At 43.2% G+C, this 72,089-nt stretch overlaps 1 protein-coding gene across 1 annotated transcript; it reads left to right on the top strand.

Annotated features, from left to right (window-relative positions):
* Positions 1 to 39,892: 39,892 nt before the first annotated feature.
* Positions 39,893 to 49,592, top strand: LOC127298783 (receptor-like protein 7). The gene is made up of 2 exons (XM_051328635.2): positions 39,893 to 41,230; positions 47,523 to 49,592. The coding sequence occupies exons 1-2, from the start codon at positions 40,046 to 40,048 to the stop codon at positions 49,398 to 49,400; spliced, it is 3,063 nt and encodes a 1,020-aa protein (XP_051184595.1). The 5' UTR covers positions 39,893 to 40,045; the 3' UTR covers positions 49,401 to 49,592.
* Positions 49,593 to 72,089: the final 22,497 nt, after the last annotated feature.

The following is a 72,089-nucleotide window of genomic DNA, read 5'->3' as shown; positions in this document are numbered from 1 at the left end:
CCATTTGTTGGAATCTGGGCTCATCATCGCTTCTTCATACGTCGCAGGGTCCTCATCATTGTTATCCACAATCATGACATTTAGACAAGGATCATACCAATCAGGAGTGGCACGTTCCCTTGTCGATCTGCGAGGTTCAGTAGTTTCCTCGTTCGAAGTTTCATGATCATTATCATTAGCTTCCTCTGTTGCCGGTGTAGGCGGTACAGGTACAACTTCCGGTACTGCGCTACTCTGATCAACGAGTATAGATTCATCAATCTCATCGAGTTCTACTTTTCTTCCAGTCACTTCTTTAGTGAGAAATTCTTTCTCAAGAAAGGTTCCGTTCTTAGCAACAAAGATTTTGCCTTCAGATCTGTGATAGAAAGTGTACCCTATAGTTTCCTTAGGGTATCCTATGAAGACGCATTTCTCCGCTTTGGGTTCTAGCTTGTCCGGTTGTAACTTCTTTACATAGGCTTCGCAACCCCAAACTTTCAGGAACGACAGCTTAGGTTTCTTATTAAACCATAATTCATACGGTGTCGTTTCTACGGATTTTGATGGTGCTCTATTTAAAGTGAATGCGGCTGTCTCTAATGCATAACTCCAAAATGATAACGGCAAATCAGTAAGAGACATCATACTACGAACCATATCTAAGAGAGTTCGATTACGACGTTCGGACACACCGTTTCGTTGAGGTGTTCCCGGCGGTGTCAATTGTGAAAGTATTCCGCATTTCTTTAAATGCATGGCAAACTCATAACTCAGATATTCACCTCCACGATCAGATCGTAGAAATTTGATCTTCTTGTTACGTTGATTTTCTACTTCACTTTGAAATTCCTTAAACTTCTCGAAAGTTTCGGATTTATGTTTCATGAAATAGATATACCCATATCTACTCAGATCATCTGTGAAGGTTAGAACATAACGATAACCACCGCGCGATGCTACGCTCATTGGTCCACATACATCGGTATGTATGATTTCCAATAAGTCAGTAGCTCGCTCCATCATACCAGAAAATGGAGTCTTTGTCATTTTTCCCATTAGACATGCTTCGCATCTATCAAGTGACTCAAAGTCAAGTGATTCAAGTAATCCATCAGTATGGAGTTTCTTCATGCGTTTCACTCCAATATGACCAAGACGACAGTGCCACATATAAGTAGAATTATCATTAAGTTTAATTCGCGTAGCATCAATGTTATGTATATGCGTATCACTACTATCGAGATCTAACAGAAATAAGCCATTCTTTTGTGGTGCTCGACCATAAAAGATATTATTCATAAAAATAGAACAACCATTATTCTCAGACTTGAATGAATAACCGTCTTGCATTAAACAAGATCCAGATATAATGTTCATGCTCAACGCAGGTACATAATAGCAATTATTTAGGCTTAAAACTAATCCCGAAGGTAGATGTAGAGGAAGTGTGCCATTGCGATCACATTGACCTTGGATCCGTTTCCAACGCGCATCGTCACTTCATCTTTCAGCAGTTGTCGTTTATTCTTTAGTTCCTGTTTCGAGTTACAAATATGAGCAACCGAACCAGTATCAAATACCCAGGTACTAGAACGAGAACCAGTGAAATGAACATCTATAACATGTATATCAAATATACCTTCTTTCTTCTTCTTGACAAGGCCGCTCTTCAGATCAGCCAGATACTTGGAGCAATTACGCTTCCAGTGTCCCTTCTCCTTGCAGTAATAGCACTCAGCATCAGGCTTAGGGCCGTTCTTAGGTTTCATAGGAGGCGTGGCAGCTTTCTTGCCACCCTTCTTGAATTTTCCTTTAGACTTGCCCTGTTTCTTGAAACTGGTGGTCTTGTTGACCATCAACACTTGGTGCTCTTTCTTGATCTCAATCTCAGCAGCTTTTAGCATGCCAAAGAGTTCAGGTAACTCCTTGTTCATGTTCTGCATATTGTAGTTCATCACAAAGTTCTTGTAACTTGGTGGCAGTGATTGAAGGACACGATTAATCCCCAGTCTGTTAGGAATCACTATTCCCAAGTCACTGCGTTTCTTCGCATGCCCGGTCATGGCGAGCATGTGCTCACTAACGGAGCTGCCTTCTTCCATCATACAGCTGAAGAAATGTTTCGATGCTTCATAGCATTCCACAGCCGCATGAGTCTCGAATATAGCTTTCAGCTCATTCATCAACTCATGAGGATCATGGTGCTCAAAACGTTTTTGAAGATCGGATTCAGCACTGCACAGGATGGCACACTGAACTTGAGAGTACCGAGTTTTCCGAGTCGCGTAAACAGCTTTTACTTCATCGGATTCATCTTCTGCAGGAGGGTCACCTAGCGGTGCATCAAGCACAAATTGCAGATTTCCGCCAGAGAGGAAGATCCTCACATGACGGAACCAGTCGGTGAAGTTGCTACCGTTGCTCTTAAGTTTCTCTTTCTCTAGGAACTGATTAAAATTGATTGGGGACGCCATCTCTACAACATATATTTGCAATAGTTTAGACTAAGTTTATGACAAATTGAGTTCAAATTTTAATTCAACATAATTAAAACCCTAGGTGAACTCCCACTCAAAACAATATCCCTCGCATTGTCTTAGTGATCACACGAACCAAATCCACCGCACCTAAACCCGATCATCACGAGAAAAGGTGTGATTTCAATGGCGAACACTCATAGTGTTCATCATATCAACCATATGATTCATGCTCTACCTTTCGGTATCACGTGTTCCGAGACCATGTCTGTACATGCTAGTCTCGTCAAGGCCACCTAAGTATCCGCATGTGCAAAACTGTCTTGCACCCGTCATATGTACTTATTGAATCTATCACACCCGATCATCACGAGGTGCTTCGAAACGACAAGACTTGGTAACGGTGCTACTAAGGTTGAACACTTTATTATCTTGAGATTTTAGTGAGGGATCATCTTATAATGCTACCGTCACGATCTAAGCAAAATAAGATGCATAAAAAGGATTAACATCACATGCAGTTCATATGTGATATGATATGGCCCTTTTGTTCTTGCGCCTTTGATCTTCATCTCCAAAGCACGGACATGATCTCCATCATCTTCGGGCATGATCTCCATCATCGTCGGCGTAGCGTCAAGGTCAATGGCGCCGTCTTCATGATTGTCCTCCATGTAGCAACTATTACAACTACTTTGAAATACTACTCAACATGAAATTTAAAGACAACCATAAGGCTTCGCCGGTTGCCACAATACAATAATGATCATCTCATACATATTCATCATCACATTATGGCCATATCACATCACCAAACCCTGCAAAAACAAGTTAGACGTCTCTAATTTGGTTTGCATATTTTACGTGGTTTAGGGTTTTCGAGAGAGATCTAATCTACCTACGAACATGAACCACAACGTTGATACTAATGTTTTCAATAGAAGAGTAAATTGAATCTTCACTATAGTAGGAGAGACAGACACCCGCAAAGCCTCTTATGCAATACATGTTGCATGTCGAACGAGGAACAAGTCTCATGAACGCGGTCATGTAAAGTTAGTCCGAGCCGCTTCATCCCACTATGCCATAAAGATGCAAAGTACTCAAACTAAAGATAACAAGAGCATCAACGCCCACAAACCATTGTGTTCTACTCGTGCAACCATCTATGCATAGACACGGCTCTGATACCACTGTAGGATAACGTTGCATAGAAAACAAAAATTTTCCTACCGCGAACACGCAATCCAAGCCAAGATGCAATCTAGAAGATGGTAGCAACGAGAGGGTATCGAGTCTCACCCTTGAAGAGATTCCAAAGCCTACAAGAGGAGGCTCTTGTTGCTGCGGTAGATGATCACTTGCCGCTTGCAAAAGCGCGTAGAAGATCTTGATCACGATCGGTTCCGGCGCCACGAACGGGCAGCACCTCCGTACTCGGTCACACGTTCGGTTGTTGATGAAGACGACGTCCACCTCCCCGTTCCAGCGGGCAGCGGAAGTAGTAGCTCCTCTTGAATCCGACAGCACGACGGCGTGGTGTCGGTGGCGGTGTATGATGGCGTGTATTTCACACGTTCGTTGGGCAACCCCAAGAGGAAGGTATGATGCGCACAGCAGCAAGTTTTCCCTCAGAAAGAAACCAAGGTTTATCGAACCAGGAGGAGCCAAGAAGCACGTTGAAGGTTGATGGCGGCGGGATGTAGTGCGGCGCAACACCAGAGATTCCGGCGCCAACGTGGAACCTGCACAACACAACCAAAGTACTTTGCCCCAACGAAACAGTGAGGTTGTCAATCTCACCGGCTTGCTGTAACAAAGGATTAACCGTATTGTGTGGAAGATGATTGTTTGCAGAAAATAGTAGAACAGTATTGCAGTAGATTGTATTTCAGTAAAGAGAATTGGACCGGGGTCCACAGTTCACTAGAGGTGTCTCTCCCATAAGACGAACAGCATGTTGGGTGAACAAATTACAGTTGGGCAATTGACAAATAAAGAGAGCATGACCATGCACATACATATCATGATGAGTATAGTGAGATTTAATTGGGCATTACGACAAAGTACATAGACCGCCATCCAACTGCATCTATGCCTAAAAAGTCCACCTTCAGGTTATCATCCGAACCCCCTCCAGTATTAAGTTGCAAAGCAACAGACAATTGCATTAAGTATGGTGCGTAAGGTAACTAGTGAATGCATCCGTGAACATAGCACGAATGTTTTATCCCTAGTGGCAACCGCACAACACATCCTTCGAACTTTCGGTCACGTGACCTGGTGTCAATGCAGGCATGAACCCACTATCGAGCATAAATACTCCCTCTTGGAGTTACAAGCATCTACTTGGCCAGAGCATCTACTAGTAACGGAGAGCATGCAAGATCATAAACAACACATAGCATAACTTTGATAATCAACATAACAAGTATTCTCTATTCATCGGATCCCAACAAACGCAACATATAGAATTACAGATAGATGATCTTGATCATGTTAGGCAGCTCACAAGATCCGACAATGATAGCACAATGGGGAGAAGACAACCATCTAGCTACTGCTATGGACCCATAGTCCAGGGGTAGACTACTCACACATCACACCGGAGGCGACCATGGCGGCGTAGAGTCCTCCGGGAGATGATTCCCCTCTCCGGCAGGGTGCCGGAGGCGATCTCTCGGATCCCCGAGATGGGATCGGCGGCGGCGTCTCTGGAAGGTTTTCCGTATCGTGGTTCTCGGTACTGGGGTTTTCGTCACGGAGACTTTTTATAGGCGAAAGGGCAGGTCAAGAGGAGGCACGGGGGCCCCACACCACAGGGCCGCGCGGCCAAGGGGGGGCCGCGCCGCCCTATAGTGTGGCCCCTCCGTGGCCCCTCTTCGTCTCTCCTTCGGACTTCTGGAAGCTTCGTGAGAAAATAGGCCCCTGGGGCTTTGATTTCGTCCAATTCCGAGAATATTTCCTTACTAGGATTTCTGAAACCAAAAACAGCAGAAAACAAAGAATCGGCACTTCGGCATCTTGTTAATAGGTTAGTTCGAGAAAATGCACGAATATGACATAAAGTGTGCATAAAACATGTAGATAACATCAATAATGTGGCATGGAACATAAGAAATTATCGATACGTCGGAGACGTATCAGCATCCCCAAGCTTAGTTCTGCTCGTCCCGAGCAGGTAAAATGATAACACAGATAATTTCTGGAGTGACATGCCATCATAATCTTGATCATACTATTTGTAAAGCATATGTAGTGAATGCAGCGATCAAAACAATGTATATGACATGAGTAAACAAGTGAATCATATAGCAAAGACTTTTCATGAATAGCACTTCAAGACAAGCATCAATAAGTCTTGCATAAGAGTTAACTCATAAAGCAATAATTCAAAGTAAAGGTATTGAAGCAACACAAAAGAAGATTAAGTTTCAGCGGTTGCTTTCAACTTGTAACATGTATATCTCATGGATATTGTCAACATAGAGTAATATAATAAGTGCAATAAGCAAGTATGTAGGAATCAATGCATAGTTCACACAAGTGTTTGCTTCTTGAGGTGGAGAGAAATAGGTGAACTGACTCAACATTGAAAGTAAAAGAATGGTCCTCCATAGAGGAAAAGCATCGATTGCTATATTTGTGCTAGAGCTTTGATTTTGAAAACATAAAGAGAGCATAAAAATAAAGTTTTGAGAGGTGTATGTTGTTGTCAACGAATGGTAGCGGGTACTCTAACCCCCTTGCCAGACAAACCTTCAAAGAGCGGCTCCCATTTTATTTTATTTTGGGTGGCACTCCTTCCAACCTTTCTTTCACAAACCATGGCTAACCGAATCCTCGGGTGCCTGCCAACAATCTCATACCATGAAGGAGTGCCTTTTATTTTAGTTTTATTATGATGACACTCCTCCCAACCTTTGCTTACACAAGCCATGGCTAACCGAATCCTTCGGGTGCCGTCCAACAATCACATACCATGGAGGAGTGTCTATTTTTGTTAATTAATTTGGGACTGGGAATCCCATTGCCAGCTCTTTTTGCAAAATTATTGGATAAGCGGATGAAGCCACTAGTCCATTGGTGAAAGTTGCCCAACAAGATTGAAAGATAAACACCACATACTTCCTCATGAGCTATAAAACATTGACACAAATCAGAGGTGATAAATTTTGAATTGTTTAAAGGTAGCACTCAAGCAATTTACTTTGGAATGGCGGAAAATACCATGTAGTATAGGTAGGTATGGTGGACACAAATGGCATAGTGGTTGTCTCAAGTATTTTGGATGCATGAGAAGTATTCCCTCTCGATACAAGGTTTAGGCTAGCAAGGCTTATTTGAAACAAACACAAGGATGAACCGGTGCAGCAAAACTCACATAAAAGACATATTGAAAACATTATAAGACTCTACACCGTCTTCCTTGTTGTTCAAACTCAATACTAGAAATTATCTAGACCTTAGAGAAACCAAATATGCAAACCAAATTTTAGCATGCTCTATGTATTTCTTCATTAATGGGTGCAAAGCATATGATGCAAGAGCTTAATCATGAGCACAACAATTGCCAAGTATCACATTACCCAAGACATTTATAGCAATTACTACATGTATCATTTTCCAATTCCAACCATATAACAATTTAACGAAGAAGAAACTTTGCCATGAATATTATGAGTAGAAACCAAGGACATATTTGTCCATATGCTACAGCGGAGCGTGTCTCTCTCCCATAAAGTGAATGCTAGGATCCATTTTATTCAAACAAAACAAAAAACAAAAACAAACCGACGCTCCAAGAAAAAGCACATAAGATGTGATGGAATAAAAATATAGTTTCAGGGGAGGAACCTGATAATGTTGTCGATGAAGAAGGGGATGCCTTGGGCATCCCCAAGCTTAGACGCTTGAGTCTTCTTGATATATGCAGGGGTGAACCACCGGGTGCATCCCCAAGCTTAGAGCTTTCACTCTCCTTGATCATGTTGCATCATACTCCTCTCTTGATCCTTGAAAACTTCCTCCACACCAAACTCGAAAACAACTCATTAGAGGGTTAGTGCACATTATAAATTGACATATTCAGAGGTGACACAATCATTCTTAACACTTCTGGACATTGCATAATGCTACTGGACATTAGTGGATCAAAGAAATTCATCCAACTTAGCGAAAGAGGCAATGCGAAATAAAAGGCAGAATCTGTCAAAACAGAACAGTTCGTATTGACGAATTTTAAAATGGCACCAGACTTGCTCAAATGAAAATGCTCAAATTGAATGAAAGTTGCGTACATATCTGAGGATCATGCACGTAAATTGGCTTAATTTTCTGAGTTACCTACAGGGAGGTGGACCCAGATTCGTGACAGCAAAGAAATCTGGAACTGTGCAGTAATCCAAATCTAGTACTTACTTTTCTATCAACGGCTTAACTTGGCACAACAAAACACAAAACTAAGATAAGGAGAGGTTGCTACAGTAGTAAACAACTTCCAAGACACAAAATAAAAACAAAGTACTGTAGGTAAAAACATATGGGTTGTCTCCCATAAGCGCTTTTCTTTAACGCCTTTCAGCTAGGCGCAGAAAGTGTGTATCAAGTATTATCGAGAGATGAAGTGTCAACATCATAATTTGTTCTCATAATAGAATCAAAAGGTACCTTCATTCTCTTTCTAGGGAAGTGTTCCATACCTTTCTTGAGAGAAAATTGATATTTTATATTACCTTCCTTCATATCAATGATAGCACCAACAGTTCGAAGAAAAGGTCTTCCCAATATAATGGGGCAAGATGCATTGTATTCAATATCCAAGACAACAAAATCAACGGGAACCAGGTTATTGTTAATGGTAATGCGAACATTATCAACTTTACCCAAAGGTTTCTTTGTAGAATGATCAGCAAGATTAACATCCAAATAATAATTTTTCAGCGGTGGCAAGTCAAGCATATTATAAATTTTCTTAGGCATAACAGAGATACTTGCACCAAGATCACATAAAGCATTACAATCAAAATCTTTAATCTTCATCTTAATAATGGGCTCCCAACCATCCTCTAACTTTTTAGGAATAGAGGCTTCACGCTCTAGTTTCTCTTCTCTAGCTTTTATGAGAGCATTTGTAATATGATGCGTGAAAGCCAAATTTATAGCACTAGCATTAGGACTTTTAGCAAGTTTTTGCAAGAACTTTATAACTTCAGAGATGTGGCAATCATCAAAATTCAAACCATTATAATCTAAAGCAATGGGATCATCATCCCCAATGTTGGAAAAAATTTCAGCAGCTTTATCACAGGCAGTTTCAGCAGTTTTAGCAGTTTCAGGCAGTTTTTCGCGCTTTACATTCGAGGTGGAAACATTGCTAACACCAATTCTTTTATTAGTATGAGTAGGAGGTGCAGCAACATGTGTAGCATTAGCATTACTAGTGGTGGTAATAGTCCAAACTTTAGCTATATTCTTCTCTTTAGCTAGTTTTTCATTTTCTTCTCTATCCCACCTAGCACGCAGTTCAGCCATTAATCTTATATTCTCATTAATTCTAACTTGAATGGCATTTGCTGTAGTAGTAATTTTATTATGATGATTCTCATTAGGCAAAACTTTTGATTTCAAAAGATCAACATCAGCAGCAAGACTATCGACTTTAGAAGCAAGTATATAAATTTTCCCAAGCTTTTCTTCAACAGATTTGTTAAAAGCAGTTTGTGTACTAATAAATTCTTTAAGCATGGCTTCAAGTCCAGGGGGTGAACTCCTACTATTGTTGTAACAATTCCCATAAAAATTACCATAGCCGTTGCCATTATTATAAGGATATGGCCTATAGTTGTTACTAGAATTGTTCCGGTAAGCATTGTTGTTGAAATTATTATTTTTAATGAAGTTTACATCAACATGTTCTTCTTGTGCAACCAATGAAGCTAATGGAACATTATTAGGATCAATATTAGTCCTATCATTCACAAGCATAGACATAATAGCATCAATCTTATCACTCAAGGAAGAGGTTTCTTCGACAGAATTTACCTTCTTACCTTGTGGAGCTCTTTCCGTGTGCCATTCAGAGTAGTTGATCATCATATTATCAAGAAGCTTTGTTGCTTCACCAAGAGTGATGGACATAAAGGTACCTCCAGCAGCTGAATCCAATAAATTCCGTGAAGAAAAATTTAGTCCTGCATAGAAGGTTTGGATGATCATCCAAGTAGTCAGTCCATGGGTTGGGCAATTTTTAACCAGAGATTTCATTCTTTCCCAAGCTTGAGCAACATGTTCAGTATCTAATTGTTTAAAATTCATTATGCTACTCCTCAAAGATATAATTTTAGCAGGGGGATAATATCTACCAATAAAAGCATCCTTGCATTTAGTCCATGAATCAATACTATTCTTAGGCAGAGATAGCAACCAATCTTTAGCTCTTCCTCTTAATGAGAAAGGGAACAATTTTAGTTTAATAATATCACCATCTACATCTTTATATTTTTTCATTTCACATAGTTCAACAAAATTATTAAGATGGGCAGCAGCATCATCAGAACTAACACCAGAAAATTGCTCTCGCATAACAAGATTCAGTAAAGCAGGTTTAATTTCAAAGAATTCTGCTGTAGTAGCAGGTGGAGCAATAGGTGTGCATAAGAAATCATTATTATTTGTGGTTGTGAAGTCACACAACTTAGTGTTTTCAGCGTTGGCCATTTTAGCAACAGTAAATAAAGCAAACTAGATAAAGTAAATGCAAGTAAACTAATTTTTTTTGTGTTTTTGATATAGCAAACAAGATAGCAAGTAAAGTAAAACTAGCAACTAATTTTTTTGTATTTTGATTTAGTGCAGCAAACAAAGTAGTAAATAAAACTAAGCAAGACAAAAACAAAGTAAAGAGATTGAGAAGTGGAGACTCCCCTTGCAGCGTGTCTTGATCTCCCTGGCAACGGCGCTTAAAAATATGCTTGATGGCGTGTATTTCACACGTTCGTTGGGCAACCCCAAGAGGAAGGTATGATGCGCACAGCAGCAAGTTTTTCCTCAGAAAGAAACCAAGGTTTATCGAACCAGGAGGAGCCAAGAAGCACGTTGAAGGTTGATGGCGGCGGGATGTAGTGCGGCGCAACACCAGAGATTCTGGCGCCAACGTGGAACCTGCACAACACAACCAAAGTACTTTGCCCCAACGAAACAGTGAGGTTGTCAATCTCACCGGCTTGCTGTAACAAAGGATTAACCATATTGTGTGGAAGATGATTGTTTGCAGAAAATAGTAGAACAGTATTGCAGTAGATTGTATTTCAGTAAAGAGAATTGGACCGGGGTCCACAGTTCACTAGAGGTGTCTCTCCCATAAGACGAACAGCATGTTGGGTGAACAAATTACAGTTGGGCAATTGACAAATAAAGAGAGCATGACCATGCACATACATATCATGATGAGTATAGTGAGATTTAATTGGGCATTACGACAAAGTACATAGACCGCCATCCAACTGCATCTATGCCTAAAAAGTCCACCTTCAGGTTATCATCCGAACCCCCTCCAGTATTAAGTTGCAAAGCAACAGACAATTGCATTAAGTATGGTGCGTAATGTAACTAGTGACTACATCCTTGAACATAGCACTAATGTTTTATCCCTAGTGGCAACAGCACAACACAACCTTAGAACTTTCTGTCACTGTCCCAGGTGTCAATGCAGGCATGAACCCACTATCGAGCATAAATACTCCCTCTTGGAGTTACAAGCATCTACTTGGCCAGAGCATCTACTAGTAACGGAGAGCATGCAAGATCATAAACAACACATAGCATAACTTTGATAATCAACATAACAAGTATTCTCTATTCATCGGATCCCAACAAACGCAACATATAGAATTACAGATAGATGATCTTGATCATGTTAGGCAGCTCACAAGATCCGACAATGATAGCACAATGGGAGAAGACAACCATCTAGCTACTGCTATGGACCCATAGTCCAGGGGTAGACTACTCACACATCACACCGGAGGCGACCATGGCGGCGTAGAGTCCTCCGGGAGATGATTCCCCTCTCCGGCAGGGTGCCGGAGGCGATCTCCTGGATCCCCCGAGATGGGATCGGCGGCGGCGGCGTCTCTGGAAGGTTTTCCGTATCGTGGTTCTCGGTACTGGGGTTTTCGTCACGGAGACTTTTTATAGGCGAAAGGGCAGGTCAAGAGGCGGCACGGGGGCCCCACACCACAGGGCCGCGCGGCCAAGGGGGGGCCGCGCCGCCCTATAGTGTGGCCCCTCCGTGGCCCCTCTTCGTCTCTCCTTCGGACTGCTGGAAGCTTCGTGAGACGAGAGGCCCCTGGGCTTTGATTTCGTCCAATTCCGAGAATATTTCCTTACTAGGATTTCTGAAACCAAAACAGCAGAAAACAAAGAATCGGCACTTCGGCATCTTGTTAATAGGTTAGTTCCAGAAAATGCACGAATATGACATAAAGTGTGCATAAAACATGTAGATAACATCAATAATGTGGCATGGAACATAAGAAATTATCGATACGTCGGAGACGTATCAGTGTAGAAGTCCGGCGGAGCTTCGCTAAGCTACGCGGGCAATATGGAGTGGAGGAGCAAAGCTAGGGTTTGGGAGGGGGTGGCCGGCCACTCAAGGGGGGCGGCCAGCTTCTGGTCTTGGGGTGGCCGGCCCCCTCCCTTGGCCCCTCATTATATAGGTGGATCCCAAGTGTTGGTGTCCAAGTCTTCGAATAAGACCCGAAACCAAAACCTTCCATAGGAGGGGGGAAACCTAGCCCAACTAGGACTCCCACCCAAAGGTGGGATTCCCACCTCCCATGTGGGGGGTGGCCGGCCCCCTATGGTGGAGTCCACTTGGGACTCCACCCCATCTAGGGCTGGCCGGCCATGGTGGTGGAGTCCCATGTGGACTCCACCTTCCTTGGTGGTTTCTTCCGGACTTTTCTAGAACCTTCTAGAACCTTCCATAGAACCTTCCGCGACATTTTATTTCACATAAAATGACATCCTATATATGAATCTTATTCTCCGGACCATTCCGGAACTCCTCGTGATGTCCGGGATCTCATCCGGGACTCCGAACAAATATTCGAACTCCATTCCATAATTCAAGTGCTACCATTTCAACATCCAACTTTAAGTGTGTCACCCTACGGTTCGAGAACTATGCGGACATGGTTGAGTACTCACTCCGACCAATAACCAATAGCGGGATCTGGAAATCCATAATGGCTCCCACATATTCAACGATGACTTTAGTGATCGAATGAACCATTCACATACATTACCAATTCCCTTTGTCTCGCGATATTTTACTTGTCCGAGGTTTGATCTTCGGTATCACTCTATACCTTGTTCAACCTCGTCTCCTGACAAGTACTCTTTACTCGTACCGTGGTATGTGGTCTCTTATGAACTCTTTCATATGCTTGCAAGACATTAGACGACATTCCACCGAGAGGGCCCAGAGTATATCTATCCGTCATCGGGATGGACAAATCCCACTGTTGATCCATATGCCTCAACTCATACTTTCCGGATACTTAATCCCACCTTTATAGCCACCCATTTACGCAGTGGTGTTTGGTGTAATCAAAGTACCTTTCCGGTATAAGTGATTTACATGATCTCATGGTCATAAGGACTAGGTAACTATGTATCAAAAGCTTATAGCAAATAACTTAATGACGAGATCTTATGCTACGCTTAATTGGGTGTGTCCATTATATCATTCACACAATGACATAACCTTGTTATTAATAACATCCAATGTTCATGATTATGAAACTAATCATCCATTAATCAACAAGCTAGTTTAAGAGGCATACTAGGGATTTCTTGTTTGTCTACATATCACACATGTACTAATGTTTCGGTTAATACAATTCTAGCATGATATATAAACATTTATCATAAACATAAAGATATAAATAATAACCACTTTATTATTGCCTCTAGGGCATATCTCCTTCATGGTGTTCACTTTGAAGGGCGGAATTTCACCAAACATATTATAATCTTCTGACATGTCTGTCTTGCCCTCCACTCCCACGATGTTTCTTTTCCCTGAAAGAACAATGTGGCGCTTTGGATCATCGCATGATGTACTGATCGTTTTCTTATCTTTCCGTTTCCTCGATTTGCTACTCATGTCCTTCACATAGAAAACCTGAGCGACATCTTTCGCTAGGACGAATGGTTCGTCAAGGTAACCAAGATTGTTGAAATCCACCATTGTCATTCCGTATTGCTGGTCCACCTTTACCCCACCTCCTGTTAGCTTGAACCATTTGCACCGGAACAAAGGGACCTTAAAGGAGGGTCCATAGTCAAGTTCCCATATCTCCTCTATGTAACCATAATATGTGACCTTTTGCCCATTCTCGGTTGCTGCATCAAAGCGGACACCACTGTTTTGGTTGGTGCTCTTTTTATCTTGGGCGATCGTGTAAAATGTATTCCCATTTATCTCGTACCCTTGGAAAGTCGTTATAATCGAAGATGGTGTCTTGGCCAACATGTATAGCTGATCTACAACATCATTGCCAGTCATTAAATGTTTTCTCAACCAACTGCCGAAAGTCTCCATGTGGGTCTTCCTAATCCAGGATTCAGGCTTCCCCGGGTTGTCCGAGCGTAAAATATTCTTGTGTTTCTCAAAGTACGGAGCCACCAAGCTGGAATTGGTCAGAACTATGTGGTGTGCTTCAGTCATAGAATGGCCGTCCATACATATCATTGATTTCCTTCCGATCGTGCCTTTTCCACTTAGTCTCCCCTCGTGCCGCGATCGAGGAAGACCAATTGGCTTAAGGTCAGGAACAAAGTCAACACAAAACTCAATTACCTCCTCATTTCTATAGCCCTTGGCGATGCTTCCTTCTGGCCTAGCACGGTTACGAACATATTTCTTTAATACTCCCATGAACCTCTCGAAGGGGAACATATTGTGTAGAAATACAGGACCGAGAATGGAAATCTCTTCGACTAGGTGAACCAGGAGGTGCGTCATAATATTGAAGAAGGATGGCGGGAACACCAACTCGAAACTGACAAGACATTGGACCACATCATTCTGTAACCGTGGTAGAACTTCTGGATTGATTACCTTCTGAGAGATTGCATTGAGGAATGCACATAGCTTCACAATGGCTACTCGAACATTTTCCGGCAGGTGATACGTCCAGTTTGCATCACTATTTTATATCATAATTTGCTGTTATTCATTGATATATTTCATATTTGGAGATGATACTTATGGTATTTCATCTATTTTGCTTGTTTCATGATTATTGGAGGATCGCGCACCGGAGTCAGGATTCTGCTGGAAAAAGCGCCGTCAGAATGCAATATTTCGGAAGATCAACAATTGATGGAATTTATATGAAAAATCCTATTTTTCCAGAAGACGAAGGGAGCCAGAAGGGGGAGCCGAGGAGGGCCACCGTGGGCCCACCTCACAGGCCGGCGCGGGCCAAGGCCTGGCCGCGCCGCCTTGTGGGGAGGGGGCCCACAGCCCCCTCTGGCCTCCTCTCCTTCGCGTATTTCTTCGTCCCAAAAACCTAAGCTCCAGGGGGATAGTCGCGAAGAGTCACAGCCGCCTCTGCGGGGCGGAGAACACCAGAGAGAAAAGAGCTCTCTAGCAAGCTGAGATCCGCCGGGGAAATTCCCTCCCGGAGGGGGAAATCGACGCCATCGTCACCGACATCGAGCTGGACATCATCTCCATCTCCATCACCATCATCTCCATCATCATCACCGCCGTCTCCACCGCTGCACATCGTCACCGCTGTAACAATTTGGGTTGGATCTTGATTGTTTGATAGGGGAAACTCTCCCGGTATTGATTTCTACTTGTTATTGATGCTATTGAGTGAAACCATTGAACCAAGGTTTATGTTCAGATTGTTATTCATCATCATAGCACCTCTGATCATGTTCCATATGATGTCTCGTGAGTAGTTCGTTTAGTTCTTGAGGGCATGGGTGAAGTCTAAATGTTAGTAGTGAAGTATGGTTGAGTAATATTCAATGTTATGATATTTAAGTTGTGGTGTTATTCTTCTAGTGGTGTCATGTGAACGTCGACTACATGATACTTCACCTTTATGGGCCTAGGGGAATACATCTTATACTCGTTTGCTAATTGCGGGGTTGCCGGAGTGACAGAAACCTGAACCCCCGTTGGTATATCGATGCAGGAGGGATAGCAGGATCTCAGAGTTTAAGGATGTGGTTAGATTTATCTTAATTACTTTCTTGTAGCTGCGGATGCCTGCAAGGGGTATAATCACAAGTATATATTACTCCTAGGAAGGGCGGTGCATTAGCATAGGTTCACCCACACAACACTTATCAAAACAATGAAGATTAATTAGCCATATGTAGCGAAAGCACTAGACTAAAATCCCGTGTGTCCTCAAGAACGTTTGGTCATTATAAGTAAACAAACCGGCTTGTCCTTTGTGCTAAAAAGGATTGGGCCACTTTCTGCAATTGTTACTCTCGCACTTTACTTACTCGTACTTTATTCAACTGCTACATCAAAACCCCCTGAATACTTGTCTGTGAGCATTTACAGTGAATCCTTCATCGAAACTGCTTGTCAACACCTTCTGCTCCTCGTTGGGATCGACATTCTTACTTATCGAAAATACTACGATACACCCCCTATACTTGTGGGTCATCAAGACTATTTTCTGGCGCCGTTGCCGGGGAGTGAAGCGCTATTGGTAAGTGGAATTGGTAAGGGAAACTTTTACTGTTTGTGCTGATTTTATTTCTGCCTGCTGCTATAATTCATTATGGAGAGATCTTCTCTTGAATTTTTATTTGGAAAATCTACTACTACTGCAAAGGTAGTGGATGAGGCGCCAGGTGAGGAAGAAGTTCCATACAAAATACCTATGAAAATTATTGAACGTGTAGTGGATAACCGTTATACAGGGGATGGGACTGTCCATCCTGGAGATCATTTACTGTTCTTACATGAATTATGCGGTTTATTCAAGTGTGCAGGTATTGCTATGGATGAAGTGAGGAAGAAACTCTCTGTATCGCTGTCTGGTAAAGCGGCGCATTGGTATAAATTACTGGATAATGGGGATTCTCTTGAATGGAATGATATTGTGCCCCGATTTTATTCTAAGTTCTATCCTCCAAGTGAAATTCACAAAGACCGGAACCGCATATATAATTTTTGGCCTCATGATGGAGAGAGTATTGCCCAAGCGTGGGGGAGATTGAAGTCTTTAATGCTCAAATGCCCCATTCATGAGCTTCCGGGTAATGTTATCATTGACAATTTCTATGCAAGACTTCCTTTTCAAGACAAGACCTTGCTGGATACTTCTTGTTCTGGATCATTTACACGCAACAAAGAAGAGTTTAAAAGGGACCTTCTTAATCGGATCCAGGAGAATACTGAAGGATGGGAGAACGACAAGGATAGAGAATCAGGTATAAATTATGATTATAAATGCATTGAAGCTTTTATGGATACTGATAAATTTCGTAATATGAGTGCTACTTATTGTCTTGATTCTCAAGTTGCTGCAAATCTCTATAAAGCTTTTGCCTCTCATTATGAATTGCCTAAGAAGAATTTTGATAAGTATCATGAACCGTATAAAGATAAAATTGATTCATCTATAAATAAATGTGTTGTAGTTGAAACTGTTGATCATGTTATTCCTGAAGCTTATATTGAAAAAACTCCTTTCCCTGCTAAAATGAAGGAGTACTCTGTTATAAATAGTGCGGTTAATAAAAGTGAAAAGAAACCTATAGAACCTGAAGAGCAAATAAAAGTAGAACCTACTATTGCAATAGTTAAAGATCTTGTGACTGAAAATGTGGAAGATGGTCATATTATTTTCTGTGAAGATGCTTCTAATATTGTTTCACATCCTAATAAGTCTAGGAAAGCTAGTGTTCCTATGCTATCTGTTAGAATTGGTGATCATTGTTATTATGGTTTATGCGATATTGGTGCAAGTATTAGTGCTATTCCTTATGAGCTTTACACGGAGATTATGCACGAAATTGGTTCTTGTGAACTTGAAGATATTGATGTGGTTATTTGGCTAGCTAATAGAGAAACTATCTCTCCAATTGGTATTGTTCGAGATGTGGAAGTTCTATGTGGTAAGATTAAATATCCTGCTGACTTTTTGGTACTTGGTTCTGCTGCTAGTAAGTATTGTCCTATCATTTTTGGTAGACCTTTTCTAAATACTTGTGGAGCTGTTATAGATTGCAGGAAAGAGAAAATTTTGACTAAATTTGCTGGTGAATCTTATGAGTTTAATTTCTCTAAATTTGCCAAAACTCCTTATAAAGCTGATTCACCTAATAATGATTTTAGAGTTGAACAGTGTGCATCTATTGCTCTCGCTCGTAATAATCCTTTGCAGCAACATTTGGAGAATAGGGAGAGTGAAGTTTTTAGGGAAGAAAGAAATGAGCTTGATGAAATTTTCCTTCGTCAACCTATTCTTAAGCATGATTTACCGGTAGAAGATCTAGGTACAACATTACCACCAAAAGAAGATCCTGTTTTTGATTTAAAACCATTGCCTGATAATCTTAAATATGCTCATATTGATGATAAGAAAATATATCCTGTTATTATTAGTTCTAAGCTTTCAGAGATTGAGGAAGAAAGGTTATTGGAAATATTGAAGAAACACCGAGGAGCTATTGGCTACACTCTTGATGACTTGAAGGGGATTTCTCCCTCTATTTGCCAACATGCCATTAATATGGAAGATGATGCAAAACCTGTTGTTGAGCATCAACGTCGTCTAATTCCTAAGATGAAGGATGTGGTAAGGAATGAGGTATTAAAACTTCTTGAAGCTGGTATTATATATCCTATTGCTGATAGTAGATGGGTTAGTCCTGTGCATTGTGTTCCTAAGAAAGGAGGAATGACTGTTGTGCCTAATGATAATGATGAGCTCATACCTCAAAGAGTAGTTGTAGGGTATAGAATGTGCATTGATTATCGAAAAGTTAATAAGGTTACTAAGAAAGATCATTACCCTTTGCCTTTTATTGATCAAATGTTAGAAACGTTATCCAAAAATACTCATTTTTGCTTTCTTGATGGTTATTCTGGGTTTTCACAAATTGCTGTTAAAACTAAGGATCAAGAGAAAACCACTTTCACTTGTCCCTATGGAACTTATGCTTATAGACGTATGCCTTTTGGTTTATGTAATGCTCCAGCTACTTTTCAAAGATGCATGTCTGCTATTTTTCATGGCTTTTGCGAGAGTATTGTAGAAGTATTCATGGACGATTTTTCCTTCTATGGGAATTCTTTTGATAATTGCTTGCGGAACCTTGATAAAGTTTTGCAGAGATGTGAAGAAACTAACCTTGTTCTTAATTGGGAGAAATGCCACTTTATGGTTAATGAAGGAATTGTATTGGGACATAAAATTTCCGAGAGGGGTATTGAAGTTGATAGAGCTAAAGTTGAAGCAATTGAGAAGATGCCCTATCCCAGGGATGTTAAAGGTATTCGTAGTGTTCTTGGTCATGCTGGGTTTTATAGGAGGTTTATTAAAGACTTCTCCAAGATTTCAAAACCTCTTACTAATATTCTTCAAAAAGATGTACCTTTTGTTTTTGATGATGATTGTAAGGAAGCTTTTGAAACTCTAAAGAAAGCCTTAACAACTGCTCCTATAGTTGAACCTCCTGATTGGAACTTACCATTTGAAATTACGTGTGATGCTAGTGATTTTGCTGTAGGCGCTGTTCTTGGACAGCGAGTAGATAAAAAATTGAATGTTATTCATTATGCTAGTAAAACCCTTGATGCTGCTCAAAGAAATTATGCTACTACTGAAAAAGAATTGTTAGCTGTAGTCTTTGCTTGTGATAAGTTTAGATCTTATATTGTTGATTCAAAAGTTACAATTCATACTGATCATGCTGCAATTAGATACCTTATGCAAAAGAAAGATGCTAAGCCAAGGCTTATTAGATGGGTACTTCTGTTGCAAGAATTTGATTTACATATTGTAGATAGGAAAGGTGCTGATAATCCTGTTGCTGATAATTTGTCTAGATTGGAAAATATTGCTTATGATCCTGTTCCTGTTAATGATAGTTTTCCAAATGAACAATTGGCTGTAATAAAGGTGAGCTCGCGAGACAGTCCTTGGTATGCTGATTATGCTAACTTTATTGTTTCCAAGTACTTGCCTCCAACCTTTTCAGCCCAGCAAAGGAGGAAATTCTTTTATGACTTGAGGCATTATTTCTAGGATGACCCACACGTATATAAAGAAGGAGTGGATGGTATTCTGCGAAGATGTGTTCCCGAATATGAACAGCAAGAGATATTGAGTAAATGTCATGGTAGTGCTTATGGAGGACATCACGACGGAGATAGAACCGCGTCAAAGGTTCTACAATCAGGTTTTTATTGGCCAACTCTCTTCAAAGATGCAAGGAAGTTTATTTTATCTTGCGATGAATGTCAAAGGGTTGGTAATATCTCCAGACGCAATGAAATGCCTATGAATTATACTCTTGTTATTGAACCATTTGATTGTTGGGGATTTGACTTCATGGAACCTTTTCCCTCTTCAGAAGGTAACACTCATATACTTGTTGCTGTTGATTATGTTACTAAATGGGTGGAAGCCATACCTACAAAAAGTGCTGATGGTGAGACCTCTTTAAGAATGCTTTTAGATATTATTTTTCCTCGATTTGGAGTTCCTAGATATATTATGACTGATGGAGGTTCTCATTTTATTCATGGTGGTTTTAGGAAAACTCTTGCTAAATATGGTATTAATCATAGAATTGCTTTCGCTTATCATCCTCAAACTAGTGGGCAAGTAGAATTATCAAATAGAGAGATTAAATCTATCTTGGAAAAGACTCTTAATAAAACTAGAAAGAATGGGGCTAGTAAATTGAAGGAAGCACTATGGGCTTATAGAACTGCTTATAAAAATCCCATGGGTATGTCACCTTATAAAATGGTCTATGGAAAAGCTTGACATTTACCTTTAGAACTAGAGCACAAAGCTTATTGGGCTGTAAGAGAATTAAATAAAGATCCTAAACTAGCCGGTAAGAAGAGGTTGCTACAATTGAGTTCTCTAGATGAATGGAGAAGTGAAGCTTATGAAAATGCTAAACTCTTTAAAGAGAAAGTTAAGAAATGGCATGATAGAAGGATTATCAAAAGAGAATTTAATATTGGGGATAAAGTCCTATTGTATCGGTCTCGTCTCAGATTCTTTGCAGGGAAATTACTCTCGAAATGGGAAGGACCATATGTCGTTGAGGAGGTGTATCGTTCAGGAGCAATCAAAATTAGCTCTCTCTAAGGTGATGCCACACAAATGGTGAATGGACAAAGACTCAAGCATTATATTTCAGGTGATTCTTATAATGAAGATGTTGATGTTATTCGAGTGGAAACACCGGAGGCTTTCATCAAAGGTCAAATTGACAGTCCGCCAGAACTCGACTTTGAATAGGTAACAGTACTGGTAATAAAAAGTTCGCGATTTACTTTTCGAACAATGTTTTTACTGTTTTTGGAAAATATGAAAAATTACAAGATCGAAACGGAGTGGAGGAGACGGACGAGGGCGTGCCCCCATAGGCCGGCGCGGGCCCCAGCCTGGCCGCGCCGCCCTATGAGGTGGCCACCTCGTCGCCCCTCTCCGACTCTGGTTCGACCTGGTACTTTCCTTATGTCGTAGAAATTCCTGCTATATAATCCCCCAGACCCCTGGAGGTCCGTATATCGTTTTCTCGACGTGTTTTGTTTCGAGCTGTTTCTGCCAGGATCTGTTTTCAATCTAGAATCACCATGGTCTCCAAGAACAAGGGCAAGGGGCTTTCGGATGAAGATATTCAAGATCCCGAGTGGAAAGAGGTGGACGAGAGCGTCAAGGAAGAAGATGAAGAAGAAGTGGAGGAAGACTCGCGCGCATACCCGCGTGCTACCATCGCAAGCATCGAGGTGGTGGATAACCCTTTTAGTGCAAAGAAGAGCGCAAGAATTCGCACTGGATGAAGGGGTCCACGTCATTACCTAGCTCCAAAGACATCTTCTTCAGACACTTACCACCCCTTCCGCAATCTAATTTACAATAGTCAAATTGAAAGGACTCCCAAGGCAGCATTGCCTAGCAATTGGGATATAGATCGTTCTAACACTGCAGGAAGGATGAAGCCTGAGGTTGAAGAGTGGGGAAATAACTCCAAGAGTTGGGACTCGCTGTCGGACATACTTCTTAACCGTGTCGAGCACAATTCGGAGATGATCCGCAACCTCATGTACAAGATTGATGAGCTTCAGGAGCTTGTTGAGAAGCTTGTCAAGAATTCATCACCACCACCGCCGAAGGAGTAATTCATCATCGGTATTGGCATCCCCTTGGTTTGTTCCAAGCTTGGGGGAGTGCCGCGGTATCACATCATCACTATCTTTTACTTTTTACTATCAAGTAGTGTCATATCATGAGTAGGGAAGTTATCATATAAGATGGGTTGCAGTGTGGAAGTATCTCTCCTTTAGTCGGTTGTCTATGTATCCCTTGGTGTGAGTTATCGTTATGGAATATTAATGAGAAGTCTTATCATTTACATATTGCACATCTTATTTTAGTTTGCAATCTCTATTATATGATTGATCTTGTTATTAGTATTGGTATCACTTTGGGAGCATTGAATAAATCTATTTGGTTTTGGCAAACTTAGCATTGGTCAATAGCAACAACACTTTGAGGTTTAAGTAGAAAAGAGAAATACATGTAGATATGTTGTTTCATTGTCTTTCTTTCTTGTTAGCTCCTTAGCTTATTATTCTGAAGTTAAAATTGTTTGTGCTTACAAGGAAGATGCATGATTGTTTCTATCACATGTATATTTGTTTGTTTCCCTCAACTTTTATGCTTGCTAATTAACCTTGCTAGCCAAAAACCTGTACCGAGAGGGAATGCTTCTCGTGCATCCAAACCTTAACCCAAACCTATGCCATTTGTGTCCACCATAACTACCTACTACATGGTATTTCCTGCCATTCCAAATAAATACTTCGTTTGCTACCTTTAAACAATTCAAAATTTACTATCTCTTATTTGTGTCAATATTTTATAGCTCATGAGGAAGTATGTGGTGTTTTATCTTTCAATCTTGTTGGGCAACTTTCACCAATGGACTAGTGGCTTCATCCGCTTATCCAATAATTTTGCAAAAAGAGCTGGCAATGGGGTTCCCAGCCCCAATTAATTAACCTTCATAATTGTAAAAATAGACACTCCTCCATGGTATCTGATTGTTGGAAGGCACCCGAGGATTCGGTTAGCCATGGCTTGAGAAAGCAAAGGAGGGGAGGAGTGTCATCTAAATAAAACTAAATAAAAAGGCACTCCTTCATGGTATGAGATTGTTGGCAGGCACCCGAGGATTCGGTTAGCCATGGTTTGTGAAAGCAAAGGTTGGGAGGAGTGCCAACCTAAAATAAAACTTTATGGGAGCCGCTCTTCGAGAGTTTGTCTGGCAAGGGGGTTAGAGTACCCGCTACCAGTCGTTGACAACAACAAACACCTCTCAAAATGTTACTTTTATTCTCTTTATATGATTTCAAAACTGAAAAAGCTCTAGCACATGATTTAATCCCTGCTTCCCTCTGCGAAGGGCCTATCTTTTACTTTATGTTGAGTCAGTAAACCTATTTCCCTCCATCTCAAGCAAGCATTTGAGTTGTTGTGATCAAACCATATATATTGTGATTTACTTCATCATGTCTTTTACTCTTCCTTGTTTAGTACAAGTTTTATCCGAATGAATATAGCTTTGAAAGTTATCAATGATTATGAGGAGACTATTATGATTGAGTATGCAAGTTGTGCCATATAAACTTTAACATGAGAGCGCTGCTCGATAGATAAGTATAACCTGTTAATTGTTCTCTGACCAAGAACGAAGTTTGCCATCACCAATTATGATTTCTTATGCACCTTTATTTGTGATTATCTTATACTTGTTTCAAGTTGAGTTATATGAGGAAGTTGTTCACTAGAATGTCTTGTGTGAATGAATATGATGCTTCTTGTCCGTATTTTATTTATCGACTCTTCACTCCATAAACATGTGGTCCTGTTTACCGAGTTCAGTTTCGCTTGGGGACAAGCGAAGTCTAAGCTTGGGGGGAGTTGATACGTCCATTTTGCATCACTATTTTATATCATAATTTGCTGTTATTCATTGATATATTTCATATTTGGAGATGATACTTATGTTATTTCATCTATTTTGCATGTTTCATGATTATTGGAGGATCGCGTACCGGAGTCAGGATTCTGCTGGAAAAAGCGCCGTCAGAATGCAATATTTCAGAAGATCAACAATTGACGGAATTTATATGAAAAATCCTATTTTTCCAGAAGACGAAGGGAGCCGAGGAGGGCCGCCGTGGGCCCACCTCACAGGCCAGCGCGGGCCAAGGCCTGGCCGCGCCACCTTATGGGGAGGGGGCCCACAGCCCCCTCTGGCCTCCTCTCCTTCGCGTATTTCTTCGTCCCGAAAACCTAAGCTCCAGGGGGATAGTCGCGAAGAGTCACAACCTCCTCTGTGGGGCGGAGAACACCAGAGAGAAAAGAGCTCTCCGGCAGGCTGAGATCCGCCGGGGAAATTCCCTCCCGGAGGGGGAAATCGACGCCATCGTCACCGACATCGAGCTGGACATCATCTCCATCACCATCATCATCATCTCCATCATCATCACTGCCGTCTCCACCGCTGCACATCGTCACCGCTGTAACAATTTGGGTTGGATCTTGATTGTTTGATAGGGGAAACTCTCCCGGTATTGATTTCTACTTGTTATTGATGCTATTGAGTGAAACCATTGAACCAAGGTTTATGTTCAGATTGTTATTCATCATCATATCACCTCTGATCATGTTCCATATGATGTCTCGTGAGTAGTTCGTTTAGTTCTTGAGGACATGGGTGAAGTCTAAATGTTAGTAGTGAAGTATGGTTGAGTAATATTCAATGTTATGATATTTAAGTTGTGGTGTTATTCTTCTAGTGGTGTCATGTGAACGTCGACTACATGATACTTCACCTTTATGGGCCTAGGGGAATACATCTTGTACTCGTTTGCTAATTGCGGGGTTGCCGGAGTGACAGAAACCTGAACCCCCGTTGGTATATCGATGCAGGAGGGATAGCAGGATCTCAGAGTTTAAGGATGTGGTTAGATTTATCTTAATTACTTTCTTGTAGTTGCAGATGCTTGCAAGGGGTATAATCATAAGTATATATTACTCCTAGGAAGGGCGGTGCATTAGCATAGGTTCACCCACACAACACTTATCAAAACAATGAAGATTAATTAGCCATATGTAGCGAAAGCACTAGACTAAAATCCCGTGTGTCCTCAAGAACGTTTGGTCATTATAAGTAAACAAACCGGCTTGTCCTTTGTGCTAAAAAGGATTGGGCCACTTGCTGCAATTGTTACTCTCGCACTTTACTTACTCGTACTTTATTCAACTGCTACATCAAAACCCCCTGAATACTTGTCTGTGAGCATTTACAGTGAATCCTTCATCGAAACTGCTTGTCAACACCTTCTGCTCCTCGTTGGGATCGACATTCTTACTTATCGAAAATACTACGATACACCCCCTATACTTGTGGGTCATCAGCAGGATCCCCCTCAAAGCAATCAGAAGCAATTGCATCATAATCACGTGGCAGTCGTGAGACTTCAGGTTTTGGAACTTTTTCTCCGCCATGTTTATTATTCCCTTTATATTGGACGAGAATCCAGACGGGACCTTCATACTGCTCAGGCATTCAAAAAAGATGACCTTCTCTTCTTTGGTCAGAGCGTAGCTGGCACGACCTTGAAACCATTCCGGATGCCGGTCATCAGGGTCTTTCAAACGTTGCTGGTCCTGCCGTGCTTCCTTTGTATCATTTGTCTTCCCATACACGCCCAAGAAGCTTAGGAGGTTCACGCAAATATTCTTCGTAACATGCATCACGTCGATTGCAGAGCGGACATCTAGGACTTTCCAATATTCTAGCTCCCAGAATATAGATTTCTTCTTCCACATGGTTGCGTGCCCGTCAGCTCCCTTCGGAACTGATTGTCCGCCAGGACCCTTTCCAAAGATGACTTTCAAATCCTTGACCATATCAAATACCTCAGCACCAGTGCGTTCCGCAGGCTTCGGCCGGTGATCTGCCTTGCCGTTGTAATGCTTGCCTTTCTTTCTTACTGGATGAATTTTTGGAAGAAATCGACGATGCCCAAGGTACACGTTCTTCTTACAATTTGGCAAATGTACACTTTCAGTCTCATGTAAGCAGTGCGTGCATGCATTGTATCCCTTATTTGACAGTCCCGAAAGGTTACTAAGAGCATGCCAATCGTTGATGGTTACGAAAAGCAACGCTCGTAGGTCAAATTCCTCTTCTTTGTGCTCATCCCACACACGGACACCAGGTCTGCCCCACAACTGTAAAAGTTCATCAACTAATGGCCTTAGGTACACATCGATGTCGTTGCCGGGTTGCTTCGGACCTTGGATGAGCAATGTCATCATAATGAACTTCCGCTTCATGCACAACCAAGGAGGAAGGTTGTAGATGCATAGAGTCACGGGCCAGGTGCTATGGCTGGAGCTCTGCTCGCCAAAAGGATTCATGCCATCTGTACTTAGACCAAATCTTATGTTCCTTGCGTCAGCTGCAAAATCTTTGAACTCTCTGTCGATCTTTCTCCATTGCGTTCCATCTGCGGGTGTCTCAACTCCCCGTCCGACTTACGGTCCTCTTTATGCCATCGCAACAACTTGGCATGCTCTTTGTTCCTGAACAAACGTTTCAACCGTGGTATTATAGGAGCATACCACATCACCTTGGCGGGAACCCTCTTCCTGGGTTTCTCGCCCTCAACATCGTCACCAGGGTCATCGCCTCTGATCTTATAACGCAATGCAGTGCATACCGGACATTCATTCAAATTCTCGTATTCACCGCGGTAGAGGATGCAGTCGTTGATGCATGCATGTATCTTCAGAACCTCTAAACCTAGAGGGCAGACAACCTTCTTTGCTTCGTACGTACTGGCGGGCAACTCGTTATTCTTTGGAAACATATTCTTCAATATTTTCGGCAAGTTTTCAAATGCCGAGTCAGCTACACCTGCCTGTGCCTTCCATTTCAGCAAATCCAGTGTGCAGCCCAGATTTTTCAGACCATTATCGCATCCGGGGTACAGCGACTTTCTGTGATCCTCTAACATGCGATCCAAATTCTCCCTCTCCTTTTCAGTTTCGCAGCGTCTCCGTGCATCAGCAATGGTCCGACCAAGATCATCAACGGGCTCATCACGTGCCTCTTCTTCACCTTCCCCTTCACCTTCCCCTTCACCTTCAGCATCCTCCATGAAAGTATCACCGAAATGATCAAGATAGTTTTCATCGATGAAATTATCCCCTTCTTCATCTTCTTCCATTATAACCCCTCTTTCTCCATGCTTGGTCCAACAATTATAGCTTGGCATGAAACCGTGCCGAAGCAGGTGCAGGTGAACTTCTCTTGAGGAAGAGTAACCCTTCTGATTCTTACAATCAACACATGGACAGATAATAAAACCCTTCTGCTTGTTCGCATTAGCCACTACGAGGAAATCTTTCAAACCCGTAGTGAACTCGCCGGAGAGTCGGTTACCGTACATCCATTGTCGATTCATCTGCATTATTATAATATAAAATATATAATTAACCATCATGCATTTGTTAAACTAACTAGCTATAAACAATAGAAATTAAACAATGAACTACACACATGCATATTTTATCAATGACACATATGAAAGGTTCAAGTTGCTAACCGCGATCGAGGAGGAAAAAATAAATGAGGAAGCTCAAGTGTGGCTCCGACACTTCATATCATGTTTGTTTCATGCTCTTGGGGCATTTCATCAAACACTTTGTGTGCATAAGAGGAGCCAAAAGCAAACCTAACACCCCCTTGTGAAGTTTGTGAAAAGAAGTGGCACCAAATGGCTAAGTGCAGTGGGCTGAACGGTATATATGGGGTTGGGCTTTAGTCGCGGTTGGCCTGGCCAACCGCGACTAAAGGCCTTCGGGCACCTTTAGTCGTGGTTGCCCCCTCACATGCACCAGCTGGCCACCGAGCGCCCTGGGCCCAGGCCTTTGGTCGCGGTTCGCCTCCCGAACCGCGACTAAAGACTCCATTAGTCGCGGTTCCTATAGTTTCGCGACTAATGGGGCTGGACGGAAACCTCTTTTTCTACCAGTGTCATGTCCTCATCCGTGCCCCCGCCCCATCCTTGGCAACTTCATACCTCCCACTCCGCCTCACCGTATGGATGCAGGCTGCCAAACGCGCCCAAATCCGGCCTATAACAAACTTGTGTTGCGAGGCCTTCATCCTCTATAAGAAACTTGCTCCCTGTTTCTCCTTTCTTCCACCTCCGTCCGGCCGTGAGAACGAGGGAGAGCTAACCAGCGTTTAACGTAGTCAGCTGGTTCAGGCCTAAACTAAAAGTTTAAACACACATCAAACAAAGAATATAGGCAACGATTATCTGATCTGAATTCCGAGGTTGATATCTGCGCCCAAAAAAGTTTAAGTATGTAAACGATTTGGATCGATGAATATAACTACAGCTTTTCAAAAATTATGTGTGCTCAGCATGAACTAATGAATGTCGAGTCTTAGTAGTGAATGAATGGGAATACGCCACACGACGGCGACAACTCGATGACAAGGCAGCCTCACCGAAATATCTGGCGCTGCCAAGAATGCTTCGGCGATCCCTAACTGCGGACTGCTTGGGATGATTAAACAAAGGGCTTTGTTCGTTCAATATGGGTGCCCTGTGCAGGAAGATTCGAGCCCATACGGTTGGAACTTGGAACAATCTTACACAGTAATAGTAAGTAAATCATAAACCATTTGTCGCATGGCAGATAGTTCATTACTTCGAGGGACTCAAATGGCTCGATCTATAGTGTCTAGAGCTATAGTTGCACAAATGAAAAAGAAAAACATAACGAGAGTCGTAGGAGACAACACAGAGATATTCAAACTACGATCGATCATTGCTAATGATGTTTCTCCATAGTAGACTGTCGTGCGTTAAGAAATGGTCGTGGTTAGGTGAGAACATGATCCAAGCATCTTCCACTGTGAGCTGGTTGACGCCATATATTAGTGGTGTTCGACGACGACATAAGCTGGTCAATCGTGCAAAAGCATTGCCCGTACAAGCACGTTCCGCTGCGGCAACATGGAATAAGACCGTTAATGTTCGAGTTCAGAGCTTTCGAGGTGACTTCTTGATAACTCCTAATCCTATCGTCTCACCGGCTCATAAATCATAGTGAGATGTGCTACTCGACGTCTCCAACTACTTCATTTCAGAGAAACTAAAACGATCACCCATACCTCTCAACTGGTGCGAGCTGAGGTTTATATCTACTCCGGTTGATCAATGTGAACATGCACATACTTCATCATCTATATGTGTCTTCTTAGTTGCAAATGCATGTGGCAGATGGTTGGTCGTTATCATTATTTTTTTGGACACATAATGCAATTCATTCACTGCAAAGTCTTTGGAGCTTCATGTGCCGTTTTGCTTGTATCAGACGAGTTTCAATGGCTTAATGTTCGGAGCTAATAAATACCAGTTCAGAGCGTTTGTACTTTTATCCCGAGGATAAATTCAAGACTGAATTTACTGTGTCATGTGAAGTTCATGAACTATGGGTACATATATGCATGTGGCAATACAAAAAAATTGTGGCATAAAAACACCAAAGGTGAACTGTGGTGTATAGTAGCTTGTCCTCAAAATTGATATGATATTCTCAGTTTTTAATTGTCTCGAATTTCGTAAATTAAATCTCAAGCACGTATCCTAAAATTGCATTCTCTAAAGCTGTACAATTTTTAGTTTGTAGGTCATACATCGTTGATTTGGAGACAAGCGAGGATGGTTACATTAACATTGAGGAGCTGAGTTCTTTTGAAAATATATTTTGAGTAAGTTGGGAGGGAGGCCACTTCTTTTTTTATTGAAACCCCATTTCAGGAGGTGTTACAAAAAGGAGGACCGAAAGCTATTAAGAAAAAGAACTTGGTCGAGCCAGATGTCAATCCACTTTTCTCATTTTTCTGAGCACGACGAGCCCAGAATTTCACCAGCTCTATGCATTGCTTACCCGCCAGATCTCCAGGAACTGAAATTCCATCGACCACTTCAGAATTTTATGTTCCCCACTTCCGTCCTTTCTCTTTACTTCTGCACACAGAATCGCTACGGAAGTTCGGAGCCTCAACGATTATCTGATCTGAATTCCAAGGTTCATACCCGCACCAAAGTGCCAAACACAGTTTAAGTACGTAAACGAGTTGGATGAATATAAATGCAGCTTTTAACAAATTATGTGTGCTCAGCGTGCACTAACGAATGTCGAGTCTTGTGAGTTTTACTGAACGAATGGGAATACACCACACGACGGCACTGACAACAACTCGATGACAAGGCAGCCTCGTCGAAATATCCTTCTCGAAATAGGCTTTCGCCCCGCTTTATAAATAAAACAACCACATCCATACAAGGTTCAAGTACAACACAAACATGAACTACCAACCACCACAGGTCTGCCGGGGCAACAACACATCATGCCCAAAGGAAAGAAAAATAAACGATACAACCCAAAGAAGAGGGCCACTCAGAGGCTAGACGGCGTAGAAATACGATGGACCGGCGCAAGAAGATCCTCCAACATGCCGTCCATGCGCTCCCTGTCCAGTTGTCTACATAGCGGGTACCACTGTTGCAATAAAGCCAAGAAAAGGTAGATATAGTCAGAAGCGTGTCGAGGCAAGATACGCTTTATCACCATTTTATTGCGCACAGTTCAAAGGGTCCAAGTCAAAACCACGAACAATAACCAGAAGAGGCGCCTCCTCCTACCGGTGTATCTAGCGCTGCTGTGCATGTTTTACCGATTAGTAACTGCGGGCTGCTTGAGCTGTTAAAACAGAGAGCCCGTTAAGGCGGACGGCAGATTCATGCCCATACGGTTGAAACAATTACATTTTTTTTCCAAATGAGAGCACAAACAGGAACTACCGACCACCAGAGGTCTGCCGGGGCAACAACACATCATGCCCAAAGGAAAGAAAAATAAACGATACAACCCAAAGAAGAGGACCACTCAGAGGCTGGACGGCGTAGAAATACAATGGACCGCCGCAAGAAGATCCTCCAATATGCCATCCATGCGCTCATGTCCCGCTGTCTACACAGCGGGTACCACTGCTGCAATAAAGCCAAGAATAGATAGATAGAGTCAGAAACGTGTCGAGCCAAGATACGCTTTATCACCATTTTATTGCGCACAATTCAAAGGGTCCAAGTCAAAGCCGCGAACAATAACCAGAAGAGGCGCCTCCTCCTACCGGTGTATCTAGCGCTGCTATGCATGTTTTGCCGATTAGTAACTATAGGCTGCTTGAGCTATTGAAACAGAGGGCCCGTTCAGGCGGACGGCAGATTCAGGCCCATACGGTTGAAACAATTACACTTTTCCAAATGGGAGCGTAGCCCCAGCTTCGTGGTCAAAGTTCCCGCTCGGTAACCCATCCTCCCACTATTCCAGCATTAGCACACTTAACTTTCGAGTTCCTTCCCATCTCACTTCCAAGTGGTTCGTCCGCATGTTATTGATAGTACTATCATATCAATCATGTTAACATGTTGGTCACGATATCACACTTCTCTATTGTTTGAATTTCACATGATTATTTTAATAAGCAAAAGTAAAGATGTAAAAATAATATTGAATAAATAAATAAACAATAACTTTTATATTTTTAAATTTTTAAATTTTTAAAATTTATTTTATATTTTAATTTGTTTTTGCAAAATCTATAACCTGGAAATTTGTAAATCTAAAAATTTACTAACATTTATGGTTAAGTATTAATAATCTTTATGCAGGAAGGAAATAATAATTTAATAACAAAATAAAAAAATATAATCCTGAATTTCTAGTGAAAACTAAAATGTTCCTGCTTTCAAATTTTCATTTGGAATTTTGAGAATCTAAAAATTAGCTAACTGCGTAAAATGTTTTCGGGTAAAAATTTTGTGGGCTAGAACCGGTACCAAAGGTTTTTCTGACTGTTTTCTTTTCTGTTTTCGAGTTAAATTCCAGAAAATGGTTTAAGTTTGTAAAATTCACATCTTTCAAAACGTTCATCGAAATGCAAAGTATTTTATATGTTTTTCAATCAGAAAAATGCAAGGAAGAAACGGGAGGGAGGAAAAGGGCGGGAAATAATGGGTGGAAATAAAACTTTATTACGACTGAACTGAAATTAAAGTACATAGCTCAACTGCAAATTAAGATACATGGATAGATTAAGTCACAATCGGCTGAACTTGTTTTCGAATGTTGGAGTGATTCGGTCATATTCCTGCCTAGCCCTATAAACGTCGCCACTGTCTTCGTCGTAGTCACCGACGCCGTCGTCGCTACCATCGGCATCACGGTAGTCGAACCTCTGCGGATGAGCACGCGTGGACTGGGACTGAGGGTAGTGCAGACGGGGGCCATGGTAGGCCATGACGCTCTGGAGAGTCCGGCCGCGCCACGACAGCTAACGGCCGGCCTCGTTGAAGTTCGAATGAGACGGGCCGTCCTCCTCGTGCCTGGCAAGCGCACTCTCACGCCGATTGATGAAGAAGCCGTCCCAACTCGTGTTGTAGTCGGGATGCCACTTGGATTCCTCCGCTGCTCTGGCGTGAGCTCGAATTAGTAGTGGTTCATGATGGTCATCTAGCGCGTCACACCTAGAGATTTCCTCCGCTGAGTTTGTAATTAAATTCTCTACAACTTTCCTGTAGAAAGCATTTTCATCCGAGCAATTTTTTCTGACAACTTTTAGGATGTCATCAACATTTAACCACAACATGTTTAATCTTGTAAACATTATAGAAAAATAAAAAGATGTCCAAATATAGCAAATGATATACGCCTAGATTCATAAAAATGAGTAGAACACAGTTATGTAATAAAATTTGTCTTTTGATAAAGTTTCAAAATACTTAAATTTGAATATGTAAATTTGAGTAATTTTGACCTAATCCAAATTCTAGAAATTTAAATGAAATTATTCTTTTTGCAAATGGATCATATCAATGTCCTCTATCCATAACATCACTTCCCAAAAACATATTTGAAACCATTTGCAAATATTCAAATCCAAAGATGAGAATTTGAGTATTTTCGACATAAAACAAAGTCCCTAAATCATTTTAAAATTATTCATTTTCCCTTGGTTAAAAATAATTTTACCAAACCATTAACAACAATTCCCAAGCTACTTCAACCCTTTTTGAAATTATCCAAATTCAAACATGAGGATTTAAGTATTTTCATTATAGATGCATTTCCTTAATTATTCTAAACAAGATTCATTTTTGCAAAAAGTGAAGACTATAGTCAAGCCCATCTATCAAAATCATTTAAACACATTCATCATGTTCCATGATCAATCTCTCCAAATCATATTATCCTAGTTATTCAAATAACAATTGAGTAAAGTGTGACATGTCATAATTTAGACTTTTACCTTGCTCTGGTGGAGTCGAGATACTCTATCCCATATCACATGTGGTGAACCCTTGTTATGCATTAGGATCCTCGAACCCAATCACAATTTCCATCATGCCTAACAAACCTCAATTAGACCTATTGACCTAAATGAAACTATTTAACTTACAAATGAGTAATTTATGTAATTCCATATATCTTTAGTTAATACCCAATCCTATGTGTAACTTGTACTATTTTGTAAGTGTTCTGACACTCTATACTTATGTGATTCTATTCGTGTGGGGTGATTCCACATATTGGTGTAGCATATCAATATTTCCAATATATCTTGATTCCATAAATAACTGAACCTTTCAATCTATCAAACAACATATTGCAAGCCATGCCTCATGCCATACCTTCAATACCTTTGAACCGTAAGAATAAACAAAGACCAAAATAAAATGAATAATGAAATCCCTCTATTTGATGCCTTACTCAATTATGTTGTTGTTGAATGACGTGTTTATGATGTGCTATATTTTATCTTATAGTTCGTACGGAGAAGTACGTGTTTGATTGAGAGAAGTGAACGCTCTTCGACTACCAAAAAGGTAAGTTCACTTTGTTCACGAATACCTAATGTTTTCTTGCACTTAGATGTTTTCCTAGAATGCATGTGTCGGTGTTTTAATATAGTTTTGATTTGCTATGACACCCAGGAAGAATAGCCATATCAACTTCCATGACTTGATTCCATTGTCGCCAATGTAGGTAGATTTTCTTAGCTATGCTGAATAGTGACGTGGGAATGAATTAATGTCATGGTTATCAGGTTATGTGATAGAGAAAATTTATGCTTTGGATGTGGAAGAACATCTTAATTAATGAACACTTGGGTGAATGGTATTGATTTTTTTTTGGTTGAGTGGCAATCATGATCATTTATATGGGGCCATTTCTATGGGTCGCACCGCCTTTTCTATGGGGGGCATTTCTATGGGGCCATTTCTATGAGCCTGCTAATGTCTTATGAACACTCGCGGAAAGCACCCATGAACTATAGAGGTTGGATAGGTTTCTAGTTTAGTAGCTTCTGGTACAACCACGTGTCATATGGGCTCTGCCCTAACAAAATATGTTGCTTGAACCCAACCTAACGTACAGAGGGTGTTTTAAATGGGAGCGCGTCCGTTGTGGTTGGGGAATTGCTTCTGAAAGGTCTTGTCTTAGTCTGCACCCGATCATTTGAGAAAAATAAGCTTCAGGTGAAGTGTTTGATTGAGTCATATGGGTAAGGTGTACCACCTCTGCAGAGTGTCAAAACTAAGTACTTAGCCATGTCTCCGATTACAGACAACTATGAGCAACTAGACTTGAAACTGTTTGGAAGATCTCCTCATCCCAATTTCTGAACTTAAATTTTGATGGGTTAGGATCACTTTGGATTTATATCCAAGTGTCCAAAAGATTTTCTAAAGGATGTAAAACTTATTTGAAAAGATAGGATAAAACTTGCTTTCTGCAAATTAAGAACCCCACCTTGACAAATGTGCATGTAATTGATAGGACTTTTCCCACTCTCTCGTGAACTTGCCAATATATTCAAAGTATTTACCAAATGTTTTTTGCTGTAACTTTACCTGTTGCAAACATTTTTTATAGACGAGTGTGTTACGATGATTAGGGTTACGAGTCTATCCTCACCATGCTCGCATGTGGCACATGAAGACGAAGGGCTCCATGATGTCGATGTTGTTCGTTGTAAACTCTGATGATAGGCTAGCCTTGTGCTACGTATTTTGTAAGTCTTTATGTGTTACTGGATCATACGATGTAATAAAGATCTTTGTATCTTGGTATTACATCTTGTATTGTGTGTACTAGAGATGGATCCAGGAACTAGCACATATACACATAGAGATCGGCATCCTAAAAAGGTGAGGTCCCTACATCCTAGACGGTATTTTAGTATTTCCAAAAACCGGAATACCGGTGCCCATGTAACAAAGATAAAGCATCTCGTACAATAGGAAACAATATCATTATCTTTTTTACTAAAACCCTATTTTTCCTCTCCTTCAACTCATCAGTTATCGTACTCCCTCAGTTATATTAAACATGCCTTAGATTTGTCTAAATTTACCATATATTTAAATTTAGACATATCTAAAACATCATTCGTGAGACAGAGAGAGTACATGGCATTGTTACAATAGGACCAGTCATAGATGGTACTTTTTTTTCGATAAAGGATGCTTTATTACTTTTTGAGAAGCAATTACATCCAGCCTCAGCATAACCAGGATGCACACAGCCGTTTATGAGTCTTAAGTCCAAAAGATATCAAACGAATAAGCTAGGCGGAATACATATCGCAACGATGAATCATATAACGCCTAAGGTGTGGATGGGGCTTCAATCCGTAGACTATGCTGCCACCCATGTAGGGAAAAAGTATCCCTCGCCGTAGCCTCCAACCGTGTACAGACATCCGTAAATAGGTCTCGGTTCTCCATGCGCTGAAGAGGTAACCACAAACGGAGAATACCTGTACATCTGTAGATGACCTGCAACAAAGAGAAATTTTTATCGTTAAAAATCTTGTCATTTCTACTCAGCCAAAGCGCCCAGATAACTGCTAGCGCCCCCACCCTAAGAAGCAACTTGAACCTTGAATCTATACCATGAAGCCAATTGCCAAAGACATTAGCCACACTAGTCGGAGGATACAGGGTAGATGCTACTTGGATGACAGACCAAATAGATCTTGCAAATTGGCACTGGAAGAAAAGGTGTTTTATGGTTTCATCCTGATGACAAAAAACACATCGAGTACTTCTGTGCCAATTACGCTTAACAAGATTGTCTTTGGTGAGAATTACACCTCGACGAAGATACCATCCAAAAATTTTAATTTTTAATGGTATCTTCATCTTCCAAATTTTCTTATTATTATCAACTGGTAAATCAGAATGAAGAATGGCGTTGTATAAAGATTTGACTGAGAAAGAACCATTTGCATGTAAATTCCACCTAAATTCATCCGGCTCAGGTGATAAGTTAATATCCCCCAGCCTTTGAATTAGTGTATTCCATGCCAATAGCCTTTGTCCTAGCAAAACTCGTCTGAACGTCACATTCGGAGGCGAGGTAGCCAATACTGTGGCAATGGTATCACCTTGGCGACGAACAATACTATACAACACAGGATACTGTTCACATAAGGGGGCATTGTGTAACCAAACATCTTCCCAGAACCGTATCTGTGCTCCATTCTTTATCGAGAAAGAACCATGACGAAAAAAGGTATTTTTTGTCGCCATGAGACCAGCCCAGAAGTGTGAATCCCCAGGTTTCCAAACCACTTGGGATAACATCTTCGAACCGATATATTTTCTCCTAAGAATAGTTTGCCAAATCCCATCCTCTGTAAGAAGCTTAAAAAGCCATTTACCCAGCAGAGCTGAATTCTTGACCTCCAGGTCATGAACTCCAAGCCCGCCTTGATCTTTGGGACTACAAACTATACTCCATTTAACCAGTCGATATTTCTTTTTCTCGCTGTCCCCTTGCCAAAAGAATCTGGATCGATAATAATCGAGTTTGTGCATAATTCCTTTCGGCAATAGGAAGAAAGATAACATATACCGTACCATATTTGTCAGTACCGAATTAATGAGTATCAATCTTCCCCCTAGAGACAACAATTTACCTTTCCAACTACTAAGGCGCTTTTGTAATCTTTCTTCCACTATTTTCCATTCAGCAATTGTAAGTCTCCGATAATGAATCGGAATACCCAGATAGCGAATAGGAAATTGGCCTTGCCCACAACCAAACAACTCAGCATACAGAGCTGTATCATTTTGGGCTTCACCGAAACAGAACAATTCACTTTTATGGAAGTTGATTTTTAATCCCGACAACTGCTCGAAAGCCACCAAAATTAATTTCAGGTTGCGAGATTTTTCGAGATCGTGATCCATAAACAGAATTGTATCATCGGCATATTGAAGGATATATAAACCACCATCAACCAGATGTGGAATCACACCCTCAATCTGACCATCAGACTTGGCCCGCTCTATAAGTATAGCCAGCATATCCGCTACAATGTTGAACAACATTGGTGATAACGGATCCCCTTGGCGTAACCCTTTTCGAGTTTGAAAATAGTGGCCAGTGTCATCATTAACCCTGATCGCCACACTACCTCCATACACGAAATCATTTATTAGAGCGCGCCATTCAGGAGAAAAACCTTTCATCCTGAGCGTCTGCTGTAAGAAAGACCACTTGACCTTGTCATAAGCCTTTTCAAAGTCTAATTTCAGAATAACCCCATTTAATTTCTTAGTATGCATCTCATGTACCGTCTCATGTAAAACTGCCACTCCATCAAGGATATTTCTTCCTTGCATGAAAGCGGTCTGAGATGGCTGAACGACATGATCCGCAACCGTATTAAGTCTAATGGTGGCCACTTTCGTGAAAATCTTGAAACTTACATTTAAGAGGCAAATAGGTCTATATTGTTGAATCCTTTCTGCCTCATTAACTTTCGGTAACAAAATTACTTCACCAAAATTTAGACGAAATAATTCTAGTTGTCCAATATGCAGAGCACTGAACAAATCTAGAAGATCCGATTTAATAGTATCCCAGAAAGTTTGATAGAACTCTGCTGGAAAACCATCCGGACCCGGAGCTTTGTTGCATTCCATTTGAAAAATTGCCTTTTGAACCTCTTCCTCGGAATAAGGTGCGGTCAATAAGGCATTTTCTTCCATAGAAACTTGGGGTATATCATCTGTTAAGTCCTCATTTAGAGAAAAGGAACTTTCATCCGGAGGACCAAACAGACCTTTATAATAATTAGTAATGTATGATTTGAGTTGCTCATGGCCTTGAATCAACCCTTCATCTTGATTAAGAGAGTGATTACGTTTTTTCCGATGTCTCTCATTGGCTATGCAATGGAAATATCGCGTATTTGAGTCTCCTTCCAAGATGAATTGGGCTTTGGAACGTTGATACCATTTGAGTTCCTCCTCGCGAAGGAGACTCGCCATCTGCGCATTGGATTGATTCTTAAGTTCAATCTCATGCGGAGTCAGTGGTCTCACCTCAGCAAAAGCCTCTAGCTCATCAATCACATTTGATAAGCGAGTCTTCTCTTTTCTAAGAATACTATCCATATGGGCAGCCCAACCAGAGAGATGTTTGCGCAGTGCACGCATCTTATTATTCCATCTCAAAATTGGAGTGCTACCACCGACCGGTCTCTCCCAAACCGTCTTAACCATCTCAAGGAACCCTTCCCGATGTAGCCAGCCAAGTTCAAATTTAAAAGGCCATTTACACACAGGTCGGGGATTCCCAGTAGTTAGGAGGATAGGTGCATGGTCAGACAATTTTTCAATACATTCTAGTGCACGGACAGACACCATAGGGTATTTATCTTCCCATTCGGTATCCATCAACACGCGGTCTAGCTTTTCGTATGTGGGTTCACGCAAGCTGTTGGCCCAAGTAAATTGTCTACCGGACATAAACACCTCTCTTAAGTCAAGGCTATCAATGACAGCATTAAACAAGAAAGGCCAATGTCCATCAAAAAGACCTTTACTTTTCTCATGAGGAAATCTTAGTAGATTGAAGTCCCCACCGATTAAAATCGGGTAGGGATTATCTTTAGTAAGATTTACCAACTCACGTAAAAAGTCAGCCTTAAAAGCATCTTGGGCGGCACCATACACAGCAACCAGACTCCAAATGAAACCGTCAGCTTTATTCTGAATGTCGAGTTTAATGTGATACTCTCCATCAGAACTAGCTAAAACAGTCATGGTGTCTATGCGGACGCCAAGTAAAATACCCCCGGACCTACCACGAGGTGGGTGAGAAAACCACTGAAAGTTAATCCCGCCTGATAAACGGTCAAGAAAACTCTGTGAGAAATTCCGCCTACCCGTCTCGGATATAGTAATAAAATCTAAATCATAATCTCTACAACCATCGGCAATGTGAGAATGCTTAGCCAAGTCACCAAGACCTCTGCTATTCCGAAACATGCCATTCATTGAGAAACTATTTTGGATTTAGTATTCTTGCCATATCTACGAGACTTCTTGCCAGCCGACGAGTCATAGATGGTACTACCTCCATCCCAAAGTTTAAGGTTTATATTAAAAAAAAAAAGTTAAACCAAGTAAAATTTGACCAAACTTTTAGAGCGATCTATTAACAAATATAATATTTTGAAAGATATCATACGAAAATATATTTGACTGTCCATTTAAGAATATTAATTTTATATTTTGCATGTTAATGATTTTGGTAAAAGCTTAGTCAAACTTAACATAGTTGGACTTTCTAAAATAATATAAACCTTAAGCTTAACATAATTGGACTTTCTAAAATAATATAAGTCTTAAGCTTTAACATAGAGGTAGCACTGGTAAAATAGAACCACCATACATATCATGCCTTAGGCCCAAAGATCAATAGTGTGAAATTTCAATCAGCATGTCATATATCTCTAGCGATCTTAATACCACCATTTAATAACGTATCAAAGAGTGGAAGTAAAGCTATCATGAGAGGGCAATAATGCTACGCTTACGGGAAAGCTGTTGTGCGAGCCTGTTACAGTCACCTCTCAGTCTGTCACACAGGCATATCCGAGAACAAATGCATGGACGTAAGTAGAAGAGGATCGGGCCATTGACTGCGCGTCGTGAGTCTTGGCTTGCTCGTGAGTCGTGACCGGAACGCTTTTGCCAACGTCGTGTACGGCTAATATGCGCCGTGCACGGCCCACAAGCTGCACATATACATGCGGCTGCTACGTTCACCAATCACCAGGCAAAAGCTTCCATTCCGCATAGACATAGGCCTGGATCCATGTCCTTGACGATGAACCGTCGCAAGCCATTATTGCCATCGCCATTGCTGCTTGTGCTCCTCCAGCTCCTGGCCGTGAGCCCGCAGCTGATGCTGATCCCTTCGGCGGATACGTTCACCAATCACACCACGGCGCTGCCGGAGTGTTTGCGTGGCCAGGCGGCGGCGCTGCTCCGGCTGAAAAGATCTTTCTCCACCACAAACCGCTCCACCATCGCCTTCCGGTCATGGAGGTCCGGCACGGACTGCTGCCGTTGGGAAGGCATCAGGTGCACCACCGGCCGCGTCACGTCCCTCGATTTGGGCGATCGTAAACTCGAGAGTCCCCATCTCGATGATGCGCCCTTCGTCGAGCTGACCTCCCTGAGGCGTCTCAACCTCGCCGGAAACGACTTCAGCATGTCCGCGATACCATCCACCGGCCTCGAGCGGCTCACCAGGCTCACCCACCTCAATCTCTCCACCACCAACTTCTCCGGCCAGGTGCCGCGCAGCATCGGCCGCCTCACCAGCCTGGTCTCGCTCGACCTCTCCTTCGGTTTCCAGCCATCACTTGGGCCGTTCCACGTCGACGGCAAGTTCCATGCCGATTTAACTCGCCGACGGCAGCTCACACTACCGAACCTGTCAGCTCTACTTGCAGACATGGGCGGCTTGAGGGAGCTCCGTCTTGGCTTCGTGGATCTCTCCGGTCAAGGGGATGAGTGGTGCGCCGCTCTCGCCAGGTACACCCCGAATCTCCGTGTTCTCAGCATGCCGTTCTGCGAGCTCCATGGCCACATATGTGCACCGTTCGCCGGGTTGCGGTCACTCTCCGTGATTGATCTGCAGCACAATCGTTTGACCGGTCCGTTTCCGGAGTTCATCGCCGACTTCTCCTCCCTGAGCGTGCTCCAACTCAGCTACAACGACCTCCATGGATGGGTCCCTCTGGCTATCTTTCAGCACAAGCGGTTGGTGACTATTGACCTTCACCACATCCCTGGTTTGTCTGGTACTCTGCCAAATTTCTCGGCTGATAGTAACCTGGAGAATTTGCTTATCGGCAACACCAATTTCTCCGGCGCAATCCCAAGTTCGCTGGGCAACCTCAAATCTTTGAAGAAGCTAGGCCTCGGTGCTCAGGGCTTCGCCGGTGACCTGCCCTCAACGATCGGCGAGCTCATATCCTTGACTGCGCCAAAGGCTGGATAGGGAGCAAGAGGAGCATAGAAGACAACAGCGCCAGCGAGATTTCTCCGGCGAGCGCGAGCGCACGGGCCAGTCCTCCTGGCGCCCTGAGGGAGGGCGTCAGCGCCCGGATGCCCAGCTACCTCCGCCTCCTCCGCCTCCACCGGCTTCGCGTGGGCGCGAACCGGGGAGAGGTGTGGGCGCTCGCCACGCGCGCCATGCCCGGGCCCCTCCGGGGACGGGGTCGGTTCCTTCGGGGCAGGGTGTCGCCAGTTCGGGCACGGCTGTGGGGGCGGGCCCTGCTGCTGTCGATTCTAGCCACATTACCTGCTATAACTGTGGAAAACAAGGCCATGTTCAAGCCGACTGCACGGCGGAGCCCTTCTGTGTGAACTGCAACAAGGTTGGACACCCATCTGCTATGTGTGCGAGCTTCAACCGCTTTCCAGATCCCTACTGGGCAGGGTTTGGAGGTGGCCAACCAGGCTTCTTCTGCTGCGAGGTTCAAGAGGAGGAGCTCCAACCCCATGCTAACAATGCTGCGCTAGTTCTGATTCAAGAGGGAGGCCTGTCTGCGGCAGAGGTTGAGGAAGAATTCAAAGACTTGGTGCAGGAAGATTGGGACTGGCAGGTGAGGAAACTCAACGACACAGACTTTGCTCTCATCTTCCCTTCGAAGGAAAGCTTACGCATGGCTATTAGAGGAGGGGGTCCGACTTTGCCGAAAAGCAAACGCAAGACGATAGTGTCTTTGCCCACTGGTGATCCTATGGCAACAGAAAGACTGCAAGAGGTGTGGGTGCGCTTGTATGGGGTGCCTCCTTCCCTCAGGCATGCGGACCGGCTGCTGATGTGCACCAGGGAGATCGGCCGTCCGATTGGGGTGGACGTGGACTCGCTCGCGCACCCGCTAGGGCCGGTGCGGATGTCCTTTGGTCTCCGTGCGCCGATAAAGCTTCTCGAGTCTGTGGTCCTCTTTGTTAACATGGAAGGATTCAAGGTCTCTGTGGTGCGCGAGGAAGCTGATCTGGGGAGCCCCCATCCCCCAGACCCACACCGCCGACCCCCTTCGGACAAGGGAGACGACAAGGAGGATGAGTTCGACGAGACTGATGAGGATCGGTGGGATGGTCGTCGCGGCCGTCATGCTTCTCGCGATCGCTCCCCTGCTTCGGCCCCGGCCGGCGGAGCGGTGGGCCCGTTGCACAAGTCGCTTGAGATGATCCCGGTGATCATGGAAGTGGAAAATCCGTTGGTGTTCACCGCTGCCTCTCCCCAGTCCTTGATGGCGAGGAAGTCCTTGAACAGCTTGTACCCCAGTCCGGCAGCAACGATAAACCAGTATGGCTCCAATTTCACCAAGGCCGGTGACGTCTTCCCTTTGATGCCAAAGTTGACTGCCAATGCCAATGCAGAACCTCAAACACCTGTGGTGGCTGCCGAGCGTGCGTCCCACCCGCCCACGGCCATCATCACAACTCCAGAAGCGCAACCGTGCTCAGATTCCAGCCCCGCCGTCAAGGAAGATAACCAGTTACAGGCAGATTCAGAGGCTAGAGACAGGGAACGCAGGAGTAAATCCAACAACGATCACCCTTCCCGAAGATTGATGCTGGAAGACTCAGTGGCAACTAGGCTATCCTTCCAGACTACAGATGCAACGCCTTCGCTCCAACTTCACCAAGCCCCGGCCATCAAGCCCATCACCCCGAGCGTGGCCCTTCCTCCACTTCTGGAGGATGCTCCTATCCCGGCCCTGGGAGCGGTCGTGGCTAGGGCGCCTCGCTCAAAGGCTGCACAACCTGAGTCATCTCGCAAGAGCTTGCGCGGACAAGGTCTGACGGAGGGGCCCGTGATGGAAAGAGCAATGCGGCGGACGCGGGCCAAGAACACCACAACCAAGACCCTAGCAAACAAGGCCATCAACAAGCCTCTTCCAGGTACGCCTCCTCTCTCTGATTTTACTATTCTGCAAGAGGAGTCGGTAGCTCACTTAGAAAAGGTAGCACAAGACAGCTGTGTGGTGTTCAGTTCCACGATGGGGTCCCCAGCTCAATTGCTTTCGATGATTCAAGCCAGAGAGCTGGCGCAAGCAGAGTTAGCCCTTGCAAGACACAAACTTGCGCTTCAAAAGACCGCCGAGGAAGCAGCCACCGTGTGCCCTCCCTCTGGCTCGGGGGCAGGCAGGGCGGAGGGTACAGAAGAGGCGAGCTCGGGGAAACAGGAGCTGGCTGTCGAGGGCGACGCACCTCCTGGAGCCCCGACCCGTAAGAAGAAGAAGCTTAGCCATGTTCCTGTTGGCCACAGACCTGTCACCCGCCAAGCACGGGCATTGGGAAAGGTTTCCCAATGAGATGCCTTTTCTGGAACATCCGCGGGTTCGGACGAAGGGGGCGCCGAACTCTGCTCAAGGATTACCTCCGGTCTCACAAAATTGATATAGTGTTCCTGCAGGAGACCATTAAGCAAGACTTTACTGCCACTGAGTTGAGTAGCTTGGAGTTAGGGGACAAGTTCGTTTGGTGTTGGCTCGCAGCGCAAGGTCATTCAGGGGGAATGCTCATTGGCTGTCGAGACAGTATGTTTGAGGTGGGTGCGATTAGCAAGGGCCAGTTCTTCATTAGTGTACAGCTTCTTCACCGCCCTTCGAGAAGCATCTTTGAGGCCATAGGGGTGTATGGTCCTGCGGATCATGGGCGATCACGCGCTTTCCTTGAAGAACTGTCAGAAAAGATTCTCCACTCTACCCGTCCACTGGTCGTGGGCGGGGATTTTAACCTACTTCGATCTGCCGCAGACAAAAATAACAGTAATCTTAACTGGCCTCTGATCGACAGTTTTAACGAGTACATTGCTTCCTGGGCGTTGCAGGAGATTCCTCGCACAGGGGCGAGGTATACCTGGTCAAATAGACAACTGAACCCTGTTCGCTCTACGTTGGACCGTGTCTTCATCTCGCAGCCTTTCGAAGTGCTTTTTCCCTTGTGTTCTCTATCAGCGGAAACAAGCCTTGGATCGGACCACACACCTCTGGTTTTTGACACTGGGGACGAGTCCCCTCCTAGGAGCACCAGGTTTTTCTTTGAAACAGGTTGGTTTGAGAGGAATGACTTTTTCCCCTTGCTTAATGGGGCCTGGGAAGGTTTGCTGAGCACGGCAAGGGGCCGTGATATTGTGGATTGGTGGGTACACATGAGCGCGGGGCTCCGGCAAATCCTCAGAGGATGGAGTAGAAACCTCGGTACGGAAGGAAGAACGGAAAAGGCAACGTTATTAGCTCAGATTGAGGATCTGGACCGCCAAGCGGATTCTGTTGGTATTGACGATGAGGGTTGGGCGCTGCATTACCACCTAGAGGAGGAACTACTTCAAATCTATCAACAGGAAGAAGAATATTGGCGCCAAAGGGGTAGGGTGAAGTGGGCATTAAAGGGTGATGCTAACACTGCCTATTTCCACGCGGTTGCCAATGGGAGGCGCCGTAAGTGTGCGATAACAGCGCTCTCCACTGCGGAGGGTATTATCTCGGAGCCGCGACAGGTGCAGGAGCACATTTATTCCTTCTACAGGGAGCTGTTGGGTACTACCGCGTCTAGATCTTGCGGCCTTGCTCCTACCACTTGGGCAATGGAGGAGCAGGTGACCGATGCTGAAAATGAGGGGCTGGCTATTACTTTCACAGAAGTCGAGCTCGAATCTATCGTTAAGGACATGAAGTCCGACACCGCACCTGGCCCGGACGGTTTTCCGGTGATGTTCTTCAAACGTTGCTGGCCGTTGGTTAAACATGGAGTCCTCCATATTCTCAATGACTTTGTGCTGGGGCGCATTGATATTGCAAGGCTAAACTTTGGCATTCTCTCGCTCATACCTAAGGTTCCTGGTGCGGACCAGATCACTCAATTCCGCCCTATTGCCCTGATCAATGTGATCTTCAAGATCGTTTCCAAGGCCTACGCCACTAGGCTAGATCCCATCGCCCACAGAATTATCAGCCCATATCAAACTGCATTCATCAAGGGCAGAAACATCCTGGACGGCCCCCTTGCGCTGATCGAGATTGTCCATGAACTAAGGAAGAAGAATCTTGGTGGTATACTTCTGAAACTAGACTTCGAAAAAGCCTATGACAGGGTGAATTGGGATTTTTTGACAGAAGTGTTGAGGTGTAAAGGTTTCGACGCAGGTTTCATTCACCGTATAGCCCAATTGGTCATGGGTGGCCAAACGGCGATCTCTATCAATGGTGAAGTAGGTCCGTTCTTTCGAAATAAACGCGGAGTTCGTCAAGGGGACCCTCTCTCGCCGCTGCTCTTCAATTTCATTGGTGAAGCTCTTTCGGGCATCCTGTCGGCAGCCAGGGGTGCTGGTCATATTCATGGGGTGGTACCGCACTTAGTGCCAGGGGGCATAACCCATTTGCAATATGCTGACGACACGCTCATTCTCATACAGAACAACAACGAAGACATCAAGAACCTCAAGTTTCTTCTAATGTGCTTCGAAGATATGTCCGGCCTCAAGATAAATTATCATAAAAGCGAAGTCATTGTCATGGGTCAACCTGAAGCTGAGCAAATACGCATTGCAAACTTACTCAACTGTAGGCGAGGGGCCTTCCCCTTCATGTACCTTGGGCTCCCAATATCGGACAGGAAACTTACCATTGAGCAATGGCTCTTTCTGGTTAGGAAGTTGGGGACTAGGATCGAGCCTTGGCTTAGTAGGTTACTGTCCTCGGGTGGACGCTTAACGCTATCTAACGCCTGTCTTGACAATCTCTTGATGTTTGCGATGGGCCTTTTCCTGCTCCAAGACGGCATCCATGCTAAATTTGACTCGCTGAGGTCCAAATTCTTTTGGGAGGGCTCCGGACCGAAGCGCAAATACCATCTGGTAAACTGGCCGACCGTGTGCAGACCAAAATCCATGGGGGGTTTGGGATTGCTTAATACAAAGAACATGAATACTGCTCTCCTCCTTAAATGGATTTAGAGATTGTATCAGGACGAGGATACCATCTGGGCGCAAATCCTGCGTGCCAAATACCATGATGCGTCGAGCATCCTTACAGGATCGGAACAAGGGGGTTCCCAGTTCTGGAAGGCCTTGCACAAGATCAAGCAGTTCTTTAGCATGGGTGCTAGATTTTCGGTTGGTGACGGGTGTCGGACCAGATTCTGGCTAGATTGGTGGTGCGGAGAGGCAACTCTCAAGGAGAGGTTCCCTCTCATCTTCGCCATCTGCGATTGCTCGGAGGCAACGGTGGCTCAGGTTCTCTCGGGAACAGTAATACAGCTTAGACTGCGACGCTCGTTAGATCCGGTTGGTAGAGCTCAGTGGCTGCAGCTGTGTGCAGAGGTGGGAGCGTTTCAGCTCTCACAAGACAGGGACAAGGTCAGTTGGGCCTTGGATGCGACAGGGAGGTTCTCGGTGAGCTCCATGTATGAAAAACTATCGCATGGGGCGACGGTGGCTCATGCTACGGATGTGTGGAAAGCGGCGGTGCCTCTCAAAATAAAGATTTTTGCCTGGCAATTAGCCCTGGATAAATTACCGTCTAACCGCCAAATTGCCACGAGACAGGGACCATCTGATGGATCGTGTGCGCTGTGCGGAGCCCCAGAAGATGCGGCCCATATCTTCTTTACCTGCTCCTTGGCTCTGTTTGCCTGGAGTGTTCTTCGTCAGTTGCTTGGGTGCGCTTGGAGACCAGCTAGTTTTGCACAGTTTCATCACATCTTGTCGAGTTTGGCAGGCCTGCCGCGTAGAATGTTATGGCTGCTGTTTCTCGCGCAATCGTGGGCGTTATGGCTTACTCGCAACAAAATGTCTATCGAAAAGAAAATCCCTAATCATCCATCTGACATTATCTTTAAAACCATGCTTTTCTTGCAGCTGTGGAGTATAAACTCCAAGAGGAGGGATCAGGAGGGTCTGTGCTGGATGATCAATGAGCTGCGGGAGCTCTACTCTGCCTCGAGAGCAAGCAACGGAAACCGGCAACAAATTTGACAGCATCTTCCTAACTTGAAGGGGTCATGTTCGTGGAGCGATGCTGTTTTTAGGGAGGCAGGGGCCTTCTCGATGTTTTCTCTGTGCTCATTTATTCGCGTCAAAGCTGGGGTGCGTTGTATCCCTGGTATCTATCCTCGTTCTGTCGTCTAGGACCTTTTTGGTTATGTGCTCTGTGTCGGGCTAAGCTGTATGCCGCAGCGGTTGTAATAACTTTGTCAAACCTTGTTGGGCTTTATTAATTTAAAGTCGGGCTGTTAAGCCTTTTATCTAAAAAAAAACTTCGTTGGAGGTCTCTGGCTTAGAGGTAGTAGGGCCGATGCCGCCATGGATCACAAACTTAACTTCCCTGGAGGTCCTCGAGTTTTCCCGTTCAGGCTTGCACGGACCAATATCATCTTCCATATGCAAGTTACCAAAACTGAAAATATTATCACTTCACACGTGTGGTTTTTCAGGGGAAATACCACCATGTATCTTCAACCTGTCTCAGCTATATACCTTATTGCTTCACTCGAATAATTTTAGCGGTCAGGTGGAGCTTAACTCGCTATGGAAATTACCGAGCCTATCACACTTGAAGCTCTCAAACAACAAACTAAATGTAATAGATGGAGAAGATAATTCTCCGCCGGTAACTTTCCCAGACATAAAGCTCTTAGATATAGCATCATGCAACATAAGTAAATTCCCCAGTGTCTTGAAGCGTTTAAATGGGATTTATGCGCTTGACCTATCAAACAACCAAATCCATGGGGCCGTGCCTCAGTGGGCATGGGAAACATGGACACATTCACACCTTTTTTACCTAAACTTGTCACACAATATGTTTACTGGTGTTGGGTATGACATCTTTCTTCCTTTGCAGTTCATGGACGTATTGGATCTCAGTTTCAACATGTTCGATGGGCCAATACCTATACCCAAATCTTCTGTCAGCGTGCTAGATTACTCCAGCAACCATTTCACACTCTTGCCAAATAATATTTCTACTCAACTCGAAAAAACTGTCATTTTTAAAGCATCAAGAAACCAACTGTCCGGGACTATTTCACCAGATTTCTGCAGTACAAAGATACAATTTCTCGACCTATATTACAATATCCTCGGTGGTTCAATCCCTTCATGCATAATGGCGGACACAAATGCACTGAAGGTTCTAAACCTGAAAGGAAATCAGCTTCAAGGTGTGCTACCTCATGATATCAACAAACACTGCATGCTTGAGGCGATAGACTTCAGTGACAACTGGATCCAAGGACTGCTGCCCATATCTCTAGCTTCTTGCAGGAACTTGGAGGTCCTCGATATCGGAAACAATCAGATCAATGACTCTTTTCCATGTTGGATGAGTACACTTCCTAGCCTTCAAGTACTTGTCCTAAGTAATAACAAATTCTTCGGACATGTGGCACCAAATGTTGCTAAAGGTAAAGGCATTTGTGAATTTCAAAGTCTGCGGATTCTTGACATAGGCTCCAACAACTTCTCAGGGGCATTGCCATGGGACTTCTTTATAAAACTGAAGTCCATGATGGTTAACACTGCAAATGGAGCACTAGTGATGGAATATCAAGCTGACCTACAAAGGCTACAACAAGAATATCAAGTTGCAACTTCACTCACATACAAAGGGAACTCCATCACCTTTGAGAAGATCATAAGGACCCTTGTATTGATTGATGTTTCAAACAATGCATTCCATGGTAGCATCTCCGAGGCTATTGGAGAACTTGTTTTGCTCAACATTCTCAACATGTCACACAACTCCTTGACGCAATCAATTCCATCCGAGCTCGGTCGTCTGAAGCAACTGGAATCTTTGGATCTCTCCTCAAACGAGCTAACAGGAGTGATTCCGCAAGAGCTAGCATCTTTGGACTTCCTCACGACGCTGAACTTGTCTGACAACAATCTGAAGGGAAGAATACCAGGATCACCTCATTTCATGACATTCCCTAATGGCTCATTTGTGAGGAATAATGGGTTATGTGGTCACCCGTTATCCAAAAAATGCAGCAATGCGACAACATCAAATACGGCATGCAGTCCTTCCAAGGATAAACCTGCCGACATTATGTTATTTCTCTTTGCTGGGTTCGGATTTGGTGTTGGGTTTGCAGTTGTGATTGTGGTGACCTGGGTATTACCCCTTAGAAAGAAATCATGAAAGGGTGCTATGGTTCTCTTCGGCCAAAAATGGGGTCTTGGTTGTAACGATCACTTTCAGTATGGAAGTATATGTACATGGCCACCTTCACCGCTATTAGCCAATGGTGCATTTCTTTATTATACTGTTGATAATCTATTGACTGCCAGAAATGATGTGACACGTGTCTCATCGTAAATGACAAAGCTTTACATTTGGCAACTGGCCTTTTAATACATATTGTCACGTTTGATGTTCCTCTTCTTTTTCTGTTTTGATCAAGTTCAGAATTAGCCAACCTTATTTTCAGAGTTGTATATTTAAGTTTAGTACGGAGTATTAAATACATGTCAGGTGATGTGCCCATAGGAGTACCAAATTGTTTGGCGGCGAAAGGAAACATTGATAAGTGATTCTTCCATGCATAGTAATAGTAGGTAAATGAAAGATAACAGAGCCATTAGTTTATTTCAAAGGTTTGCAGACGCGACCGACGGTCTCGTGCGCAATAACTAAACTTTTCTTTAACAATTTCTAATTGAATAGGAAATGTGTACGTGTGTTGCTCGTTAAAATTGCATGACCATGATAGACTATGATATCATACATCGAGATATCTATCTTCCTCTCTTTGCATATCCTTGCCCTGTATCACTCAACCGGCACATAGTCAGTTGGATTTTTTGCTCACCGAGTTCATTTCTACTTTATTTTTAGAGATATATCACGATTGCAAGCAACTCAACACGATATATACAAATTCGTTATCAAACGACTAAAAAATAACTGCTTTTGTGTTATCACGAAGATGTTGAAATTTGGCACTTGGGCCTTGGGTCATAGCCCAATACAAGATTCTGAATTTTGAGTGGTTTATAAGGTGAACCTCTTCCACTCCCACTAAGGTACGAGAAGAGAATAAGCCCTCACGCACTTCTCCTTCGCCACCCGCCTCAGCACGATGTGGGTTGTAGAAATGAGTCGAGTCAAACTCATACTCATGCATGTTGTTTATATTTTTGATGTCCGGAAAATTAATTGTGCATTATTTTGGTGAGTCATTAACGGATGCGTTATCGGTCGTCTCCAACTTTTTGGATCGTGTGATGTGTTAACTCGTACGTGAGCTACGCCCCATCAAGTTGTCAACATGCGCTATATAAACGCGGAGGCAAACCATGAGGTCGCTATGCCACATAGATTGCCTGCCTCCAGAACCTTGCGTTGTCGCTCACGTCTTCTCCATCCCATCTTCCAGCGTACACCGAAGGACGGGACAGCTGGAACCCCGACTCTCGTAGAGTTATACGGCTGCGTGATCGGGTTTTTTTGGAGCGCTCTAGCGCCACTACTGGCAACACGATATCATGTGAAAACTACTTCATCGGTCCTATTCCTACCACGGTTATTTTTTCGGTGCATGGCTCGTACTCGGTTGCTATTTCGCGGGCTAGAGTCGGAGACAGGCTCAGTCACCTAAAAGGAGTGTCTCTGCTCGTGGTAGGAAATATCTTGTTTACCAGGCCTAATTGACAATCCGAATGGATTCTATCCAGGATCTAACTGATGTAGACGTTCCTGTCAGGAATGGCCTCGGAAGGCAGGTCATCAGCTTACAATTTAGGGGAATATTGATTTCCTCCAAAGTCCTAAAATATACTATATATTAAAGTTGAAGGGGTTTGCTTGCTTGCACCATAGTGCTCCACGTTGATGCACTGTAGACAACTATTTTAATCCAATCAATCTCCGCCACATGGACTACAACAATATGTTTTTTTTATTATTATTTTTCTTCTTCTTTAAGACTCTTGGATTATATAATTTCACATGCAACAACTTTTTATCTTTAATTTTTCGGATGTATGTCTACCTCTCAAACAAAAAACAATTACCTACACCTACAACAATATTTATATGTCCCTTCTTTTAAAACTACTTGCCGGTATTTTTGCTTGACACGCCTTTATAGCCATATTTCGTAGACAGTATATTTTTTTAGCTCCTGTAGACAACTATTTTAATCCAATCAATCTCCGCCACATGGACTACAACAATGTGCTTTTTATTATTATTTTTTCTTCTTCTTTAAGACTCTTGGATTATATAATTTCACATGCAATAACTTTTTATCTTTAATTTTGCGGATGTACGTCTACCTCTCAAACAAAAAACAATTACCTACACCTACAACAATATTTATATGTCCCTTCTTTTAAAACTACTTGCCGGTATTTTTGCTCGACACGCCTTTATAGCCATATTTCGTAGACAGTATATTTTTTTAGCTCCTTTAAAAAAATACTTGAGGGTAATTTTATGGCACAACTTTCCAGCCTTAATATTTGATGCAAATCGATTTGATATAGTTAGCCCCCGTCTACGGTTGTATTTTCCCAACTCCTTTTGTTTACTCGATGGTCATTTTCCGGCACAACTTTCCGTTTCAATCAGCCTGCGCCATGTAGCATATGCTACAATATGTTTTGTTTCTCTTTTGGGGCTTTTGGTATTTCATTATTTCAGGGTGCATATTCTAGCTACGATAATTTCTCAACGGTGCAATGACATAGTAATTTCAGTCTCAAGTTTAGTTTCGGTAGTAATTTTTCGCGAGACGGCAACTACCTATATTTTTATGGAAAGCAATTTGTCAGTAGATATCTTGAACATTGCCCATGTCAACTATGAAACACGGTCGTTAACTACCTACTATTAATTATTTAGGGTTGCATATTTCTCCGTAGTTCATTTTGCAACGACGCACATGGGTAGTAATTTTTACACGAACCTTCAACCTCAACCGTGGTTTTACCCGCCTATATATTTTTAGTTCTTCAATGGTGATTCAAAAAGAAAAATCCAACATCCGCCTCCTCTTTTACTCGGGGAAAATAATATTGTGTTCTTCTATGGTAACATCAAAAAAAAATACTTACTCCACCATCCGTCACATTTTCACCTGGAATGACCTTCTTCTACGATAACTTTAGTAGATAGATTTACTCCATCACCCGTTGCCTCTTTCGAACGGATAAATTCTACCATTTTCTTTTGTAGCAACACCAAAAACAAAAGCACTCCACCATCTGCCGTCTATTTCATCGGCACTTCCGCGGTACTTCAGCAACCCAGATATTGTTTTATTTCTACAATATATTAACCAACGACCTAGAAAAAACACTCCATCATCCGCCGGCCTATTTCACATGCACTTTCACGGTACTGCAACAACCCAAGTATTTCATTATTTCTACAAAATTATAACCAACGATCTTGATACCAAGGACGCGGTCGATTTTTAGATGTTTCTTCAGTTGTATTTGAAAAGGAATCCCGCATTCTTAAACCAAAAAAATGTTGTTTTTAAAAAGAATGCCGCACCGTAAACAACACGGGCGCGGCGTGCTCCGCGCCGCAAACTTCCTAGTAACTATATAAAAACAAACATGATTTGTGAACCAGGGAGATATAGTCATGAGCGTCTTAGATATATATATGTGTAATTCTCTATAGATATAGTAGGAGGAAACTTCACACAAAAGCTATGTTTCTCCTGTTTTGACCTTATATAGTCTGTGTGATGGTTAGTGTGAGTGCAATACTTGCCTCACACTAATCATCAAGTAAACTACCACACAGACTATGTTAGGGAAAAACAAGAAAAACTAAAATCCTCGTGAAATCCTCATCACTATATATAATCGCTCGTGTATCATATAGACCTAGTTCCCAAATCATATTTTACTTACGTGCTCTCTTGCTTAGTTTCTTTAAGACTTTGGAGAAAACCAAAATTATGCTCACGATGAGATGGATGGGTAGTTGGGTACCAAGATTATTACAGATGTGCGTGTGTGTCTCAAAGTTGTACTCGGCACTTCTCAATTATTTTTAGAGAAGTCCAACCACTCGTTTATGAAGACTAGCTATCTCACGCGTGTCAGGCTCATGTAAGGAATCCTTCACCGTCGCTAGGCTGTCGTCCCTCCGTGCCCAGTGCAACCGGAGATTTGCTGCTAAGGCTACCGTAGGGCGCTCAACACCAGCGACGGGATATGCATCTGTCATTTTATCAACGAAGAGCGCGACCTGACCTGGGACGAAAGCAGTAGCTCGCATGGCATCTTGTTAGTGTCTCCATATGATTCTGAGAAGCTTGGTGTCAACAAGGTTCAGCACAAACATCACATAACTGTCACGCCTTAGGCATGCACAGCGCCACCTAGAGAGCCAAAGGAGAAATAAAGGTGGCGCAGGGGTGTGTGTGTTAAGTTAAAGAGTGGGTCCAGACTGTCAGTGTGTAGGCGTGCGTTGTGTGGCTGCAGGTTATAAGCAGCGAGTGTGTGGGTTGTTAAAGTCAAGTCTGAAGAATAGAAATTAAAGCCAAACCCCTTCTCTCTAATTTGATCCTGTTCTTCTTTCTTCCCTTGTATGTTTCGCGTGTGTGGTGATTGAATCTCATGCTGGCAATCATACCAGCTAGAGGGTGATTACACTTGGTATCAGATTTGGGACGATTTCTTGAGCGTCGCTGCTGTGTGTGTGGAATCCATCTCCTCTCTCGATTTGAGTTTCGTAATTCCAGGGTCAGGTGGTGATTGAGGGATTTTCGATTTCGGTCGAACTGAGATCTTGATCGCATTAAATCCTCGCTCCGGTAGGCTCGATCAAGCAGCGGACCACCATGGCACCGTCCAAGGCTTCGGCGCAGACCCACGCGGTCATCGCGGCGATGGGGGAAACGGCGGCGAAGACGAGCGCCACACTCAAGCAACTCCAGGCGAGTCTGGATCTTCTCCATCGAGTGGTGGCGGGGGTCGACACGCAGCCGCAACACCTACGCGCGCAGATCGACCTCCAGGTGACGGCGACCGCGAACAGTGTTGTCGAGCACGATGATACCGCGAAGATCCTCCACACGCTGATGGTGTGGTTGAAGATCCCGGATCCAGATCCCGGTGATGCAGAACAACAAGGCGAGGAGGAGGGCAGTAACAGTGAGGTCGACCACGCGGGCAGAGGCAAGGCTCTGCCCACCTCGTCGCGGTGGTTGGGCGACACACCCAGCAGTTCCACGAGTGTGGCGGGTGGTGGATCCCTTGGAGGAGTTGGAGGCGGGGATGGCGTTGGTGGCGGTAGACCCGGAAGTACGTGGCGGTGCTGATGGATTTCATGGCGGCGTTGGTGGTGGTAGTACAAGTTCATCCGGTCCGGAACATGGCGGCCGCAACCACATGCCGAAGATGTCATTTCCGCGCTTCTCCGGCGAGCACCCCAGGGTATGGCGCGATCAATGCTTGGACTTCTTCCGTGTTTTTAACACAGTCCCTCTTTGTGGCACTGATACGTCTCCAACGTATCTATAATTTCTTATGTTCCATGCTTATTTTATGACAATACCTACATGTTTTACTCACACTTTATAATGTTTTTATGCATTTTCTGAGACTAACCTATTAACAAGATGCCGCAGTGCCAGTTCCTGTTTTCTGCTGTTTTTGGTTTCAGAAATTCTACACAGGAAATATTCTCGGAATTGGACGAAACAAAAGCCCACGGTCTTATTTTCCACGGAGTCTTCCAGAACACCGAAGAGGAGACGAAGAGGGACCACGAGGCGGCCACACCATAGGGGGGCACGGCCCCACCCCTGGCCGCGCCGCCATATGGGGTGGGCCCCTCGGGCGTCCCCCGACTCTGCCCCTTCGCCTATATAATCCTTCCGTCGCGAAAACCCTATTACCGAGAGCCACGATATGAGAAAAGTTCCAGAGACGCCGCCACCGTCAACCCTACCTCGGGGGGTTCAGAAGATCGCCTCCGGCACCCTGCCGGAGAGGGAAATCATCACCGGAGGGCTCTACATCACCATGCCCGCCTCCGGACTGATGCGTGAGTAGTTCATCCTTGGACTACGGGTCCATAGCAGTAGCTAGATGGTTGTCTTCTCCTCTTGTGCTATCATGTTTAGATCTTGTGAGCTGCCTATCATGATCAAGATCACCTATTTGTAATGCTACATGTTGTGTTTGTTGGGATCCGATGAATATGGAATACTATGTCAAGTTGATTATTGATCTATCATGTATGTGTTGTTTATGATCTTGCATGCTCTCCGTTGCTAGTAGAGGCTCTGGCCAAGTTGATACTTGTGACTCCAAGAGGGAGTATTTATGCTCGATAGTGGGTTCATGTCTCCATTGAATCTGGGGGAGTGACAGCAACCCCTAAGGTTGTGGATGTGTTGTTGCCACTAGAGATAAAACATCAATGCTTTGTCTAAGGATATTTGTATTGTTTACATTACGCACAGTACTTAATGCAATTGTCTGTTGTTTGTAACTTAATACTGAAAGGGGTGCGGACGCTAACCTGAAGGTGGACTTTTTAGGCATAGATGCATGCTGGATGGCGGTCTATGTTCTTTGTCGTAATGCCCTAAGTAAATCTCATAGTAGTCATCATGATATGTATATGCTTCTCTATTTGTCAATTGCCCAACTGTAATTTGTTCACCCAACATGCTATTTATCTTATTGGAGAGACACCACTAGTGAACTTTGGACCCCGGTCCATTCTTTTACATCTGAAATACAACCTACTGCAATCATTGTTCTCTTTTGTTTTCTACAAGCAAACATAATTCTCCACACCAGACGTTTAATCCTTTGTTTTCAGCAAGCCGGTGAGATTGACAACCTCACTGTTAAGTTGGGGCAAAGTAGTTTGATTGTGTTGTGCAGGTTCCACGTTGGCGCCGGAATCACTGGTGTTGCGCCGCACTACACTCCTTCACCAACAACCTTCACGTGGCCTTCATCTCCTACTGGTTCGATAAACCTTGGTTTCTTACTGAGGGAAAACTTGCTGTTGTGCTCATCATACCTTCCTCTTGGGGTTCCCAACGGACGTGTGCTTTACCGTCACAAGGAGCTACCACTGGCGCTGTTACACCCCAGGGATTTCTAACTCCCTACACGCCAGCAGCTACTTTTCTGGCGCCGTTGCCGGGGAGATCAAGACACGCTGCAAGGGGAGTCTCTCACATCCAATATCTTTACTTTGTTTATTGTCTTGCTTTATTTTATTTTCTGTCTTGTTTGCTTTCTTTATATCAAAAAATTTAGTTACTTGTTTTAGTTTATTTAATTCGATTTGCTTTATTACTATTAAAATGAATACTCCTGAGAACACTAAGTTGTGTGACTTTACTAGCACAAATAATAATGATTTTATATGCACTCCTATTGCTCCACCTGCTACTACAGCAGAATTTTATGAAATTAAACCTGCTTTACTAAATCTTGTTATGAGAGAGCAATTTTCTGGTGTTAGTACTGATGATGCTGCTGCCCATCTTAATAATTTTGTTGAACTTTGTGAAATGCAAAAGTATAAGGATATAGATGGGGATATTATAAAACTGAAATTGTTTCCTTTCTCCTTAAGAGGAAGAGCTAAAGATTGGTTGCTATCTTTGCCTAAAAATAGTATTGATTCATGGACTAAATGTAAAGATGCTTTCATTGGAAAATATTATCCTCCTGCTAAAATTATATCTTTGAGAAGTAGCATTATAAATTTTAAGCAATTGGATAATGAACATGTTGCCCAAGCATGGGAGATAATGAAATCTTTGGTAAAGAATTGCCCTACCCATGGACTAACTACTTGGATGATCATCCAAACCTTTTATGCAGGATTGAATTTTTCTTCAAGGAACCTATTGGATTCAGCTGCTGGAGGTACTTTTATGTCCATTACTTTGGGTGCTGCAACAAAGCTTCTTGATGATATGATGATCAACTACTCTGAATGGCACACTGAAAGGACTCCTGATGACCCACGAGTATAGGGGGTGTATCGTAGTACTTTCGATAAATAAGAGTGTCGAACCCAACGAGGAGCAGAAGGTGTTGACAAGCAGTTTCGATGAAGGATTCACTGTAAATGCTCACAGACAAGTATTCAGGGGGTTTTGATATAGCAGGCAAATAAAGTACGAGTAAGTAAAATGCGAGAGAAATAATTGCAGCGAGTGGCCCAGTCCTTTTTAGCAGAAAGGACAAGCCGGTTTGTTTACTTATAATGACCAAACGTTCTTGAGGACACACGGGAATTTAGTCTAGTGCTTTGGCTTCATATAGCTGATTAATCTTCATTGTTTTGATAAGTGTTGTGTGGGTGAACCTATGCTAATGCACCGCCCTTCCTAGGACTAATACATACTTGTGATTATACCCCTTGCAAGCATCCGCAAATACAAGAAAGTAATTAAGATAAATCTAACCACAGCCTTAAACTCTGAGATCCTGCTATCCCTCCAGCATCGATATACCAACGGGGGTTTAGGTTTCTGTCACTCCGGCAACCCCGCAATTAGCAACCGAATACAAGATGCACTCCCCTAGGCCCATAAATGGTGAAGTATCATGTAGTCGACGTTCACATGACACCACTAGAAGAATAACACCACAACTTAAATATCATAACATTGAATACTAACCAACATAATTCACTACTAACATTTAGACTTCACCCATGTCCTCAAGAACTAAACGAACTACTCACGAGACATCATATGGAACATGATCAGAGGTGATATGATGGTGAATAACAATCTGAACATAAACCTTGGTTCAATGGTTTCACTCAATAGCATCAATAACAAGTAGAAATCAACACCGGGAGAGTTTCCCCTATCAAACAATCAAGATCAAAACCTAATTGTTACAGCGCTGACGAGGTGTGTAGGATAACGTAGCATAGAAAACAAAAAAATTCCTACCGCAAACACGAAATCCAAGCCAAGATGCAATCTAGAAGACGGTAGCAACGAGGGGATTATCGAGTCTCACCCTTGAAGAGATTCCAAAGCCTACAAGATGAGGCTCTTGTTGCTGCGGTAGACGTTCACTTGCCGCTTGCAAAAGCGCGTAGAAGATCTTGATCACGGCGCCACGAACGGGCAGCACCTCCGTACTCGGTCACACGTTCGGTTGTTGATGAAGACGACGTCCACCTCCCCGTTCCAGCGGGCAGCGGAAGTAGTAGCTCCTCTTGAATCCGACAGCACGACGGCGTGGTGTCGGTGGCGGTGGAGAATCCCGGCGGAGCTTCGCTAAGCGTGCGGGGAAGAAGGAGGAGTGGGGCGGCTAGGGTTTGGGGAGAGGGGGGCGCCGGCCATCTAGGGGTGCGGCCACCTTGTGGTGTTTTGGGTGGTCGGCCCCCTCCCCTTGGCCCCTCATTATATAGGTGGAAGCCCCAAGTGTTGGACTACAAGTCTCCGAATAAGACCCGAACCCAAAACCTTCCATGTGATAGGGAAACCTACCCAAGGTGGGAATCCCACTTGGGGTGGGATTCCCCCCTTCCATGTGGGGGGGTGGCCGGCCCCCTTAGGGGACTCCACTTGGGACTCCTCCCCCTTAGGGTTGGCCGGCCATGGGAGGTGGAGTCCCTCCAGGACTCCGCCTTCCTTAGTGGTTTCTTCCGGACTTTTCTAGAACCTTCCATAGAACCTTCCGGATCATTTTAAATCACATAAAATGACTTCCTATATATGAATCTTATTCTTCGAACCATACCGGAACTCCTCGTGATGTCCGGGATCTCATCCGGGACTCCGAACAAATATTCGAACTCCATTCCATATTCAAGTTCTACCATTTCAACATCCAACTTTAAGTGTGTCACCCTACGGTTCGCGAACTATGCGGACATGGTTGAGTACTCACTCCGACCAATAACCAATAGCGGGATCTGGAGATCCATAATGGCTCCCACATATTCAATGATGACTTAGTGATCGAATGAACCATTCACATACGATACCAATTCCCTTTGTCACGCGATATTTTACTTGTCCGAGGTTTGATCATCGGTATCACTCTATACCTTGTTCAACCTCGTCTCCTGACAAGTACTCTTTACTCGTACCGTGGTATGTGGTCTCTTATGAACTTATTCATATGCTTGCAAGACATTAGACGACATTCCACCGAGAGGGCCCAGAGTATATCTATCCGTCATCGGGATGGACAAATCCCACTGTTGATCCATATGCCTCAACTCATACTTTCCGGATACTTAATCCCACCTTTATAACCACCCATTTACGCAGTGGCGTTTGATGTAATCAAAGTACCTTTCCGGTATAAGTGATTTACATGACCTCATGGTCATAAGGACTAGGTAACTATGTATCGAAAGCATATAGCAAATAACTTAATGACGTGATCTTATGCTACGCTTAATTGGGTGTGTCCATTACATCATTCATATAATGATATAACCTTGTCATTAATAACATCCAATGTTCATGATTATGAAACTAATCATCTATTAATCAACAAGCTAGTTAAGAGGCTTATTAGGGACTCATTTGTTTGTTTACATAACACACATGTATCAATGTTTCGGTTAATACAATTATAGCATGGTATATAAACATTTATCATAAACATAAAGATATATAATAACCACTTTTATTATTGCCTCTTGGGCATATCTCCAATAGTCTCCCACTTGCACTAGAGTCAATAATCTAGATTACATTGTAAGGTACCTAACACCCATGGCATTCTGGTGTTGGTCATGCTTTGCCCTAGGGAGAGCTTTAGTCAACGGATCTACTACATTCAGATCAGTGTGTACTTTGCAAATCTTTACTTCTCCATCTTCGATGTACTCGCGAATCGAATGATAACGCAGCTTGATATGCTTCAGCCTCTTGTGTGACCTTGGTTCTTGTGCATTGGTGATGGCACCCATGTTGTCACAGTAGATGACTAGTGGGTCCAATGCACTAGGAACCACACCGAGCTCTACAACGAACCTCTTCATCCATACCGCTTCTGATGAAGCCTCTGAAGCCGCTATGTATTCCGATTCTGTTGAGGATTTCGCCACCGTGCACTGCTTCGAGCTTGCCCACCATCGCAGCACCATTCAATATAAACACGTACCTGCACCGTGACTTAGAGTCATCGGGATCAGTGTTCCAACTTGCATCGGTGTAACTTGTTACAACGAGCTCTTGGTCACCTCCATAACAAAGAAACATATCCTTAGTTCTTTTCAAGTACTTTAGGATATTCTTGACCGCTGTCCAGTGTTCCATTCCTGGATCACTTTGATATCTGCTAGTCAAACGAACAGCATGTGCTATATCTGGTCTTGTACATAGCATGGCATACATGATAGAGCCTACTGCCGAGGCATAGGGGATCTGACTCATCCTTTCTCTTTCTTCTGCCGTAGCTGGACCTTGAGTCTTACTCAAGACCTTGCCTGGTAACATAGGTAAGAATCCTTTCTTACTTTCGTCCATTCTAAACTTCTTTAGAATCTTGTCCAGGTATGTACTCTGTGATAGCCCTATTAGACGTCTTGATCTATCTCTATAAATCTTGATGCCTAATATATACGATGCTTCACCAAGGTCTTTCATTGAAAAACTATTATTCAAATAACCCTTTACACTGCTTAATAGTTCTATATCATTCCCAATCAATAATATGTCATCTACATATAATATCAGGAATGCTACAGAGCTCCCACTCACTTTCTTGTAAATACAGGCCTCTCCATGACACTGTATAAACCCGAAGTCTTTGATCACCTTATCAAAGCGTCGGTTCCAACTTCTCGATGCTTGCTTCAGTCCATAGATTGAACGCTGAAGCTTGCATACTTTGTCAGCATTTTTAGGATCGACAAAACCTTTGGGTTGTACCATATACAACTCTTCCTCAATGTCTCCATTAAGGAACGCCGTTTTGACATCCATCTGCCAAATATCATAATCGAAAAATGCAGCTATTGCTAACAAAATCCTCACAGATTTTAGCTTCGCTACAGGTGAGAAAGTCTCATCGTAGTCAACACCTTGAATTTGTCGGAAACCCTTTGCGATAAGTCGAGCTTTATAGACAGTAATATTACCATCAACATCTGTTTTTCTCTTGAAGATACATTTATTCTCGACAGCCTTGCGGCTATCAGGTAAGTCTACCAAAGTCCATACTTTGTTATCATACATGGATCCCATTTCGGATTTCATGGCTTCTTGCCATTTGTTGGAATCTGGGCTCATCATCGCTTCTTCATACGTCGCAGGGTCTTCATCATTGTTATCCACAATCATGACATTTAGACAAGGATCATACCAATCAGGAGTGGCACATTCCCTTGTCGATCTGCGAGGTTCAGTAGTTGTCTCATTTGAAGTTTCATGATCATTATCATTAGCTTCCTCTGTTGCCGGTGTAGGCGGCACAGGAACATCTTCCGCATCGCTACTACTCTGATCAACGAGCAGAGATTCTTCAATCTCATCGAGTTCTACTTTTCTTCCAGTCACTTCTTTAGTGAGAAATTCTTTCTCAAGAAAGGTTCCGTTCTTAGCAACAAAGATCTTGCCTTCGGATCTGTGATAGAAAGTGTACCCTATAGTTTCCTTAGGGTATCCTATGAAGATGCATTTCTCCGCTTTGGGTTCTAGCTTATCCGGTTGTAACTTTTTTACATAGGCTTCGCAACCCCAAACTTTAAGGAACGACAGCTTAGGTTTCTTATTAAACCATAATTCATACAGTGTCGTTTCAACGGATTTTGATGGTGCTCTATTTAAAGTGAATGCGGCTGTCTCTAATGCATAACTCCAAAATGATAACGGCAAATCAGTAAGAGACATCATAGAATGAACCATATCTAAGAGAGTTCGATTACGACGTTCGGACACACCGTTTCGTTGTGGTGTTCCCGGCGGTGTCAATTGTGAAAGTATTCCGCATTTCTTTAAATGCATGCCAAACTCATAACTCAGATATTCACCTCCGCGATCAGATCGTAAAAATTTAATCTTCTTGTTACGTTGATTTTCTACTTCATGTTGGAATTCCTTAAACTTCTCAAAAGTTTCGGATTTATGTTTCATGAAATAGATATACCAATATCTACTCAGATCATCTGTGAAGGTTAGAACATAACGATAACCACCGCGCGATGCTACACTCATTGGTCCGCACACATCGGTATGTATGATTTCCAATAAGTCAGTAGCTCGCTCCATAATACCAGAGAATGGAGTCTTAGTCATTTTTCCCATTAGACATGCTTCGCATCTATCAAGTGACTCAAAGTCAAGTGATTCAAGTAATCCATTGATATGGAGTTTCTTCATGTGTTTCACTCCAATATGACCAAGACGACAGTGCCACATATAAGTAGAATTATCATTCAATTTAATTCGCTTAGCATCAATGTTATGTATATGTGTATCACTACTATCGAGATCTAACAGAAATAAGCCATTCTTTTCAGGTGCTCGACCATAAAAGATATTATTCATAAAAATAGAACAACCATTATTCTCAGACTTGAATGAATAACCGTCTTGCATTAAACAAGATCCAGATATAATGTTCATGCTCAACGCGGGTACAAAATAACAATTATTGAGGCTTAAAACTAATCCCGAAGGTAGATGTAGAGGAAGTGTGCCGACAGCGATCACATCGACTTTGGATCCATTTCCAACGCGCATGGTCACTTCATCCTTTAGTAGTCTTCGTTTATTCTTTAGTTCCTGTTTCGAGTTACAAATATGAGCAACCGAACCAGTATCAAATACCCAGGTACTAGTACGAGAACCAGTAAGATAAACATCTATAACATGTATATCATATATACCTTCTTTCTTCTTCTTGACAAGGCCGCTCTTCAGATCCGCCAAATACTTGGAGCAATTACGCTTCCAGTGTCCCTTCTCCTTGCAGTAATAGCACTCAGCATCAGGCTTAGGGCCAGTCTTAGGTTTCACAGGAGGCGTGGCAGCTTTCTTGCCACTCTTCTTGTTCTTGCCTTTAGACTTGCCCTGTTTCTTGAAACTGGTGGTCTTGTTGACCATCAACACTTGGTGCTCTTTCTTGATCTCAATCTCAGCAGATTTCAGCATGGCGAAGAGTTCAGGTAACTCTTTGTTCATGTTCTGCATATTGTGATTCATCACAAAGTTCTTGTAACTAGGTGGCAGTGATTGAAGGACACGATTAATCCCCAGTCTGTTAGGAATCACTATTCCCAAGTCACTGAGTTTCTTCGCATGCCCGGTCATGGCGAGCATGTGCTCACTAACAGAGCTGCCTTCTTCCATCATGCAGCTGAAGAAGTGTTTCGATGCTTCATAGCATTCCACGGCCGCATGAGTCTCAAAGATAGTTTTCAACTCATTGACTAACTCATGTGGATCGTGGTGCTCAAAACGTTTTTGAAGATCGGCTTACAGACTGCATAAGATGGCACACTGAACTTGAGAGTACCGAGTTTTCCGAGTTGCGTAAACATTCTTTACTTCATCGGTTTCAGTTTCTGCAGGAGGGTCACCTAGCGGTGCATCAAGCACATATTGCAGATTTCCGCCATTGAGGAAGATCCTCACATGACGGAACCAGTCGGTGAAGTTGCTACCGTTGCTCTTAAGCTTTTCTTTCTCTAGGAACTGGTTAAAATTGATTGGGGACGCCATATCTACAACATATTTGCAATAGTTTAGACTAATGTTTATGACAAATTGAGTTCAAATTTTAATTCAACATAATTAAAAACTAGGTGAACTCCCACTCAAAACAATATCCCTCGCATTGTCTTAGTGATCACACGAACCAAATCCACCACACCAAGTCCGATCATCACGAGACAAGATGTAACTTCAATGGCGAACACTCAAAGTGTTCATCGTATCAATCATATGATTCATGCTCCACCTTTTGGTATCACGTGTTCCGAGACCATGTCTATACATGCTAGGCTCGTCAAGGCCACCTTAGTATCCGCATGTGCAAAACTGTCTTGCACCCGTTGTATGCACTTGTTGAATCTATCACACCCGATCATCACGAGATGCTTCGAAACGACAAGTCTTGGCAACGGTGCTACTAAGGATGAACACTTTATTATCTTGATATTTTAGTGAGAGGGATCATCTTATAATGCTACCGTCGCAATCTAAGCAAAATAAGATGCATAAAAGGATTAACATCACATGCAGTTCATATGTGATATGATATGGCCCTTTTGTCTTTGCGCCTTTGATCTTCATCTCCAAAGCACGGACATGATCTCCATCATCAACGGGCATGATCTTCATCATCGTCGGCGAAGCACCAAGGTCAATGGCGTCGTCTTCATGATTGTCCTCCATGTAGCAACTATTACAACTACTTTGAAATACTACTCAACATGAAATTTAAAGACAACCATAAGGCTCCTGCCGGTTGCCACAATACAATAATGATCATCTCATACATAGTCATCATCACATTATGGCCATATCACATCACCAAACCCTGCAAAAACAAGTTAGACGTTCTCTAATTTGGTTTGCATATTTTACGTGGTTTAGGGTTTTCGAGTAAGATCCAATCTACCTACGAACATGAACCACAACGGTGATACTAGTGTTGTCAATAGAAGAGTAAATTGAATCTTCACTATAGTAGGAGAGACAGACACCCGCAAAGCCACTTATGCAATACAAGTTGCATGTCGAGCGTGGAGCAAATCTCATGAACGCGGTCATGTAAAGTTAGCCCGAGCCGCTTCATCCCACTATGCCACAAAGATGCAAAGTACTCAAACTAAAGACAACAAAAGCATCAACGCCCACAAAACCATTGTGTTCTACTCGTGCAACCATCTATGCATAGACACGGCTCTGATACCACTGTAGGATAACGTAGCATAGAAAACAAAAAATTTCCTACCGCGAACACGAAATCCAAGCCAAGATGCAATCTAGAAGACGGTAGCAACGAGGGGATTATCGAGTCTCACCCTTGAAGAGATTCCAAAGCCTACAAGATGAGGCTCTTGTTGCTGCGGTAGACGTTCACTTGCCGCTTGCAAAAGCGCGTAGAAGATCTTGATCACGGTGCCACGAACGGGCAGCACCTCCGTACTCGGTCACACGTTCGGTTGTTGATGAAGACGACGTCCACCTCCCCGTTCCAGCGGGCAGCGGAAGTAGTAGCTCCTCTTGAATCCGACAGCACGACGGCGTGGTGTCGGTGGCGGTGGAGAATCCCGGCGGAGCTTCGCTAAGCGTGCGGGGAAGAAGGAGGAGTGGGGCGGCTAGGGTTTGGGGAGAGGGGGGCGCCGGCCATCTACGGGCGCGGCCACCTTGTGGTGTTTTGGGTGGTCGGCCCCCTCCCCTTGGCCCCTCATTATATAGGTGGAAGCCCCAAGTGTTGGACTACAAGTCTCCGAATAAGACCCGAACCCAAAACCTTCCATGTGATAGGGAAACCTACCCAAGGTGGGAATCCCACTTGGGGTGGGATTCCCCCCTTCCATGTGGGGGGGTGGCCGGCCCCCTTAGGGGAGTCCACTTGGAACTCCTCCCCCTTAGGGTTGGCCGGCCATGGGAGGTGGAGTCCCTCCGGGACTCCGCCTTCCTTAGTGGTTTCTTCCGGACTTTTCTAGAACCTTCTAGAACCTTCCATAGAACCTTCCGGATCATTTTAAATCACATAAAATGACTTCCTATACATGAATCTTATTCTCCGGACCATTCCAGAACTCCTCGTGATGTCCGGGATCTCATCCGGGACTCCGAACAAATATTCGAACTCCATTCCATATTCAAGTTCTACCATTTCAACATCCAACTTTAAGTGTGTCACCCTACGGTTCGCGAACTATGCGGACATGGTTGAGTACTCACTCCGACCAATAACCAATAGTGGGATCTGGAGATCCATAATGGCTCCCACATATTCAACGATGACTTAGTGATCGAATGATCCATTCACATACGATACCAATTCCCTTTGTCACGCGATATTTTACTTGTCTGAGGTTTGATCATCGGTATCACTCTATACCTTGTTCAACCTCGTCTCCTGACAAGTACTCTTTACTCGTACCGTGGTATGTGGTCTCTTATGAACTTATTCATATGCTTGCAAGACATTAGACGACATTCCACCGAGAGGGCCCAGAGTATATCTATCCGTCATCGGGATGGACAAATCCCACTGTTGATCCATATGCCTCAACTCATACTTTCCGGATACTTAATCCCACCTTTATAACCACCCATTTACGCAGTGGCGTTTGATGTAATCAAAGTACCTTTCCGCTATAAGTGATTTAAATGACCTCATGGTCATAAGGACTAGGTAACTATGTATCGAAAGCATATAGCAAATAACTTAATGACGTGATCTTATGCTACGCTTAATTGGGTGTGTCCATTTCATCATTCATATAATGATATAACCTTGTCATTAATAACATCCAATGTTCATGATTATGAAACTAATCATCTATTAATCAACAAGCTAGTTAAGAGGCTTACTAGGGACTCATTTGTTTGTTTACATAACACACATGTATCAATGTTTCGGTTAATACAATTATAGCATGGTATATAAACATTTATCATAAACATAAAGATATATAATAACCACTTTTATTATTGCCTCTTGGGCATATCTCCAACAAGGTGCAGCGGTGGAGATGGCGGTGATGATGATGAAGATGATGGTGATGATGATGGAGATGATGTCCAGCTCGATGATGATGACGATGGCGTCGATTTCCCCCTCCGGGAGAGAATTTCCCCGGCGGATTTCAGCCTGCCGGAGAGCTCTTTTCTCTCTGGTGTTTTCCACCCCGCAGAGGCGGCTGTGACTCTTTGCAACTATCCTCTGGAGCTTAGGTTTTCGGGACGAAGAAGTACGCGAAGGAGAGGAGGCCAGAGGGGGTCGTGGGCCCCCTCCTCACATGGCGGCGCGGCCAGGGCAGGGCCCGCGCCGGCCTATGAGGGGGGCCCATGGCGGCCCTCCTCGGCTCCTCCTTTTGGCTACCTCCGTCTTCTGGAAAAATAGGATTTTCAGTATAGTTCCCGTGAATTGCTGATCTTCCGAAATATTGCATTCTGACGGTGCTTTTTCCAGCAGAATCCTGACTCCGGTGTGCGATCCTCCAATAATCATGAAATATGCAAAATAGATGAAATAACATAAGTATCATCTCCAAATATGAAATATATCAATGAATAACAGCAAATTATGATATAAAATAGTGATGCAAAATGGACGTATCAACCCCCCCCCCAAGCTTAGACTTCGCTTGTCCCCAAGCGAAACTGAACTCGGTAAACAGGACCACATGTTTATGGAGTGAAAAGTCGATAAATAAAATACGGACAAGAAGCATCACATTCATTCACACAAGACATTCTAGTGAACAACTTCCTCATATAATTCAACTTGAAACAAGTAGAAGGTAATCACAAATAAAGGTGCATAGGAAATCATAATTGGTGATGGCAAACTTTGTTCTTGGTCAGAGAATAGTTAACAGATTATACTTATCTATTGAGCAGCGTTCTCATATTAAGGCTTATAATAAACTTGCATACTCAATCATAGTAATCTCCTCATAATCATTGATAACTTTCAAAGCTATGTTCATTCAGATAAAACTTGTACTAAACAAGGAAGAATAAAAGACATGATTAAATATATCACAATATAGATGGTTGGATCACAACAACTCAATTGCTTGCTTAAGATAGAGGGAAATAGGTTTACTGACTCAACATGAAAATAAAAGATAGGCCCTTCGCAGAGGGAAGCAGGGATTAAATCATGTGCTAGAGCTTTTCAAATTTTGAAATCATATAAAGAGCATAAAAGTAAAGTTTTGAGAGGTGTTTGTCGTTGTCAACGAATGGCAGCGGGTACTCTAACCCCCTTGCCAAACAGACTTCCAAAGAGCGGCTCCCATGAAGGACGTTATCTCTACCAGCAAGGCAGATCATCCCTCTTCTCTTTTGTTTACACATGTACTTTAGTTTATTTAAGGATGACACTCCTCCCAACCTTTGCTTTCTCAAGCCATGGCTAACCGAATCCTCGGGTGACTTCCAACATTTCACATACCATGGAGGAGTGTCTATTGCAAAATTAAGTTGCTTACTGATGAATCAGAGCAAAACATGTGAAGAGGATTATTAATGAGGGTTAATTAATTGGGGCTGGGAACCCCGTTGCCAGCTCTTTTTGCAAAATTATAGGATAAGTGGATGAAGCCACTTGTCCATTAGTGAAAGCTGCCCAACAAGATTGAAAGATAAACACCACATACTTCCTCATGAGCTATAAAACATTGACACAAATAAGAGGTAATAATTTTTGAATTGTTTAAAGGTAGCACATGAAGTATTTACTTGGAATGGCGCAAAATACCACATAGTAGGTAGTTATGGTGGACACTGATGGCATAGGTTTGGTTTAAGGGTTTGGATGCACGAGAAGTATTCCCTCTCGGTACAGGTCTTTGGCTAGCAAGGTTGATTAGCAAGCATAAGAGTTGAGGGAAACAAACAAATATACATGTGATAGAAACAATCATGCATCTTCCTTGTAAGCACAAGCAATTTTAACTTCAGAATACTAAGCTCATAGCTAACAAGAAAGAAAGATAATGAAACAACATATCTACATGTATTTGTTCTCTACTTAAACTCAAAGTGTTGTTGCTATTGACCAATGCTAAGTTTGCCAAAACCAAATAGATTTAATCAATGCTCCCAAAGTGATACCAATACTAACAACAAGATCAATCACATAATAGAGATTGCAAACTAAAATAAGATGTGCAAAATGTAAATGATAGGACTTCTCATTAATATTCCATAACGATAACTCACACTAAGAGATACATAGATAACCAACTAAAGAGAGATACTTCCATACCGCAACACATCTTATATGATAACTTCTCTACTCATGATATGACACTACTTGATAATAAAAAGGTAAAAGATAGTGATGATGTGATACCGCGGCACTCCCCCAAGCTTGGAACAAACAAAGGGGGTGCCAATACCGATGATGAATTACTCCTTCGGTGGTGGTGATGGCCCGTTCCTGTGACTCTTAAAGATCTCCTTCAGCTTCAGCTTCTCAGTTTGGCAATTCTGCACTAGGACTCGAAGAGATTCATTGTTATCCAAAGATGGCAGTGGTGTTCTTGTGATGGGAATTGAGTGATATTCCAGCATTCTGTGAAGTCGGTGGTTCTCCTCAAGAAGTATCTCCACTTCCCTTCTCAGCGCACGGTATTGGTCACAAAACTCATCGGTAACCCGTAGTGCTTCCTCCACACAAGGGAAAGAGTTGAGGCTAAGAGCAGGCGGTAGAGGTCCCTGCAGGTTATGAGAAAAAGAACGTCCAGTGTTAACTGATCCCACCAAGATTGGCTTACTCCCCACAGCTTGCCGCTTCCTTTTCATTGATGACGTCTCCTTCACTTCCTCCTTGAATTCTCCTTGCAGCTCGAGGTCTGGAATATCTTCCTCCAAAGGCTCCTTGTCCTTGTTGTTGGAGACCATGATGCTTCTAGATCAAAGAAAAATCCTGGCAGAAACAGCTCGAAACAAAACACGGCGAGAAAACGATATACGGACCTCCAGTGGTACGGGGGATTATATAGCAAAAAAATTCACGTCAAAAGGAAAGTACCAGGTCGAACCAGAGTCGGAGAGGGGCAACGAGGGGCCCTCCTCACAGGGCGGCGCGGCCAGGCTGGGGCCCGCGCCGGCCTGTGGGGGCACGCCCTCGTGCGTCTCCTCCACTCCGTTTCGATCTCGTAATTTTTCATATTTTCCAAAAGTTGCAAAAATATTGTTCAGAAAGTTAAACGCGGACTTTTTCTTACCAGAACTGTTACCTATTCAAAGTCGAACTCTGCTGGACTGTCAACTTGGCCTTTGATGAAGGCCTCCGGAGTTACCACTTGAATAACATCAACATCTTTATTATAAGAATCACCAGAGATATAATGCTTGAGTCTTTGTCCATTCACCACTTGTGTGGCATTACCTTGCAGAGAGCTAATTTTAATTGCTCCTGATCGATACACCTCATCAATGACATATGGTCCTTCCCATTTTGAGAGTAATTTCCCTGCAAAAAATCTGAGACGAGACCGATACAATAGGACTTTATCTCCAACATTAAATTCTCTTTTGATAATTCTTCTATCATGCCATTTCTTAACTTTCTCTTTAAAGAGTTTAGCATTTTCATAAGCTTCACTTCTCCATTCATCTAGAGAACTCAATTGTAGCAATCTCTTCTTACCGGCAAGTTTAGGATCTTTATTTAGTTCTTTTACAGCCTAGTAAGCTTTGTGCTTGATACGTCCAAAACGTATCTACTTTCCCGAACACTTTTGCTATTGTTTTGCCTCTAATTTGTGTATTTTGGATGCAACTAACACGGACTAACGCTGTTTTCAGCAGAACTGTTCTGGTGTCTTGTTTTTGTGCAGAAATCCAACTTTCGGGTAAAACCTCGGAATTTATGCAGAAGGCCCTATTTTCCAAGAATACTGACGGAGCCAGAAGGACAATTAAGGTGGAGGCCCGAGGGCCCCACACCATAGGGCGGCGCGGCCCAGGGGGCCCGCGCGGCCGTGTGGTGTGGCCCCCTCGGCCGGCCTCCGACTCCCTCCTTCGGACTATTTATCGGCCTCGACCTAAAAACGCACGGAGAGAAGTCGAAGTCGCCAGAAACCCTCCAGAACGCCGCCACATCGCGAAACTCCGTCGCGGGAGCCAGAAGTCTCCGTTACGGCGCCCGCCGGACGGGGAATTGGAGGAGATCATCGCCGCCATCACCGCCAACGCCTCTACATCAACCAGCCATGTTTCCCCCATCCATGTGTGAGTAATTCCCCCGCTGTAGGCCGAAGGGGATGGTAGGGATTGGATGAGATTGGTCATGTAATAGCATAAGATTGTTAGGGCATAGTGCCTAGTGTCCGTAATTGGTACTTTGATGATATTGTTGCAACTTGTTATGCTTAATGCTTGTCACTAGGGCCCGAGTGCCATGATCTCAGATCTGAACATGTTATTGTTTCATCATGATATTCATTGTTTATGGTCTTACCTATAAGTTGTATACACATGTCGCTGTCCGGAACCGATGGCCCCGAAGTGACAGAAATCGGGACAACCGGAGGGAATGGTAGCGATGTGAGGATCACATATGTTCACGGAGTGTTAATGCTTTGCTCCGGTACTCTATTAAAAGGAGTACCTTAATATCCAGTAGTTTCCCTTGAGGCCCGGTTGCCACCGGCTGGTAGGACAAAAGATGTTGTGCAAGTTTCTCATTGCGAGCACGTACGACTATATATGGAACACATGCCTATTGATTGCTTTGTACTTGGACACCGTTTTATTATTATCTGCAAATGCCCTGCTATGATTGTTACATGAGTTTCTCTCATCCATGCAACGCCCGTCATCCGTCCCCGTGCCTACAGTATTTTAATCCTGCTGTTTACTAAAATCACTACTGCTGTCTTTGTTACTCTGCTGCTGCTATTTCACTACTGCTACTGCTATAAAACTGTTACTACTGATAAACTCTTGTGAGCAAGTCTGTTTCTAGGTGCAGCTGAATTGACAACTCCGCTGTTAAGGCTTCCAAGTGTTCTTTGTCTCCCCTTGTGTCGAATCAATAAATTGGGTTTTACTTTCCTCGAAGACTGTTGCGATCCCCTATACTTGTGGGTCATCAGGACTATTTTCTGGCGCCGTTGCCGGGGAGCATAGCTTTATTTGGAAGTTCACTTGGATTAATATTGTTCGCTGCAAATTCTCCATCATGGGTAAACCTC

The sequence above is a fragment of the Lolium perenne genome, chromosome 5, assembly GCF_019359855.2.
Source record: "Lolium perenne isolate Kyuss_39 chromosome 5, Kyuss_2.0, whole genome shotgun sequence".
Classification (NCBI taxonomy): Eukaryota; Viridiplantae; Streptophyta; class Magnoliopsida; order Poales; family Poaceae; genus Lolium; species Lolium perenne.
The sequence above is the reverse complement of the archived record's forward strand: the minus strand, read 5'-3'. Positions and strand labels throughout refer to the sequence as shown.

Excerpts from the sequence above, each read along its gene's own strand:
- LOC127298783 (XM_051328635.2), top strand. The coding sequence starts at position 40,046 with ATGTCCTTGACGATGAACCGTCGCAAGCCATTATTGCCATCGCCATTG. Across the intron at positions 41,231-47,522 it reads TATCCTTGACTGCGCCAAAG|GTCTCTGGCTTAGAGGTAGT; the intron begins GCTGGATAGGGA and ends ACTTCGTTGGAG.